At 44.9% G+C, this 71,494-nt stretch overlaps 2 protein-coding genes across 2 annotated transcripts; both read right to left on the bottom strand.

Annotated features, from left to right (window-relative positions):
- Window positions 1-11,905: 11,905 nt before the first annotated feature.
- Window positions 11,906-33,487, bottom strand: MATN1 (matrilin 1). Its single transcript, XM_009982813.2, has 8 exons — window positions 33,400-33,487; window positions 29,928-30,274; window positions 21,526-21,748; window positions 18,883-19,008; window positions 18,190-18,603; window positions 16,128-16,280; window positions 13,508-13,588; window positions 11,906-11,955 (listed from the first exon to the last, which is right to left on the bottom strand). Exons 1-8 carry the CDS (start codon window positions 33,485-33,487, stop codon window positions 11,906-11,908), a joined length of 1,482 nt encoding a protein of 493 aa, XP_009981115.2.
- Window positions 33,488-43,179: 9,692 nt separating this feature from the next.
- LAPTM5 (lysosomal protein transmembrane 5) lies at window positions 43,180-71,229 on the bottom strand. Its single transcript, XM_009982812.2, is given in 9 exon segments — window positions 43,180-43,873; window positions 43,876-43,921; window positions 44,884-44,976; window positions 48,201-48,296; window positions 48,851-48,976; window positions 49,505-49,633; window positions 51,174-51,250; window positions 61,170-61,263; window positions 71,073-71,229. Coding segments are annotated over 9 exon segments (774 nt in total). The 5' UTR covers window positions 71,160-71,229; the 3' UTR covers window positions 43,180-43,847.
- Between the last annotated feature and the right edge of the window lie 265 nt (window positions 71,230-71,494).

Raw genomic sequence — 71,494 nt, 5'->3', positions numbered from 1 at the left:
CAGCTGTTCTCCAGAATCCATAAGAAGTCCTTCTCCGGCTGAGTTGTGAGCAGGCTGCTTGCCAGGAGGTGTACACGGCAGAGGTCTGCTGGCTGCAGAGGAGCTTGGGCCATCAGAGAGCTCCTCAGGAAACCAACGTCTTGCCCACAGAAAATGAGGTAGGAAAACCTTTGGTTAGAAGTGCTTCAAGTGAGGGGGATTATTTTGTTATACTGTATTTACTTTTTTTTTTAAGTGGAGCAAGGTGAAACTTTGGAATAAACAAAAAAAATCAAAATGGAAGCAGTTCAACACATTGAACTGTTACTGCTTGTTTCTTTTCAACCTAATCTGTGAATCTTGATTTTTTTTTTTTTAAGAAAAAAAAAACATTTTTCTGTGCTAATGTTTTGCCCTGTGGCTTTCCTCCCCACTGCCTTGCATTTACTGTATTTTTGTCTAAAAAATGTCTATTTTCCCAGCTCAAAATCTCAGAGAAAATGTAATGTTATGTTAATTTGAATACAGAGTTATTTTCTGATGGTTCTTTTAGGAAAGTTTTTTTCTTTGTGGTAGAGTTCAAATATTTTCAGGGAAAAACAATGGCAAAAATTCATTTTTAATAGGGAGATCTTTTATCTAAACACTTCATTGAAGAAACAGGTCCAGTGTGTTTATATTTCACTGCATCTAAATTAATGTATTAAACCTTCTGAGCACTGGCTTTCATCTAAATGACCCGTTTTCTTTATTTGATTCAGGGAGGATTAGTGGAGAGAAAAAAAAATCAGATTCAGGTTTCTTTCTTGAGCAGAATGAAAATGAGAATTTGAATGCCTTCTCCTGCCCTGGGAGTTCTGGGAAAGCTTTATAAAAAAAAAAGACAAAACAAAAGAAGAGCTAACCTCAAACAGTTGTTTCTGTTTGAAATAATTTGTTTTGTTTTCTTTCCCCCGAAACAATACCAAACCTCTGGTTGCCCAGACTACTGGGGCAGACCTTGTGTTTACAAAATATTCGGACTGCCTCTGACTTTTGGGAGCTCCAGGAATCTGGGAAGCCCATGGGGATGCCCCATGAAGCTGGAGGCATCAGAGAGGCCCTGGAGAGGAGTGAAGGGACACTTCTGCTCCAGCTCGGAGAGGTGGGAAGCTCTGGGGGTGCTGGCCCTATGGCATTCACTTGGGTACCACATTCCTTGCTGGGGAGAGGTTGGGCTTTAAACAGGACCCCCCCAGGCTCTTGGTTCACAGCCCAAGCCTTTCCCGAGGGTTCTACCTCTGGTTCAGCTCTGGACCATTACTCATTTCAAACGGGCCACCAGATGTGAACCATGCACCGTGCATCTCGGACCCTGCTTCAAGTGGTGAGAGTATTTGAGGCAGGAAAGCTGGATTTTCTTTTCCAGTCAGTCTTTGTCCTCCTCTAAATCGCTTCACTCCTCTCCTTATCCACCCCAGCTGAAGGCACTTAGGTGGGTATTTCAACCCAAGACCTAGCAGATGATCCCTGGCAAGCTGAGCTCCAGCCTCACCACCATGTAATCCCTGTATCTGAGCCAGACACAGCTGGGTGACCTGGAGGTGAGTGGATCTGCATCCATCCCATGGTACCAAGGAGCAATTTCCTTAGTATGGATATTTTCCTACTTCTCGTGCTGCTCTGGATGGAACAAAACAGCAACAAAAAAAAATGAGCCAAGCTGCTTGATTTTGCAATCTCCATAGATGTCGGAGGCAGAGACGGCCGCAGAATAAAGATATCCTGTTCAGAGGAAATAAATAAGATGTTGATTGGCAAGCTAAATCCTCCACAGTGTCGCTGCCCGTATGACTGGAATCCCAAATGAGCCGAACTGCAACATGTTTTATGCTATTTCCGCACTCCAAATGCATTTTTCAATCTATTTCCTTAAGCCTGCAGGACCGCTGTCTCAAATTCCACTTCCCATTTCTCCACTTGGACAGAAGCGCTAAATACAAGCTCTCCTTAGCGACAGCACCCTTCATTTCATTTCTCAGATTTCTAAGCACATCGCAAGGGTTAGCATGTGTTAACAGGGCCATTATCTCATGATAATGGCCTGCTATTAGAGCATCTTTTCTTTCTTCTGATGGCCGTGGGCCATTTTCCTGTGATGTGATGTCTTGCAGTTCCCGGACATATTATGGGATCAGCCTTGTCACACAGCCCAATCAGTTCTGCGATTTCTCTTTGGAGAAAGAGAGAGAGAAAGAAGAAAAACGTCCCCCTGGGACTTTGTGTGCTAGCATGACAAAATCAGGCCACTGAAGAGGGAATAGCTGATCCCAGGCTGAGTACAGCCTGAGCCTGAGGATCAGCATCCCCAGGCAGGGCACTCTGCGAGAGCAGATGGGGAGGTCTGCCACGGAGTCATCCTCTGCCTTGAAATGAGAGCTTCTCTTCAAGAGAAACGGAGCTACTTGTCCTCCTCTGCACAGCCTGGAGAAACGGAAAGCATCAGGATAAGTAGATAAATGTTGAGGTCAAAGTCTAAGGATTTATCAACTCTGGTTATAGTCTCCAATTGCTGCTCCTTAAGGAAATAAAGCAGCTTAAATGACCTGGAAATATTAAGTCTGAGATAAGCAGCCAGGTAAAGCAAGACGGAGGAGTTGGGGGGGAAAAAAAATAATAGTGTGGGCAGCAGGGGCCAGCTTAGAGCTGCCACAAGGACTGTTTACAGCTGGCTTCTGCTGAAGGAACAGCCCAGCTTCCTGTGTCACCGATCTTGTCTGGGAACCAGCCCACCACGGGCAAAAATATCCTGACTGTTCCTAGAGTATGAGCTCAGGGAAGGTGGTTGCCCCTATGGAGAAAAGAGTCTGTCCTGCAAGGCATTAAGGGATGAAGACAGGGAGATGAGGAGAGCTTGCAGCTTTCTGAGCCTTCCTGAAGTCTGAGTGGAGATAATCTGGTTTGGGACCAAAAGCCTGCTGGCCTAGGCTTTGGGTCAGGACACAGTGGTTGCAGAGGATGCTGTAATGATGTTAATCTTCTTGGAAGGACTTCTGTGCGGCGTTGCAGCACGATGACAGCCAGCTGGGTAACATCAGGATCTAGGCAGAGGCACCCAAACTACAGGCTGGTATGAACAAGGGCCAGGAAAGAGTCTGGAGGAGAGACGTTAGAACACAGCGTTGTATGGATAGGTGTGGACCTCTGGAGGTCTCTGGTTCTGCTCTTTGCTCAGAGCTGGGCAAACACAGAGCAGGTTGCTCAAGGCTGTGCCCAGCTGAGCTCTGAACACTTTGAGTCTCCCTATGCCGACTCCTACTGCTGAACCTCTGATAACTGACAACCTCACATCCATCCTTTACTTGTGACCAGCTCATGCTGTTTACTTTGGCATCCTTGTTTCCTACTGCCAACATGACTTCCTTGACTTTGGGAATTCACATTGCCTCTGTGCCTTCCTTTCCCTCGCCAGGAGCTACCTGGCAGGCAATCAGACAACCCTGATCAACCTCAGGGTCAATTAATGCTCCCAACATGGAAAGTGAGATGGGAGCCATCGTTATTGCCAGTTCTGGGTCAGGGCAGCACCATTTCGGGAAGGAACCAGCATCTTTTCCTTCCTGTTCCCTTTGTGAACAGGGCCAAGAAGACAGCACAAGGGAAGAGTCCCACTGGCCCGGAGGTGCACAGAGGATGCAGGATGCAAACAGGGTGCATCAAGCTGGGGCTAAGGCATGTGGCCTTGGTGCAACCTTCCTGTAGCCCCCTGTTATCCATGGCTGCTGTGGATTCTTTCTTTGGCACTGCGCATCCTGCAGAGGTACTTATTTATTTAACTTTTTTTTTGATGCAAAGGTTAAACAAATCAAACGTTACTGATTCAGGGCAAATGACAGAAAGCTAAGTGGTGTTATCTTTAATTACTGTCAGTGTCAAGGAGAACAACCAGGTAGTGGTGCGGAGGTGTAGGTCTGGTTTTGGGGGGGGGGGGGGGGGGGGGGGGCCGGAACTGGCAGGTTGTAATTTGTATTCAGATGGGGACATCTAGTGATCACGGTGACGTATTGCAAGGATTGAGCATCCTGGCACGAGTGTAACAGAGGCGGAAAGCCTGGCCTGCAGCCCCCTCGCCCTCTTAGAAAGCAGCTTTTGCACTGCTGATGCTGCTCCCCCCACCTCACCTTCACCTGCTGATGCAAAGTGAACGTCTCCAGAGACATCCTGGTGGCCTCATCCTGTTGCCTTCAAAAGGACTGTGGGGTTTTGGCTTAGGGTCTTGTATTCTTACCACGGTGCAGGGCTTCCCCAAAGCCAAGTCACCACGATGGGCTCCCTACCGAGCTCCATCCAGCGCTGTGTGGGGCAGGGGATGTGTCCTATGAGCAGAGCCTGGCACAAGTGTTGGGTGTCTGGGTGCCCAGGGGTGTACACAGTGACAAGGGATGCCTCTGTGTGCCAAGGGGTCTGTGTTGTGTGAGCCTCCACGGAACACACCAGGGTGTAAGAGGGTCCCAGTGCTCCCAGTTCAGTTCATGCGGCACTGGGCAAAGGCTGCTCCAAGTCCCTCCCCGCTTCTGGATCCATGCCCTGGCCCAGCACACTGTCAGAGAAGCCAGCCTGGCTCCTCCTGTGTGTCTCTCTCCATCCAGAGCTGTTTCTCCATTCTGCATGGCCAAGGCTGTGGGTGGTCACCTGGAGCCGGTTTCCCACACCGCAGGTCTGTGTCTGGCCACATGCATGCAGTGTGGGGGCCTTTGATCCCACCAGCTGCTCTGCTGTCCCAAATGTCCTCTGCTCAGGAAAACTCACCTAAAAAGAACCACAGCTTTTTTCTTTTATTCATGCTCCAAGGCAGGCAGCTTTGCATTTTAAAGCAGCGATCCTTTCCCTCTCACATCTTACTCCCTTTCACGTACCCAGACAGCTGTCTCCCTATTTTCTGAGCATCCAGCATTCTGAGGCTTTCCAGAATAGGCTGGGGATATGGAGAAACTGGAGCTTTTGGTAAAAAATGTGACTCAGCATCCTATAGAATGTGAGGGTGCAACCCAGACCTTCCCTCAAAGCCCCCCTGCCCACCTGGAAGAGTACCCAGCTCTCTGAGCCTAGCCACTGTGAGTGGCCAGAGGAGAAGCATCCTGGTCCCCTTGGAACACCCTGGTGACAGGGAGGACACAGAATGGATCCTGTTTCAGCCAAGTTCCCACCAGCCCTCACACCCCATCCCAGCACAGCTCTTGGGGGTCTGCGACATGCTGTCTCAGATGGTCCATTTTAAGCAGACAGGGTTCTGCTGGCTTAGTGTCAGTCTCATCTCACCCTTCCCTCCCTCTAATTCTGATTTTTTGGGGACAAACCCCTGAGACATGAAAAAACCACCATCTTTCTGTCACTACCTTATCTCTGTGAGTTTTCTTACTTTGTTCAGTTATTACTAGAACGACCTCTGGGTTTGAGAAGTTTCCATTGCTGTCCTACATGCTAGAAAGATTGCACTTCAGTTCCAAATATGCTTCCACTTCTACTATTGTATCTCTCTTACCACATTTATGACTACCTTAAATTTTCTTTTCCCCTTACACCTGCTGCTATCAAGATCTCCTACATATATATTTGAAATTAATCCTTTATTTCCCAAAGTAGCCCTTGCTATCAGCTCTTGCACTAGTGCCAGTAATTACTTTCTTCCTATTAGATGGTGAGACACTGCGGCTAATTTGTGGGCACACTGATAAAAACCAGACGTGTCAGGTGGTTACACTGAAGTTTGGCTGCATGAAAGGTCAGGAAGTGATTTCCCCCATGTAGGTAGTTTATTAATTTTATGCCTTTCTAAAAGGTCCAGTAACAGAGTCCCTGAGACTCTGGGCAGCCCTGGCACATGATCTGAATGCACCACTGCAATGCCCATCAGTGTTCCTTGCTGTCTGCAGAGATGCCTGTACGCGTTAATTCACCAGGAGCTCTGGGGCAGGACATGCCCATGTCAACTCCCAGCTACCTGCTAGCAACCTGACCCAGGTAAGGTTGTGCTGTGGTGCCAAAGTCCCTGTTTTCAGTTGACCAGTGCATGTGGAGAAGTTACTCCTTTCTAACTCCTACACCCACTGTGTTTTGGGCTTCTTCCCTTGCTGTGCCCCCTTGCAAGGCAGTGAGGAGCTGGCTGTAGTGTGAACTGCAGTGGTCTGTGCTGCAAAGTTCATCTCCAAGCATAGGAACAGGCTTTTAACCCTTCTCTCTCCAAAACTTGCACTTTTACATCAGGAGAAGGTCACATGAGTTTGGGACAGAGCTGTGCAGTGTGAGAGGTGGGTGTGAGGACAGTGTTGTGACACCAGAGACATCACTTCTATTGTAGGTTGTGCCAAGAGCTGCTGTCTGTTGATTGTGGATGGGTCTCCATCATCCAGGATGGAGAATCAGAGGTGTGTGAGTGTGCTCAGTGCTGTAGGAAGTAACGCACCTGATTGCTCAGCTGCATAATTACCTACGTGCCTTCATCTGCCTTAGGATAGCCCTGGAGAGAAGGACTGTCCCTCCCTACCCATCCCTACAGCGCCTTGTACAATGCCTCAAGCACTTTACCATGCCGTTGGGGTTCACCTTCTCCATCCAGAGAAGAGGGATAGCAATCTGATCTCCACCAAAGAACATAGCACTACCTGAGGACAGATAACTGTTCAGCGTTTATTGTTATCTTTAATCTAATCTATGCAGAATGTAATAGTGGGAATAGGACACAGAATAATAAGATACCACAACAACTGTAAAACTCACAAAACAGTTCCTGCCATGATTGGCGATTAAAAAATAAATACATCCAGATGACTATCTGAAGTACAAAGCCATTTACAATTTATTGCCAGGGCTCTGATCCTTAGCAAGTTCATCATTAAAGGAATTACACAGGGTTGTATACTCTGGCTTGTTGAAGCCTCTTCCCAAGTTGAACATAAAATGACAAATAGTAATTTGCACAACGTAAATTTACTAGCACCTTAAACTGTCTGTTCATTGAATTACTTCAGAGGGCTAAGAGAGAAACTCGCTGAGTTTCACAAGGAGCAGTAAATTCATACAGCCCAAGACAGGTTTCACTGCCTCGTGTTGCTTGGAGAAAAATCATAATAATACCTGGTCTGCTACCTACCCATTCATTAGCAGCAATTACACTGTATTAGTGTTACAAATTGCTATTGAAAGATGTTACCAAGCTAGAAGCCCTCAGTTTAATTGAGAGCACTTTTTTATTTGATTACTAATGGCCCTGTGTTATAATATCAATGACCTGCGTGAGAAAATTGCTTCTCCAGAGGGATTTTGTTGGCAAGAGAGTTCTGCTGGAAGACAGAGCTTTCCTCTTGCCTTTGGGGGCAGTGGGAGGCTTCAGTCTTTCAAGGGCACGTTCAGCACTCACAGGGAGGAAAGGAAAAAGTGGTCAAGGATTTTTTTTATTTTTTTAATACCCAAAGGACATCATTTGATAAACTATTTTGCCAGCAGATCTAAAGGAACTTGGGACTTGGCGATGTGGAGAGAAGGAGTGGTCCTATGTAGGATGCAGCAGCAAACAGAGGGGAAAAAAAGTTCCATGTCTGCAGAAGGATCATTTTACAACCTCCAGCAAGAAGGCTTTCACTATAAGCCCATCACTCCACGATTCGGGACCTATAAGTGTTTTTTTTTTCATTGTGCAGCAGCATCTTTTGTTTCCAAGATAAGCATGTAATTAGCCGAAAGAAAATGCAAAGAGAGGCTCATCTAGTAGGTTTCCATCTTACTGCCGTTGGCGATCCACTAATGAAGTCTAATTACAATGTCAAAAGCCTATGTTCTAGCCCAGTGACTAATTGACTTTTGGAGATGCTTTGTTGTTTTAAGCCAGGAGAAGTGAGAAGGGAGGGAAAATAATTGTTAATTAGTTTAGTTCTGCTTTCTCTGTAACACAAACCAAAATATTAGTTACAGAAGCAATTCTGTGCCTGATAATGGTCTTCCTGCCATTGCAGAGCACTGGAAAAATGTTCTTTTCTGTTTACACTTGCAAATTATTCATGGTCCACTCCTCTGTTGTGTTCTTTGAGGAGGATTTTACTGTGCGAAGTGGGCCTGGTGATGCCAACAGGTTATCTTGGATTAAGATTTCCAATGAGTAAGGACCATAGTATAGAGAAATATGAAGATTGCTACTTGACTGATTGGGTGGGATGGATGGATGAAGGGATGGACGGACAGATAAGATCTAGGAAAGACAGATATAATGGTATGCTCTCCAGAAAGACTGAAAAAAGAGCTGCTGTGTTTGTGTGTAGTGGCGTTTCTTTGCAGCATCCAAGAGTATTGCACTGAAACAAGGAACTTAGTGATTTAGGAAGACACTGTGTCTCCTAGGTTCTTCCTCAAGGTGTCTTGCAGAGATTTGAAGGAGCAGTGCTTGGTATATCAGCCCTTCACATTCTGATTTGAGTCACTAGCCCCTAGGCATGGTTCTACCTGGAACAGCCTCCCTAGAAAGGGCTGGAGATGGTTTTGCTCCCCAAAGACATGAACAGAATTGAGTTTTATGGAAATTGTTGGATTAAACTTGCAATGGGCAGGGTAGGCTGAATGGATGCAGTTTTCTGTGGAGGTGAAGATCCAGCCCTCGCTTTCCATAAATTTATCCCATTACCAGAAAAGTCAGCCAAACATCTTAAACCGCAGAATGACAATAGTAATATCTTATCGTGTAGACATTTCCATGAGTGCCACGACAGGAATTAAAATCAAATCCATCTTTTAGTTCCTGAGACTATTAAGTTTTACTTTCAAGGCGTTTAAAGAATAAATAGGCATATAAGAAAATTAACTACAGGAGCTCATTTCCATGATTGGCAAACTGATTATAGCTAAAAAAAAAATAAAAAAGAAAAATAATGCTGTCACCATCTTATCAGATGGAAGTGAATTACCTCTGAACAGCTGTTAGATTGAAGAGACACAGAAATAAATGGAAAAGGAGGAAAATAGAGTAAAGAATAAGAAATTGAGAAATTCATCAGGGAACCTGCACATTACATTAAACCATGTATTCCTTGAGGTCAAGATGAGCACTGGGTTATATAAACATGTCAGAAGCAGTAACTTTACTGGCCAAAAAGTTCTATTTTCTTTGAAACCTTTTGTCACAAGACAACAGTTCCAACATAGCTAGACTCTCATCTCATTTCTGAGATAAATGAGGCTTCCAGCTACACCCATGGCTTCATCCTCCCCTCATCTGGTGGGATCAGCCTGTGAGCTCTCCAGCCCCTGAGCTGTGGTTTGCATGGACCTCTCTGCTTTTCTCAAAGCCCAGTTGCTTCCTGGAATTTCCTCTGGCTGGAAACTGTTGTTATCTCTTTTCTTGGCTTTGTCGTGGTGAAAAAACCCCTCTGACTCATCCTTGGGCATATGGTGCTGGAAGCATTTTTGAGCCCAGTCTAGTACCCAGCGAAGTCAGTAGGGGCCATTGTGAGAATTGTTAAATATTTCCATCATCTTTCTTGTTTTCTGGGCTACTCTTGAACCCTGGTTTCCAACGGGGAGAGATAATAGGACCAACAACTCATTAAGCAACAGTGAAAAGATGATACGTAGGCTTGTTTGATGAACGACTCGACCTCTAGGTCTTCTCCTCCACCACCATTATGGATCCATTATTGCTGACTCATGGAGATGAACCATTACCACCCTGGATGTTTCTCCTTATTTTTCACACCTGCCTCCTGGATTGCCACTCACTTGGTTCCTCACCAGTCCTTTCCACAGCTTGTTTGTGTGATGCTTTCTGTCTCATGAATACAGATTCCCGTCTCGCAGATGGAATTGGCTCTAACACTGTGCTGGTACGTGATGTTATTCAACAGCAAGGTGAGATTCTGCACTGTGTCAGGAGCTCAGCTGCTGGTAGTCCTTGGTAAAATGAGAAGTTGAGCAGCATGAAGCACCTTCTTTTCTTTTGCTCACCGTGGAGGTTTTTCTTCCCCCACTATAGATATAGAAAGTGATTTCACATAACCAACAAAATGATTCCTTGGATGGCTGTGGAGGAGACTGGGTAGCCCCATATGAGGTGTTTAGAAGTCAGTTGCGTGAGTCTGAAAGAGTCATTATAACCTATGAAGAGAAATAGGCTCAGGTGCTGCTTTCTCTCACTAAGACGTGCACGTTAGATAATCCTGACAAGCATGTCCTGTGGTGTCTATTTCTATTGAGAAACAAATGAGAAGCTCAAGTTTAGAGGTCTAGGTTTGTTATGTGTAAAATTAGACAGCAGAAATCTTATTCCTAGAAGTCCAGGAGTTGGTAGGGGTTATCGCAGGATCTGAGGTATACAAGGTTTGACTGAGAGGATGAGGTTTTGCTATCAAGAACTGACTGTAATCCTTGAGCTAATGCTTGGAAATGTGTTGACTCGCTCCTGCAAGTCCAAGAGTATAATAAATTATTTTAGTTATAAAAGAAGTTTTTGTTTTGAGAGAAGGGTCTTGGTTTGTCTATGGAACTGTTTCTTCTCTTCCATTGAAATAAAAGGTTGTGACATGAGATGGAGGCTTTCCTACCTGCGAACAAGCCTACAGAGATGTTATGTTGTCAGGCAACTACCTCAAAGCTTATGCAAAGAAGTAAGTTAAATTCGTTTTTAAAATTTTCAGCAAACTTTTAATATTCACCCAGAACATATCTGCTATGGTGACATTTCTGAACAGGCCAAGTTATTCTGATAAGCTTTTCACATAGTCTCAAGTACAAATATTTTGATACAAAAAATAAAGATAAAAACCCCTCCAAACCCAACCCCTTGTGCTCACATTCGATGATGTGCCGCTGTGCCATGAATAAACATGGCCTCTTCGCTCCACGCCTGGTCAGACTACAGCTGTAGAAGACAGGCAGCGTTAGATGCTTCAGGCCCACATTGCTTTGTCTTGCCAGCACCAGGAATCCAGGAACAGAAGAAGAGTCTGAAAGGTGTTGAGATGAACTTTCTGGCTTTGAAGGTGCTTGGAGGTGTGGGATAAGGAAGGAGCTAGTGAGCCTCTGGTCACCGCAGTGCTGAAGGCACCACTTCCACCGGCAGCAGCTCCAGCAGCAGTTCCCTGTGTTTTAGGCACTAATGCCATTTTGTAGCTTCGGTTGAGGACGTGGAGACCAGAGCTGAGGAGCAGGGACGCATCTCCTGGGGTTGGTGTTAACAGCACTGCCCTGCAATATAGAGTCATGACCGCTGGCTCGTTGCACGTTGTCAGGACTTACCCAGAACAGATCAAGCTCAGGTGCCGGTTCACTGAGACATTGTGGGAGCATTTGCTGGCCAGGAAAGCTGAGCTTTTGATCCTTTCATATTGTACCGCAGCTGGATAAACCCAACCAGCAGCAGCATCCTGTCCTATCTTGTGTGCAACGCACGCTCAGAGACCGTTGCTGTATTGCACCTACTTACTGACAAATGTGTCGTGCTTACAATAAGAAGCTGATCAGCGGCTTTGACGTTTCACACTCAGCGTCCGAGTTGATTTTAAGCCACTTTGACTTTTAAATTAAATTATCTCATGCATAGAAACAAAAGATGCAGAAGAACACAGCGAGGATTCACAGAACTCATAATCAAGTACTTATTAACACATATATATATTAAGCTTTAAATCAAAAACAAATCTTTCCATGTTTTTTTAATATATGCACTCTATACGATGCAACAAACATTAGCATGGTCTAGCTCTCAGTCACACACAGTGCTCTGCCCGTTCTACAATGTCTGCTCTACTGTTACACTTCTTCCCTTTTAAACAAATGCAGGTAGACTAGACTCTCTTAAAAAATACAAGCTGGCCAAAGTACTGTGGCTGAGCTGCCCTCTGTTACAGGTGAAGGAGTTCTAGTTTTGTTACATTAGGAAGGAGGGAAATAATATTATTTCGGGATCTTAGATGATCTTGTTCTCCAGGGCTTCGATCCTTTTTGCCACGGCTTCCAGTGAGCAAGAGTTAAGGAGAAAAAAAATGACAGTGCACATTAGTGATTCATTGCTCAAGTTCTCTCCTGGCTTGCAGAAGAGACAACGGATGGAGCTGCCTTGCTGGGAGCAGATAGCAGAAGAATGCTGTCATCATCTACTCTGGTGTTTCCAGAATTGTTCAGGTTGATGAACTTTTACTGAAGGTAGAAAATGTTCAGGCATGCACGCATGCTCAGGTGCACCTATCAATTTGCTATGAAAAGAAGAGTAGAAAATGTAAGAATGATTGGAGTGTGTTTTGAGCGGCTGACAGGGAATTCCTGACCTTGAGCAGTTTTGGTTGCGTGGAGAGTGGAGCGGAGTGCTTTTCTTAGAGCTATCTAGTGTGTCGCAATTTTCTGCTCTTTTCACTAATTGCTTTTCATGATGTGCCTGGGAGCAGCAACCCACTGAGTGAGAACTACTGATTTACTCTGACCTTTTGCATAACAAGTCGTGGATTTCATTCAATTCAAGTTAAAGAGTAGAAAATATACTGTGCAATGGACATAGCAAAGCACAGAAATGTGTGAATAAATTTGAAAATTGCTTTTAAAATTCTCTCCTTATTCTCAGGAATGAAAAATCTCCCTAGCCCTGTGTGAACCACCCCAAGGTTTCACTAATTTCTCTCCCCCTGTGAAGTCTGAATCTTATTCACATCTTTTTTTCTTTTTCTTGTTTTTCTTTCAACCACTTATTCATGGGTTTTGTGCAACATGACAGGGTCCAGCATGGCAGAATGTTATCCCACAAACTCAGTTCGGGTGAGATCCACCTCACCTCACTGGAGATATTTGCAGTAAGCTGTTACATTACATTAGTCTCACAACGGAGGTTTAGCCAGCTGGGAGAAATTGGATCTACCCTTCTGACTACTGGTCCTATCCATCTCACTTTATCCAGACCACCAACGATACAGTCAGAGGTGGTTTGCTGCAGAAGACCCTCTTTCCTTCCAGTGCTATGGATGAATTTAGGAGCCAACTATGTGAGGTTTGCGTTGTGGACGTTTACCGTCAGATAAAAACAATCCCATCCATGGAGCTTTACTGACTGAGCGAATCTGCTGCATGCGTGCACCAGTGGTTTCATCTGCTCACAGTCCAGTGTTAACCACTGCTGCTCACAGCCCTCACATTCTGGCCTGCTTCACAGCTTGCAGAGGTAGCAGCATCGTCTCATGCATGAACCATGCTTCCACGCTTGTGTTGGCTCATTTAAGCTTATTTCTGAAAGCTAACCTAGATCTTGGTGCCTACACCTCATTGCTGTGTTGCAATGGTTTGACATATTCTACATTGGCTCTATTGTTTTTCTTCTGTTTATTCTGTGTCAGACCAGTAGCTATGCACTCTGGTGCAAGGACCCTTCTTGTCATACGCATTCACAACTCAAGTGTCTTTTTTCTCAGCTTCCTGAACATCTACCCAACCTCCTCCTGCCACGTGTAGACATTCCCCAGCGGTCCCTCCAGAAAGCACAACCCAACCCACTGAGTTCTAAACAAAGACAGCTTCCAAAGGATATATTTCCTCTGCAACGAGTTTATGAGGTCTTCTACTTTTGTCTGGAACTTCACAATAGATTTACATTCACATGGATCTTCCTCTGTGGGTCAGAATATCAAGAACACAAGTTAAGCAGCACAAAAGAAGGATTAAATCAAAATCACTGAGACAAGTGAAACAAAGCAATTCTTATTTTCTTTATCACAAATATGAAGGGAATAAAAATGTAATTCCTTCTGATTTTCTGACTGATCACTTCTGGCTTTAACCTCAGATGACTAGAGAATCTCAGGTTTTCTTGTTTTTGCCAGGCTCTCTGCAAAAGATGAATTTCCTGCATTTCCAAGTTCCCTGAAAACTCACTGAGTTCTACTACTGATGTTTAAAGTTCACCCTATAAATTCGAATCTGACCAAATTCAGTGCTCAAAATAATCTCTGCCAATTTTCTCCCCAATAACGTCACCATGATGGGCCGTACCCTTATTTTGTGAAATAAAAATTGGAGGCACTATTTACCATCTGAGAGTCCAGACTTGTTTGAGCTTTGCTTCAGCACTCCATTTCTTGAGAAGAAGAAGCAATGTGCATTGATCAGTTTGCTAATCCGTGTCAATAATTTCTACGTGTTCTTCAAGAAAAATTAACTAAAACTGGGATAGGAGTGAGAAGGCTGGATAAAGAAAGATGTTTACAAGACCACACTGAGTCAGCTCAACTGCGGAGCGAATGGAAGGAGAAAATAGGAGACGGACTTTTTAAGGGAAAGGACATCACTTCTACAAAAATACAACAGGTTTAAACCAGTCGTGAGTAAACTAAAGCTGGATATTAAGATATATCTAGCCATCTGTTGATAAATACAAGCTGGCACTGAAAATCAAACAAATACAAAGATTTCCTTCCCTTTCTTTTTTTTTTTTTTAAAACTCAAAGGTTAAGATATTTACCAAAATTGATTTTTTTTTTGCAAACAAGTAGTTTTACCAAAATTTTTTTTTTTTTGAATGCTGAAGTCTAAATGTATTTTCTTTCTAAAAAAATATTTTAATGCAATATGTTGGAGGTTTTCGTACAGCTCCCATCATCTTGTTCTTGGATCGCCTCTTGTTTTTTAAAGTAGCCATGGCAAAGAGAGTCTCTATTGCAAGCCCGGCTACCGAGCTCTGTAGACACAGGACTCTCGAGGGTGCTGTCCCTCTCAGACTTCCTGGGAGGAAAGAAGGGTCCCATCTTTAGGGATCTAGCAAAGAGGGCACTTGCCCAGCTTGACCCAGGACATCTGCAGTGAAGCAAGGAACGGAATCTGTTTTTTCTGAGGCAAGGCCTCCAACTTCACGAGTACTTTTTCTCTCTAATATACACTCAGGGAGAAAAACAGATGAGTCGCCTACTGCTAACCCACTAATGTTTACATGGGTATCTCTTGATTTTGGCACAAATCACAACATTAGAAATTGCAAAGAAAGGGAAAAGGGAGGTTAACATTTGGTAATGTGTATTATTTGATCCAGTTGATGCTGTAGAGCATCTCTGATGCCATGAGAGCAGTGGGGATCTCTGCATCGCATGGGGCCGTGGGGCACTCGAGCAGGTCTACACACTCGTGGAAAGTAGAGCTGAGCTTGGCAGAGCTCTCTTGGGAACTAAATGTTCCTCATCAGAGCTGTGTGCAATATGTCTTGCTGGGAACTGGAAGAAAACGTGTCTAGCAGGATAAAGGAGCCTGAGCACCTGGGCTCGACAAGAGAGTGCCAGGTTCCTGACGAGCCTGGCAGTGTAGCTCTCAGAAGTGCTGCAAGGTATTCAATGTCTTAAATGAAGCTTGACTGTTTGGGATTCACTATGATCTGCCTGATCAAGCAGATGCATTGCAAAGGGCCAGTATTTCATAGGAGGCATATGATTCCTTCAAAATAAAAATCCAAAATAACTGTGGTAGTTCTTTTTTTTAAAATAATTTTTAGATTCAGATTATTTACAGGTCAATATTCTTTAACTTTTATGTTATTTTTTACCTTCTCTTGTCATATCTGTGTCCCAGTTATTCCTCTCAGCCTTTGCTTCACTAGGCTATCCAAACCTGGGCAACTTGGCCTTCATGTTGCCCAAATTTAGACACCTGTGAGCCATGTGGAAGATACGAGATGCTAATTTTAACTTGAAACGCATCACCCTTGTAGCGCATATTTGACTGTAAGAGCAGCCAGTGGTTGGCGAGCCTCAACTCAAATGTCCAGTTTTGTGATGATTTTCATATTCAGCCAAATAAATCAACCCTTAGCTTCTCTTTTAAGAGCAACTCTTCTTTTCTCATGTCACTTCTGGCTATTCTCAGGACCTGGCACAGCACGAATTCGTCGTTACTAAAGAGGAAGGGAGAGAAAAGGGGAGAAGGGTGGAGGAAAAGGGAAGGAGAAGACAGAGAGGGGAGATAGATGAGGCGTAAGGGTGGCTGTGGTTCAGGTAACCACCCAATACATTGACGTCTCATGATCCTTCCAAGAATCCTGCAAACTTGACACAGTGAGAAGAGAGAGCTGTTTGTAACATCCATTTGAAGAGATATTTTTGTCCTTCTGATTCCATCCTTCAAATTCTGTGACTAAATCCCCCCTCTCCCCAATCCCCAACTCTTACCAATGCAGATTTTCATTTGCAGCTTTTTCCCGATCTTGCTAATGGTTCTGAAGTCAGCTGTGTAGAAGTAGTGCTCAGCTACTGGTTCTGAAGCAATTTCCCTCAGCTCATCCTCAACTGCGTTGCCAACTCCCACAGCAAACATCCTAAACCCTGTGAGCAATGGGAGCCTGTCAGTTGGACAGCCACGGAGCATCTTGCTGCTCTAGTCCCAACCCCTGTCAGTTTGTACATCCTTACCTTCTGGACCATGATCTCCATACAGCTCTGCAGATACTAACTGGGAAATTAACCCCTTTACCCTCTACTATTATAGATTTATTACAACCCGGTCAACCAGGGTTCCAAAATATTTTTTGCAGACAAAGTCATACTAGAGTTATTCAGATAATGACCGCTGTCACCACAAGAACAATGTTTTGGAGATACAAGAAAGAACAGATGATCATAACACCTTGACAGGATCATGCATCCAACTAATAGGGAAGTGATAATACAGCAAAAGGAAACAATGGAAGTTTTTGAAATAGCCCAGAGCCACCATTAATCAACCTATGTAGTGGCAAAGTCTCCTGTGCAATGGAGACCTGTGGTTCAGCAAAATTGTAGCTGAATCTCTCTCTAAAATTGCAACTCATATAGTCTGTCAAGAACAACCCACACTGTGAGTTAGGAACACGTCCAGGTGCTACGCTTCAATGCCAAGAGATTGATTGGCCACCTCTGGCTTAAATCCCTTTCTATTGAACTGCATTGCAGTTTTCCCACTGACTTGAATGGTGACACCAGTTAACCCCTGTTTTGAAATATTTGTCTCTACCTGCCCATGTCTAGAGACTGGTAATGCTCTCCCCTCCTCCCCTTTTTGCCTTGTCTTTCTACCTCCGGATGTATTCTTTTTTTTTTTTTTCCCGAAGTTCAACTCCAGCAACATGTTTGGAGTCTGGTTATAAACATCTTGTTATTTATCCCACTGAAATCACTTATCAGCTGATGTTGGAGATTTCTGTGTAGGGACAAGAGAGGGGGAAGAAACAAGGTGTAAAGCTTTATCGTCACAGGGGAGTAAATTCTGTAGATGCTGTTTATAAAGACCTTTTGTTTTATAAGAGCTGAACATCCACATAACATGTCAACTCGCTTTGTAAACATCAGCTTTCATGAGCTCGTTCCTGACCTTCATGATCATCTGCTGGGCCTTAGTCCCATCTAGTGGTCGAGATGGAAGTTAGAAGGAAGGGAAGGATTTAGCAATTCATGAGCATGTTCACATGGGCTGCATTCGCTTAACACAGAGATGTCAGGAGACTGGGAACTTGTTCAGCAGGTCAGCGAAGGGGCAGATCTCAAGATATTTATACTTCACGGTGTTTCGACACATACATATATCGGTATATAGCCATCGTGCACTTTTAATATTCCAGTAGAAGCTGAAGAAAGTTTCTTACTCGAGTGTCTGGGATTTGGACAGGGAGCCCACAGTAACTCTCTTAATCTGTGTTTCTGCTTTTTTTTGTTGTTTTATTTCTTCTTTTTCTTTTCGAGGCCTTAAGGCTGATACAGCCAAGCCGCACTTGGCCCTACGACTCCCGTTATTCTCCAGGGGGCTCTCTGATGGCCGTCTTCACCTCACCGTGAATGCCACTGATGCTGACCTGACTTTCATTGCCAACATCAGACAAATCCTCAGCTTCTCCCTGCAGCTTCCTTCACATCTGCGTGAAGCATGCTAGTCTAGTGTGCATCCCATACCAAATGCGTGAAACTCCATCCTGCCCAGCAGAGACCTCAGCAGACTTAGATCAGAGACACAGAGGGGCTGTGGGAACAAAAACCAGCTGCTGGCAAACCGAGATTTGCCTGAACCTCAGTCAGAGTTGCTCCAAGTTCTTTATGAGTGTGCAAGGATAGTCAGGCAACATCTTGACAAAGTCACTCTATGGTAAGCTGTTTCTATCCTAAGTAAGAGACATCTCCAGGGAAAGAGTCATACCTAGGTTGATACTAGATGCAGTACCTGGTCCAAGGGAGAAGCAAGCCACTGAGCATTCAGGAGACCTACCTAAGTCCTTGGCTTTCTTAGCAGCATCAGTGATGTAATCTTGTGACCGTCCATCAGTGAAGACTATGCCCACCTTGGGGACCCCCGGCCTAGCTCCATTGATGATGGAAAAGGAACTGTCAATGAGGTACTTCAGAGCCTGGCCTGTCATTGTTCCTTTCTCCATGTAGGACATTTTCTTGACTGCTGCTTTGATGTCCTTCTTGTTCTTGAACTGCCCCAGTGGAAACTCCTGCCTGACAGAGCTGGAGTACTGGACCAGGCCAACTTGGGCCTGTTTGTCTGACACCTCCAGCGAGTCCACAATTTGGTTGATGAATTTCTTCACCAGCTCAAAGTTCTCAGGCCGCACACTCTTAGAGCCATCGATCAGGAAAACGAGATCCAGAGCAGATCCTGACCCACCACTGCAAGCTGAAGCAAAATACGAGAAGAGGGCAAAAGAAGACAACAACTAAGACCTCAGTTAATTATGTAGGAAAATATAACCCTAGTGTCATTTTATCGCTAATGAAACAGGTTTAATCAATCAAAACTCAACAACGGTTTGCACTGATGTTTTCAAGACGTTTCTTGGTTGTAAGTGCACGGCTTCCTTTCTGCACAGAACACGTTTACCCTGTCCCAGTCCTATCCCCACCACACCACTGCAGATCACAGCTCGGCTCGGCGCAAATGAAAATCATTACTTACCGCTGCAGGTCTTCCCATCACTGTTCAGCGTGAAGCCCTCTTTACAAGCACACTTGTACGCTCCCGGGGTGCTGATACAGATCTGCTCACAGTCGTGGTCTCCAGTGGCACACAGGTCTGACACCACTGCAAGCAAAGGTGCAGATTAAAACCAGAGCCCGTACCAAGGCTTGTCAGCCCAGAGCCTCCTCGGCCCACGCACAAGGCGTGATATTTGTCCCATACGCTCAGCGATAACGAAGTCTGCTCTGCAGCAAGACAAAGCAGCAGAGCTCGTTACTCTTGGACAGTGGCTGAGATATGAAAGGCAAGGAGAAATTTTCACAAGTCTCCTGACGCCAAGGCACAGCCAGGACTAGAAATAGTCTCCACGTTGAGGGCAAAAACCATCTGTTTGTTGAGTATGTCACAATATACTTCACTCTCCAAAGCTACTGCTTGAGATTTGATTTCCAACCTACCATCTGGGCTGGCCAACACCCATTGTTTTCCAGCTATGTGGTACAATTATGATTAGTGAGTTCAGCCTTGTGTACAGTTGTCTTTTCTGGATGGGATTCATGTCCAAACATACTTGGAATTCACTTCAGAGCCACCCTCACATGCGCAGCTTTCAGATTCGCTCTCTACAAACATTTCTGCCTGCTGATCTTAACCTGGATCCGACTCCCGAGACGCTGAGCAAACAGAAGCTGAATTGCAGCAGTCTGAGCCAGCAGCATTCAGTGACTGACACCACCGTCACAGCTACAGCAATGATGATGGAAAACAAACTCAAACGTAAACAGATCCGGTTGAAGCCATTAGTTCACAAATACCAGGGAAATCTGTGCAGAAACCTGAACGTTTCTGGTTCTATCATAATGATGGGAGGTGGTGCAAAGTCTTTCAAAGTCAAGGGGCTTCTGTTCATTATTTCAAGTTATTTGTGTTCTGCTCCGCATGCGTTTTGTACTTCTTCTGGACTTCCCAATTCACATGTATGCATTTCGTGCCAGCACTGGTAGATCTTTCCAGCAGATATGTAGCTCATATAATTAGGAATATTACTAACCATGCAGATGGCTGTAACACTGGGCTCTCTGGTTGAGATCTCTGCAGCCTACAGAGATCTTATTAAGTCTAACTATTGGCTGGATGGCCAAAGTCTCCCTTTTTCCCATGTGTTTTTTGAGGATCATGGGAAATGGCTTGGACAGTGTTGCACAGTTCTTCCTGCTGTCAGTACTCACAAACCGTGCTCTGCAATAGCAGGTGGTGTTTGGGGAGATCTCCAAGGACGGTTTTGTGCAGCTGCTTGCATAGCACGATAACAGCCCACTTGGCAGTTAATGTGGTGCTGTTCTCCACTAGCTATAATAATCCTTAGTGCAGAGCTTCCCTTAGATGCACCTCTGAGGGGTTTTACCATGGGGACAACGTCGTCATCTGCATATTGCAAATTTAAAAACCAAGACACAAAAAGGATTTTTTTCTCTCTCTTTTTGAATGACACCAGTGCCAGAACTTCAAAACACATCGACAGGCCTCTCCGACTCTGGCTGACTCCTGACTCCAGGGCAGCCAACACAAACTCCCACAAATATTCATGGCCTGGATTCCACCTTCTCGAGTTTTGTCTTCATCTCCCCTTTAGTATGAATTATTTGTTCTCCTCTTTCACGAGCTTCTGGTGCAGTGACACCTGATTATAATACATGACTCACTTTATATTCAAAATTTTTGTCCTTCCTACAGAGGAGGAAATTTTCCTTAACAAAAGCTGCTCACCGCCATCCTTTTCAGCCTGAAAGTTGGATCATGGAATTTTACACCTCTTGAAGAAATCGGTCCTGGCGAGTTCCCCAGGTCCGTCCGTGTGTACATGTTCACGGCGCCTTTGCCGTAGGCACCGCGGTGTATGGCACCGCTCAAAAAGCCCTACCAGGCGTCCGTGCTTCGACGGGGTGGGCGTGTAAACCCCCCGGCCTCTCTTGCCAACACGTGAAATGGGTATTTATAGACCACCTCCTGCAGTCGTGTGGGGGTGTTTGGAAGTAACAAAGCTTTCTCGCTCCATTCACCGGTTCATGTAGGAGTGAATACGTGTCTGTAGGATACTCAGGCTCTTTTTATACGCCGTGCAGAAAGGGGCCAGATACTGCACCAGCCAGGAGAGTTTCCTGCCTCACAAGGCTGGAAAAACAACATAATCAGGCAAAGGCAGTTTGGTCTCTAGCAGGGAAGCGAAACCAGCCCTTTCTCAACTGGGAATTCAGAAGACAATACTGGTAGGGGAAATTACAAGCCAGATTCTCAGGACTGCCCAGATAGGCTTAACCTTCATGACAATGATTTTAGCTATATAAAGACGATGTTTCCCAGGTTCTTTTTCAATGCCTCAAGGAGTACGTGGGTCATGTTTACAAACTTTTCTGTGTCAATCAAGTCTGGAGACTTCTTTAACTAAAACCTGAAATTCTTGAAAGGCAACTTCAAAGAGCATCTGTCTTCCATACTGCCTCGTGCTCCTGCAGACCCAAGTCCTTGGAACAGGAAGCAGATGGATGAAGGATGATCACACATACAACTTCCATATGAAAAGCTTGCTGGCAGCCACTTGTACCTCTTGGCTAGGAACCCAGGGCTGCAGCAAGGACTTACCACAGAAAGCTTCTTGAAACTTGTGGGTGAGCTTCTCTATAACACTGTAGCTTTCCACATAGTCCACATGATCATCCAGGGGCTGGCTAGCAATTTGCCGCAGGGTGTGCATGTCCACCCGGCCCACCCCGATGGCAAAGATCTCGATGCCAGCTGCTCTGGCCCTGGCCGACACATCCTGCACTCCGTCCTGGGGACGTCCATCGGTCACAACGATCGCCACCTAGGCAGAGGAGGGCAGAGGCAAGGTGTGTGCTTGGATGGGCGTTAATATCACTATTGCTTGTGGAAAAGGAGAGGTTAGAAAAGAAGGTTTCACATTTCTAAAATTAAAGAAAAGGGAAATGCACCCCCTCCTCCAACTATTCCTGTTCTTCCTGAGATCACACAAGCCAGTCTTTTATGTGGGGTTTGTTTCTTTCTGAGCTGGAAAGGTTAAACTGCCAGGGACCTGACTGATTTAATTAAGGGACAACTGGTGCATCTCACCTCTAAGGAAACCAAAGTAAAGGTTACGTTCTTCATACGCAAACTATTGCTCAAGCCAAACTCTAACTATCTTTATGAACCCCCAGCTGACACTAAGGACAACTCTAACTCAGTTTGGGACTTCAAAGAATCTCCAGAAATGTCATGGTAACATCACGAGATGAAGACTTTCTCCCATTTTATAGATGGAGAAGTTGAAGCAGAGAGAGGGGAAGAGATCTGCCTGAGGTCACAGTGTCTATCAGTGCCTGCCATGATTTCTGATTCCCTGTTCCACAATAAATAGCAGAGATGAAATCCTGCCCCTACTAACATGAGTATTAAAATGACAGCTGGTTTAAGTGGGAACTGGATTTCACTCTGGATTAGATGGAGCCCTGAACCGGTGGAAAGCCTTCAAGGCTCCTGCTCCTGTTCCTAGATTGTCCATTTTCCTCTTTATTTTTCTTCTGATAAGTGGCATTGTCACAAAACCTTCATTTTTGTTCTTTGCCAATTCGTCTGCTCCTGCCACTTTTCTTTACAACTGTTTTATTGTGACACCACTGTCAACTCCAAAGAAAATGATTGGAATGTAATGCAGTATGGAGAAATATGATCAGCAGGGGCAGGTGAGCTGCTAAGCAGAAAAAAAACTCCACGTCACTGTAATACAGAAAGCAAAGAAACATCACATGAAAAAGGCAGGAAAAAATCTATCTGGCAGCACCCGTGAGTTTGAATGAGCTATCGTCTGGTCATTAAGGCAGAGTTTGCTATTCTCCTCTATGCCACATATGGCTCCATCTTTCTGAAGATAAGATCAGACCCACCAGCTGCTCAGTTAGGACAGGGCGGTGGCTGTTTTACATCCTCAGGCAGAAGAAAAGTCTTCTCGGGTAAGGAGGGGGGCAGAGTTCCCTGCCCCAAGCATCCAAGGGGCCTTGGCCATGCAGATAAGTGGCTCTTTCCCCATCTGCCCACCCTTCAGCCAAGGGGTGGCTGAATGCTGCAGTCATCTGCTTCAAAATAATATTAAAATACTAAAGCAGTCTGCTGCCTCATTCAGAGTTTTCCTCCTATGCAAAAGATGAGTGAACCTGGAAAAATGTAGAGATTTTCAACCTGGTGAAGGTCTGTAAGTTCAGGTGTTTATCTGCACTTGCTAAGGGCTACAAAATGAAAAATTTCTGGTGGCATCAGAATTCTGTAACTGGCTGCTTCCAAGGGGAAAAAAAGAAAAGCAAGTATTTCTCTTCGACTCATGGCCAGCATAAGGAAAAGTGTCACCTGTAGCAGGTGTCTGTGTGTTTTGTGAAGGAGAATGAACGTGAAAATCAAAGATCGACCAAAAGGAGCACTCAGGTTGTTCCTGGACCAGCAGCCAAGGTGCAGAGCTAGCCATGCAATCGTGATTTCTGCCAGGAGAGAGAGCCCTCGACTCAGCTGCTCAGCAGCAGCCTAAGCAGCTCTGCTTTCTGCAGGCACCCAGCAGCTCTGACATGGGGCTGCGCTTACCAGAAGCCAACCTGTCAGGAAACAAGATGTCTTATCAAGCAGCTTCGGCGAGAAACACCACCCCATGAACAGGTTTGTGTCGGTAGCTGTGTATCCTTCTCTCGGTGTTTGTCACAGGATGGAGGTGTTGCACATCCTCCTGATGTTTCTCTGTCTGAATAAAGTGATTCTCCAGGTTTAATCAGTTCCTTTGGTTCTTTACAGCCAGGCTGGCATCTTCACATAGGTCTGAGCCTCAGATATGACCCAGGTGGCGGCTGGTAGCAGCATCCACATCTGGATCTGATGGGAAAGATCCTCATAATGGATCTGTGTGAAAATCTACTATAGAGCACTCTGAATTCATGTTGCTTCTGACCTACTTTTGGAGAGAACAAAACTCGGAGGTACGAAGAGTCTGGATCAGGCGTCGGGAATTAATCATGGCTAAAATGAACGTAACAGTAAGTCAGACCAAGCACCAACCAGCCAGGGAGCCTGTCTGTGGCTGTGACCAGGACCAGGTGCTTACAGAAAAAGTATAAGAAATAGAAGAAGTATAAAGTGATCTTGATATCTTATGTAGTTATCTTGATAACCAGGAAATTCTGATTTTTTTCCTAGGATTCCCCTTCTAGACATTCGCCCTCCCTACTCTGAGGCAGTGAGTTCCAGCATGAAAAAAGACCAACATGCTTTTTTTTTTTTTCCTTAAACCTACCTCCAAATTATTTGCAGTCGCAGAATCTCTGTAATTCTCTGTGCTATGACCTTGTCTCATTTAAAAGAGATGAGAGCCCTGGTATGTGCCTTGTTTGGTAAAGAGCAGGAGATAGTTTGGAGGAAAGGTGGCACTGCTACGTCCTGGAGAGGCTGACACTGCTCTGCAGGGAAGGGCTTGTGCTGGACTCAGCAGGTAGCCATGTTAGAAGAATTAAGAAAGGGTGAATGCTTTCGCTGTCTTAAATAGCTGAACGGGATCTCCAGTTTTGCCCTAAGGAAATTCAGAAACTTTTGCTTTTCAAGGTCAAAACTAATTTTAACCACCACTTTTCATTTTCCTGCGAATTCCTAACTTTCTGGATCTTACTTGTGTTACTTCTGTCATATAGAAATCCCCTCATGACACAATTTATTCTCCGTTAACTCAGACACTGGAGGATTCAGGGGCATCCCTAGGTATTCCTATTTCAGGGTTGCCATGTGTAGGCAACCCAGCAGCTAACGAGGTAGTTATGTCTCATTATGCAGTGTGTGACGTGGATGTTGCTGCAGCACTGAAAGGGGAATTGGGCAGAAAGTTGAATAAGCCCTTGATTTTCTCAGCAATTTGACAATCTATTTGTTGTTCCTCCTAAAGAAAGATAAAAGTAATTGGGCACCCCTGTAGTTTTTTATAAAGCTATAAACAGACTTTACTCTGAGCTCCTACAGAAATAAATAGTGCTTTTCCCTGTCCTGGGGTGACATTTGCTGCACAGAGCACAGCAAGACCAAATGATCTTGTGATGTTTTGACCAATGTCCCACGTGGTTGACAATCATAGCACAGATTTTCACAAGAAGTCTCGCTGTACTTCTGCTGTGTGAAGGAGCAAGGACCGTGTCCAATGTTTCTGGAAGCTTCATCTCCCTAAATCACTACGTGATCTATTCATCCTCCCAGGCAGATGACGGGACCACTATGAGCAGCATGAGGGTCACAGAAGGGAAAAGTTTTCTGGACTTCAAGGCATCATGGAAAAAAAAAAGCAAATCGGAGAACACAAATGGGTGTCTCCCACCTTGGAGGTACTCAAAAGCCATCTAGACGTGGTCCTGGGCAATCAGCTCTAGGTGGCCCTGCTTTAGCTGGGGGGGTTGGTCAATATGACCTTCAGAGGACTCTTCCACTCTCAACCTTTCTGTGATTCTGTTTCTTTCACCAGATGCAAAGTGGAAGGAAAGAAGTATAAGCCTGTGGTGATTTACTTTTCTTTTCTTTTCTTTTTTTTTTTTTTTTAATGCATAAGATAAATCCTTAAAAAGATCGCTACTATTATTCTCCTTTTTCAGATGTCCATGAAAAAAGGTTTCAGGGAAACAAAGCAACTTCAGAGATCTTTGTACCACTGTCCACAGAAACATTGGTGCTTTAGCTATCTATGATACTGCAGTAAGTCACTAAATAAATTTTATTTTCTTTTGAAGTGTTTGGATATTCAAGCTGAAGGCTTGTTTGCTGTATTAACAGGGCATAGCAGCTCTTACATACACTGAGACGACAGGAAACCACAAGGACTGCAAGAGCATGTTGGGTGAGTTGTCTGGCAGCCCAGCTGCAGAGTAGACAAGAGCAGGAAAAGAGTGCACAAGGAAAGGGGTTACTTAAATGGTATGGAAGAGATTAGTTAGATAAAGATCCAGACATTTTCACAGACAGCTCAGTGAAGATGTCCCTTCAATCTACAGTAATGGTCAACGCTTCATGTAAGGTGTCAGGCTGTATTAAGGAAAAGAATAGAGACTAATACTGAAAGTATTTTAATAGGATTGTATAAGTCAGGACTGTGTCCCAGTCCTGACCTAAACATGGTCATCTTGTCTTAAAATAGGCATTGGGGAATTTGATAAAGACAAGAGAAAATGAAAAAATATGATGAGATGTCTGAGGGTTGTGAATGGATTGGGTACTGGCCCTAGAGGAAAATTGGACTAAAAAGATCCCATTATTCGTTCTGTTTGAAAGGTAATAAAAAAACCAGTGAGATCAACGGGAGCTGCCTTCACACAACATGACTGGAAATCAGACCCCTCCTTTGGGATCCTTCATTCATAACCTGGGTACCATTCTAGGTGCAATGACTGGCCATAGGTTTCCTGTTTCTTGATTTCCTCCATCAATGGGGTGAGGATATCAGCCCAACTCAGAGATCTGAGGGCTCTGCGGGTGCTGCTGGAACTGTGTCAGGGTTGTGCTTGGTGTGGGATCACTGGTGCCACGGATGGCACTGGAACTACTCTTGCAGCAATGAGCTCCTTAAGTGGAAGATGGCAGATACATGGAATAGTCTTAACACCCTTTGCTGTTCCTCTGCCACCCTCCTTTGCTCACAGGACAAATGTCGAAAAGAGAAGAACAGCTTCAGCCACGTTGGTGCCCCTGACAGTTTTTCCCTACAAGTAAATCTTCTGTATGGATGAGGGTGGAGAGGATGGAGCCTGGGGAAGAGCTCTACTCCAGTGATGTTTTTCTATCTTGAGTTGTCAGGTCCCACTTAATGGCAAATTATCAACTGTCTGTGATTTCTGCTAGTGTGTGGCTACGCAACAGCTCCCGGCTTTTGGAAGGAAACCTTTGTGTACAGGTTGGCACCCTTCTTGCACCCTTATCTGTCTGTAGAGGTGCTCAGCAGCTTTGAATGGAAGTCTGACGGCATGAGATACGGAAATGAATGCTATAACCATTCCCCAGGAGAGAGCTGGCCATCTCCAAGGAAAGGGGCAACATCCACCTCCTTGATTGCTACCACGTTTGCTGTTGCACAGTGGGCAGCTACTGCTGACACCATAGGACACAGGATGAGGACATCTGAACCTCTCTCCTCTTTGGAGCTTGTCTTGTTTAGACACTGGACATTGGAAGAACAATTCATGGAATGAAATGAGAAATAACTTTTAAGAACTGAAATGTTTCTGTGGTATGGCATTCAAACTGCTGGAATTTTTTTGTGTGGAAGGCAAAAATGTTTCTTTCTTCTTATTAAACAATTTTTACACTTCAGTCAGAGTAAAATTTCTGAAAAGCAGAAACAGATATTATCATTCAGATAATTCTTTTTCTTTTTTTTCTTTTTTCTTTTTTCTTTTTTCTTTTTTCTTTTTCTTTTTTCTTTTTTTCTTTTTTCTTTTTTCTTTTTTCTTTTTTCTTTTTTCTTTTTTCTTTTTTTTTCTTTTTTCTTTTTTCTTTTTCCTTTTTCCTTTTTTCTTTTTTCTTTTTTCTTTTTTAATTTTTTCTTTTTTTTCTTGTTTTTCTTTTTTCTTTCTTTTTTTTTTTTTTTTTAGTTTCAGTTCAGCTATCTGGTTTTGTGCTAAACAATACTCAACCAAACCAAACATTTCCCATTTTTTTTTCTTCTAGACAGAAAGTCACTGTTTGTGTGTAGCCGTGGATGATCCTGCTTAGAGGAAACTTGCAACTTCTGCTTTGCTCTTGTTTTTCCAGAGCAGGGTGTCTGGCCAGGCTGGGATGGCAAGAGGACTCTGCTGGAGACCTATTGCCTTCCCACTAAGCTCCCTTGGAGCAGTTCCACTGGAGGAAACATCTCTTTCCCATGCAATATCCGAAATAGCTCTTCAGTGAACTCATCCGTGGAGAAACTGGGCAGCCCTGAGCTCTCCAAGAAATAAGTCCTTTCCAAAGCCCTTCTGAGAGCTGTGGGAGCAGACAGCATGGATCGTCGCTGCCTCTTCTGTGGCCCTGCAACAGACTTACTGCTGCTGGGAAAGTGAGGAAAAGCAAAACACACCTTGGCAGCAAAAGGCAATTGCTTGAATATCCAGAAAATAGCAGATTTGAGCTAAAGGCTGAGTCCACATTCAATCTCTTTGAAGTAGTTCAATCAAATGAATGAGAACAATTAGTCTTGCATCTAAAGGATTTTAAAGCTTTTTACTCCAAAATAATGCTAACAATATAATATTCATAATGCCTTGCAGTTTTGCAATGATTTCTTTCAGTGAACCTCAAAGAATTTGACAAACAAAACCAATGTTACTCCTTTTGAATAAAACCCGTTTCAATTAGGTCTTGGAGTTCCTCTTTAAGAGCTGGGGTGTCGGATTTTGCACCAAGCTTGAGTAATGATGTGATCATCATGGCTCATCAGATGATGATCACATCATCAGATGAGCTCATCAGATTCTCTTTCTGTAGCTGATTGCCAATGAGACTTAGTGAAAGTTTCCTGGACTGTATTTTTCTCCCGTTATTACTTTTGGTTTTCTTCCTGTTGCATCAAACCAGAGTTAGGCTAAGAATACAGAGAATTTTCCCTGCTCTTAATCCCACAATAAAAGACTATATGAGGAAGAATTCATCCATATTACAAGTTGTTTATGGATCCACAACTTTAATTAGATCATCCTTGTACATGACAGCTTCATTTTTAGGCGTAGCTTGTGAATTCCAGATCAGCAGAGCCTTCTGGTTGCTGCTTTTTGGAGATGGCAGATCTTTACCAGTGCCTGCTTTTCACTTTCCAGTATTATTTTTGACTTGCCATACCTGGGCATCTTTTCCACATTCTGCTCTGCCTTCCCTAGAGCATTACTAGTAGTGAGAGAAATGAAAGGGACTGATGTTCCAAAATGTTGTAATCAGGAGAAAATCCCAGGCTTCCTCACTCCAACAGCTGGGCTTTTGTCCAGCTGGTGGAAAGGTCTAGCTGCTTGCTAACACCTTTTATTAAATTTCTGATCTGATCTCGTAGCAGAGAGCCAGTGGAGCTGGCACAGGACACAAGGGCCCAGGAACTGTGCTCATGATGTTCAGCTAAAACACGTATTGTCAAGAATATACATTCTCTGCATGCTCAGAAGAGAGTTTTCCTGATGATGGTCAATGGGCTGAGGTTTGGTTACATTCATGGTCAAATCCAAAGGCGTGAACGAGGTATTTGGGGAATATTTTTTTAAAGGCTGAGCTTCCTGGAAGGGGAAAATGATAGTGGTCAGGAGCAGTGATGCCCATTGCAACCACTATCGTTTAAGGCTGTGGTATAAGAGCAGCTTAACTCTACACATGGTCAATAAAGTCTGTGTACCTGAAGAGAATACCCAGAATGGAAAACACCACCATCAGTCATCGTCTGAAAAACTGGAAGAGCAGTAGAGGATACTGGAACAGCACTTTGCTTTATATCTGCAGCTGAAAGGGGCCATTTTGAAGGAAACTTTCAGAAGATTGTCTCACTTTTTACTATGGTGGATTCTGAAGCATCTTTATTAATATTAAATATTAATAAATATTTAATTTATTATTAAAATATTTTAGGGAAGATGAGCATTGTTAATCCCAGCATGTTCACACTGAGAAAACCTGACTGAGACCATCATCTCATGATGGAGTGTTGCTGCAGGCATACAAGAGCCAAGCAGGGAGCCATGTGCCAAAGGACAGACACTCCAGGCAGAGAGGAGAGCTAGTGAAGCTGGATTAAATTTACCCTGACAACTTTTGGCCAGCTCTGCCCAAAAGAAAGTTGAGCTTTGTTTTCAAGAGGAGTTGGGACGTTTCCACCTCCCAAAGGTTTGCCACCTTTGTCAGTTAACTCCAACTTGTCCCCACACACTCAAAGCGCAGAGAAAATCACTTTTCCTCCTTCTCTGATTTTTCCACCCACTCCATGATGAGCCACATGAAAGAAGGACCATCCAAGAAACAGATAATTTACTTACCTTATTAAAATTGGGAGACCTCACCCTGGCCCCTTCTGAGTCACTAAAAGCTCGGCTAATGGCAAACTGGATCGCCAGGCCAGTCATAGTCCCAGTGGAGAGCGGCTCTATCCTCCGGACTGCTTGCAAGAGCCCCACTTTGGTTTGGTAAGTCTTGAGGGAGAACTCGTTCTTGACAGCACTGGCATAATTGATCACGCCCACCCGGGTGGAGTTGGGGCCCACGTCCAACCCCTCGATCACCCGGGACATGAAGACTTTGACTTTCTCAAACTCGTCTGGGCGCACGCTTCGAGAGCTGTCGATGATGAACACCAAGTCGGTGGGTTTGGTTCTACACAGGGTGCCTAGAAAGGATAAGGAAGGAGGAGAAAAATAAAAGAAAAATAAGAGAAAAGTGTACTAAGAGGGAGAGGATGGTCTTCTTAGAGCAGGCACCTAAGGGTAGAGGACCTGCAAGAGCCAATCCTTTCTCTGCCTGTCTCAGAGAAGCCTAGTGAGACCACTTTAACCTAATATTTCTAAATGTTCTTTTTCCTTCATAGGAAAGCGTCTGTAAGAAAAGCACAGTTACTGGTTGACAACATGTACTTCTGCAGGAGCGAGCTGACGAGATACCGGCGCGGCACTCGTGGGAGCCAGTTACCCACTTGGCACCCCAGGCTGTCGCTGATGTCTGCATGAAACTTACTTCATTTATGGCAGCACGGAGGGAGGAATAAAGCTGTGAGCTGAAGCTTGTGCGTGCACTTCTGCATCCAACAAAGTCTCAAAAGGAGTTAACGCACTTCGGACATGGATAAGCCATCCACATGGATGTTAATTAATAAGATTCTGTCTTCGTCATGCATGGACAGAAGCAGGGATGACACTCAACAGTTCAGAATCCATTCTGAATCAAGATACCTGGACTAACTAAGCAACAGAACGTCAACCAGCCTCGTGTTTTTCAGCTGGTGGCACTAATCATGAAGTACTGTAACACAGCAAAGAGCAGCGCTGTTCTACTTCTGGGAGCTGGTGAGGGGGAACACAACAGACAGATGTAGGACCACGTAATTCATAGTTAATCTCTACAACTCCGTAGTAAGACATGAATATCCACTGTAAAAAGCAAATGGCATAAACAGGAAGCATTAGCCATGCAAAGAGCTGAGTGATATTTATTTTTTTTTTAAATTTCTCATTTTCCTTCTGTTTCTATCCTAATTTTCAACTCTGGCAAAACATAAAAAGGACTGATATTTTTTATTATTTTCTAAATGAATTGTCCCATTTTCCCCACCAGATCTATAGCATTCTGTTCTTTTAATTTTTTTCTATCATTTAACCTGCCTCCATAGGGGCATCAAGTGCTCTGTTAATATTTGATTTCTGCAGAGAGGGACGATGTAGGTTGTATCATAAAGGAGATTTCTGCGGACAGATTTTTAAATGTGAGCTTTTGGGCCAAGAAATCTGTTCCAAATTATGACATAAATATTATAGCTAGTCCTCGGTGTGAAATCTAACGGAGCTTTCAGTCTTTCAGACAGATGAAAATAAATACCCTGTGATATATCCATAAAGAATACAATCAGGTTAGTTTCCTGAGAGACACTAATGCTGAATTTGCTTCTGGCTCTGAGAGAGGTCTCTCTAAAAGATGCTGTGTGCAGAAGGGAAGCAGGTAGGGGTTACTTTGTCAGATGCTCTAGTTTCCACTAAAATACAATAATATAACCTTTTCCCATATGGATTACTTTCACTTTACCACCATAATTCATTGCAGAGGAAGGAAAAACTCAGCTGGCAGTTCATCTATAGTAGTTCAAATCTCTTTACCAGGAGTTGGTTATGCCCATTTTACAGGTGAGGAATGAAGGCACAAAGAAAAGCTCAAAGCCTTGCAACCAGTTCATCCAGAAATAAGGCGCAGATTCCCCTTTGCCACTGTAGTTAATGAATCACAGCTGGTTTTAGTGACAAACCAAGGAAGAAAAGTTTTTTTCTTTTCCCTAGGAACAGTTGAAACCAATACAAGTTTTGAGGTGTAATTTCTTTTTTGCATGGAAGCTCTGTGATTTTGCCCTAAATAACATTTTTAATCTGTTTTTGTGAGAGCAAGGTGTCTTTCAGGGAAATGAAGAGATATCAGCTGGGAGCTTTGGGATTTCTGCTTCTCTGGTCACAGCCACTGTGCACACGTCAGGGTCTGCAGGACAGGCCTCGGTTATCTCCAGGAGGTGACAGTCAGCCACGCTTGCTCTGAGTGACATCTTGACTCAGCATAGTTTATTTTAAAGTTGAATTAAACCAGAAATAAAATCCTCTGCTATTTTTAAAAATGTCCACATTTGAAGTCATTCAGGAATAGCTGAACTTCATGCACTGATTTGGCAGAAAATGTCTCTTAGGGCATCTTTGCCATATTGGTAAAGAGAGCAGGAAACTTGCCTAGTAACTCAGGATTAAAAGATGTTTATTTTAGAAGTAACGATTGCTCGTGGCTGAGTTGAATGACTGGTCTGTTTAGTTTCCTGACTTTGCTTAGCGGTTCTGCAACAAAGATAACTCTCCCTTTCCAAATTACTAAGGAGAAACGGGTCAGTATATCAGAAAACTCCCCCTCAGAAGCAACAGCTCAGGCTGCAGTCACTGTCACGCCTATTTTGCAACTGTCAGTCTGTCCAGGTATATGCATTATGCATCACCATAAGATTATTCAAGCATTTTTTAAAACCAGCAGTAATTTTTACGTTAGCCACCTCTCCTGCCAGGCTGGAGCCCCCAGCAGCATCCTGTCCCTGGCAGAGGAGAGATGCTTGCTTGTTCCCAGACCCTCCAGCCCTTCCCCTTGTGTTTGGTAATTGCTGACACTAATTGCAGACTAGGAGTTAGAGACCATGCAAAGAGCAGGCAACTCATCTCCCATCTGGCTGCTCTACACCCCACTTGGAAAGACAAACAGAGCACAATTTTGCTCCAGAACAGATGAATTAAAACCTAGAAAAGGCCATATCCTCAGCAACCTGACCCAGACCTTCCTGCTCGGTGAGGTTAACCAGAGCTTGGGATGTGTGGCCAACTCCTCTTTGAGATTTTGGCAAAACCAGCCCTCTGCAGAGCTGTGGAGAGGAGAAGAAGTTTTGGAAGGCAGAGGAGATCCCTTCTCCTGCCTGGGCCTCCTCCAGCCAAAAGCAGAGTGCCCTGAGGGTGCTGCTACAATGGGGGCTAAGGCTGACCTGCTGCCACCTTTGCCGTGCCTGCGCACAAACCTCCCACTATTTCTCTAAAGCAACGTAACGGGCAGAAGCAAACACATCTCCAGGATTTTCTGCCTCGGGAAAATATTTGACAAAGCTCCTTTGCTTCCCTGACTGATGTTGGGTGTTTCTTTTTTCCTTCATCTCCTTCCCAGCCCCGAAGCAGGCTGGTGGAAAGAAGATAGAGGACCTCCACCGTGCATCCCACCGCTGAGCTCCCCACTTACCTCTCGGCTGCGGAGGTGCCCCGCAAACTCCATAGCTCTGGAGGAGAAGCAGCAAAGAGAGCAGCAAGGCAGAGAAAATCCCGTCCATGGCTGAGGAGGAGCCGGAGGCTGGATGCAGAGTGGCAAGCAAGAGCCTTGGCCCAGAGGTATTAACCTGCCCTTCCTCGGGGAGGCATGGGGCCAGCCCCCGACACGTGTGGAGTGCCAGGGAGGGGGGCACCGAGGGGAGAGGGACGAGCAAGAAGGTCTAGGAGAAAATATTGCACGAAGGTGGGGAGGGGGAGGATGTCCAGCCCTGCTGGCCCCCAGCCCCTCCACAATGGCTTCATTGCTGGGCGAAGGGGATGGGAAGCTATAAAGGGACCCACAGCGGCTGGTACGTGGGGAATCTGGGACCGTAACAGTGGGACCAGTGAAACCAGCCCTGGGGAACTGGGGTTGACCTGTCAATCACCAGCTCCCGTTTGCAAATCCTGGGCTTTGCCACAGTAAGGGAATGGTCTGCGGTGTGTCAGGCTTGTGTCCTTCCTCCGGCACAGCCCGGGGAGGGGGCGGCGGTGGGAGGGGGGAGATGGAAATAGGGTCACACAAATCGTCTCTCAGTCCCTGCGTTTGCCAAGGGCAGGGCTGGAAGCCAGATGGTGGGATCAGGGGGCTTCGCTTCCTTGGCTTAATTTGCGGACAGAGGCTCGGTCGCAGGAGGAGGGAGAGGAAGAGGAGAGCGGGGCTTGGGGAGGCACGGGACAAAGCCTGGGATGCAGAACAAGTATCTTCCTGCGGGAAAGTCTCTATGAGGCTGTGCCCCCTGTGCAGGAGAGCAAGGAGTGAAAGATAGAACTCAGTAGCCTAATCTAGATAAACAGTCGAGAAACTCAGGATAGACAGACAGATTAGAAGTTTGATTTATTTTTTACAGCGTAGCACTCAGGTCTGTACACACGAGGGAGATACAGCTCCTGCCACAAAAAGCCAATGATCTGAATCAACAAATAAGACTGATGATGCTGCAAGTGAGCAGAAATCCAATGCTTTCTTTATGGAAGAGCAGCAGGGAGATTTGGTACTACACTAAGATGAATTTAATGATGGGTTCATCACAAAGCAGTGCATCTATTTTCCTTTTTTTTTTAACTACTGCATTACACTATTGTCAGTTGATTAAAACCTTCGCCTCTGATGGATTAGTTTTTGCTCACCTTTCCAGCCACACACCCTCGGAGCTCTCATCCATTTAATCTGCATTGTGTTAGTGCAGTGCCATGGCAAACTGCCTTTAATTCAAAGCCCAGTTTCTCTTCCTTTTTCTAGAGTCACTCTTTACTCCAAAAGTGCTTCTACAGAGACTGAGAGCTCCTGTAGAGAAAGGCTCTTTGATTAGGAAAAAAAGGGCTTGTCCCTAGTGAAGTTGCCAGGCTATTCTTAACTCTTTCAACGTTAAAAGTGTTAATTAAAATATTAGAAGATGGCTGTATTCTCATGCAAAATCAGCATGGATTTGTCCCACTGCTATCTTCCCAGATACACACAATCAGTCACAATCTTTCCACCATCTCTGGAGTTAGCTCAAAATTTTTAGCTAGAAGGAGCAAATGCTTCAGATGAGCTTTTATTTTTTTTTTTCCCCTCCCATTTCACTTTTTTCTGTCATTGAGGCCCTTTTCCAAGCTTGGTGGCATCTTATGTTATTTGCTTCTTACTTCAGAGCCTCTGGGATGAAAAGGGCTACCACGCAGGGTGTGAAAATTGCAGATTGTGATTATGGAGAAATATAGAAAACATACACAGACCTTCACGTATATGTGTGGATGCACAAAGACCCCAGTAAAAAAACTCCATGTATAAATGCTTCCATCTGTGAACGGATGCACAGCTCTATATGCATATTATCGTACAGGTGTATAAACATGGTTGCATGTATGTTCTTAAGTATGTAGATACATATGTGTGCATGTACATGCAGACACATAACTGTCCTCCATGCATGCTTTTCATGGCTGTGTTTATATATGCATGGATTTAGATGAGTGCTAATATGCATAAATACCATCCACTGATATCCTTATGTGCTTATAGGCACGTAAGTACATTTGCTCCCCAAATATATAGAACAAATACACCCATACATTTATGACTATTAAGGACCAAAGTGAAACAAAAGCGTAAAATCCAGGAGATTTTACCTCCAGCCCTGCCTACGATGAGGTTTCTCCTGTTGCTCTGCCGTGTGTACAAGGATCTATTGGTGCAGACAGTACTTGCTTGCCATGAATAGGGAACATTCAGAGCCCGCCATAAATGAAGTCTCTATGGCTGATCTTGCTGAGGAAAACATAAAAGTTTCTCTGTGTCCTTTTGCTGTTAATTAGCAAAGAAAGATAAATACATTTCAGGTGAATATTTTCACTAGTAGAGCTTGTGGCACACAAGCAACATTAAAGTTTTGAAAACAAGGCGAGAGGCAAAAGGTGTGCTGGATACTATAGGTCTGCATTTATACCTCTGTAAAAGCAGTGTTTATTTTTAAAATATGAAACATAATTTTTCCCCAGGCCTCCGAAAATGAAAACACTGGATTCAATATTTCAAGAGGAAAATATGCATTTAAAGCTCTTCCCGAGCCTGCAACGTAAACAGCCAAACCATTAACGGTTCGTGCTGGCCCCAGAGCGGCCCTGCCGTTCTGCAGAGCTGCTGTTGCAGGCTTCCCATGTCCTGGCACAAGGAAGGTCTGCCTCTCCATCCAACACATTCACGTCCGTGTCCCCTTACGAAAAAAGTGCTTGTTTTAAACACCAGATCCTCTCTTTCCTTCCACTGCTTGATGATCAGCAGAAGATGCTGGTCCCGCCTTGCTCCTGCTGAAATGAAATGCTTCAGACTGATGGGAAGTTGTGTACAGCCAGGTTTTTTCCCCCCAAACAACACTCCCGTTGTATTATTGTCTGAGTGCAGATGGAGGAGAAAAGGCATGTAAGTGTTTTGTATCAAGGCAAAGAAGGTGGTAGTGAAAAACAATGCCTGCACCCGTATGGGTTTTTCTGACCTGGGTTTGCACCCTGGTCTCTTGCTCTCCACATCTCTGTTCAGATTATGACCATTGAGACTATTCTCAGGACAGAGGTGACAAATACCATTTTTTCAAGAAATCTCCAATACATGATGGGATGAGCTGCTCTGCTTCACCAGCACTATGGGTAGAAGCACTTGGCCGATGGCTGCAGCCTCCATGCTCTCACTGGGGGGTGGGCAGAGGGGCTGGAGCTGCTGGGGTCATCTTGTCCCTGGTGTGAGACCATGGTTGCTGTTGCCTGTTGCTGGATGGCTCGAATGGATGAGCTTGGCTGCACTGGGCTTGTCTGCAGTGTCTGGATGTCACAGCACGATAAGATGCGTTTAACACCAAGGCAGTGTGAAGCTCACCATCAGAGTGCTGAAACTGCTGAGAGACTTCAGCTGGAAAATAATAATATTGAAAGTGCTTAGCAGAGCTGGGAGTGTTTGCACTGCCCTAACAACTGACACAGCCTAACTACAGCCAAGGCTTCTGCCTGCAGGTGAATGAGACCAAACTGAAATAAATGTCTTTCCAGAGGCAGTCGGGTTCAGCAGAAGACTGCAGGGTGAAGCCAGGAGATGCAGCTTGTTCTCCCCAGTGTGACCGATCAGGGAAGGCAGTGTCATCCTTCGCATCTTGGCAAGAGAGAGGTTTTCCTTTGGTGGCTGGTGCCTCGGAGCTCCGTGCGACGCCCCAGGCTTATTCATGGTTTGCTCACCGTGCTGCCTTCTCCTTCCAATCCTCCCTTGTTCGTCTAATAACCTTTTCCTGGTTTGTAAAATCCCGATGCTCAAATACCACTCTGCTGGATGCCTTTATACTCTTCGGATTGTCAAATCTGCCAGCCTTGGGATGGGCCAGGAAAGAGCAAAGCCCACACTAAAAAGGAAGCACATACTCATATGGGCAGTACTACACCTGGGAGAAGTGATAAATTCTCATTTGTCATAAGACAAGCAAGTCTGATGGCATAAACTACATAAATGCAGATTCTTTCTCTACCACTATATGCATAACATTTCACAGGAATGTAGATGGGAAAAGCCAAGAAAAATGACATTTTAGTTTGTATAGTGCAGACATGCTTTGTTTTGATTTGGCATTTTACTTTTCCAATTTATTTTGCTCAAGGTTTATTTTAAAACAGTATTTTAATTTTATATTTACATATTTCCAGTAAACATACCATTATTACATTTAATATCTTAGTATAAATTTCACACTGCAGCAAACCAAAATGAATCAGTCCCTAAGGCGCTTCCATGTTAATGACCCAGAACAATGTGAAGGTTTTTTGTGGGGAAAAAAGAAATCAGACTTCAGGGATCTCAAGGCATTTCCAAACTTCCAGTAGAGTTCAAGGTATTTAAAATGTTGGATTTTTCTTTTTAAAAAAGCACAGTATTTGTAGCCTTAGACCATAATAATTCTTAGAAGGGATCTGGAGATGTGGCTAAGTCATGCAAGCTGAGGCCAGCAGAGCAAGAAGAGGGTTGGGAAGGGACAAGCAGCCAAATCCTGAGCAGTTTTACTGTTGGCTTTTATTTCATTCTAAACAAACCTGGTAGTTGTAGTAAATACAGCTTTCTTGCCCTCCCAGCCTTGAAAAAAACTCTGAGGTGTAACAAAATACTCAGTAATATTTTTGTCCTTTTCAGGCGTTCCTTGATGTTCCCATGTGAGTGTTTCTGAGCTGGATTCACCCTCCATTTTTCAAATGCTTAAGAGAAACGGTGACAAAGCTGCCATTTAGTCAAAGCTCCAGTTCTTGTGTTTTATCCCCATGATGTTTCTATTTCAGTTTGTTACTGGGAGTGGAGGAGTCCCTCCTCACCTGCTTCGTTACCAGAAAGGATATTTCCTGCACCACCACTATATTGCAGAAGTTATATTTACAGCAGTGGGATCAGTGCAAACATAAAACAAATTATGTAAAGGGTAAAGACTGGGGAGAAATGAATGGCTTTAAATACAACTCCTTTTGGCAACTCAGGATCAAAAGAACTGCTGTTTACCCTTTAAGCTGCAAATGGCTGGCAAATATCCGTGTGCTCTGATGCTGTAAATAGTAAATGCTGTTTATGGCTAGTCAGTGTTTATGTATTTTACGGGTCACATTTACTTCAGAGGGATAATTTTTTATTTGCCGTGTTAACCTCGCCCACATCTTCCCCCTGGGACCAAGTTGCCCCCTGGGTGCCATTCCTGGCTCTGATCACCTGAAAAACTCGGGCAGCTCATGTCCTCCCTCCATGCCTTGACTCTTCCACCTTCGTAGTGCCACCAACTAAACTGGCCTGGCCCAGAAGTACCTGAGGTTATATCTGTCCTACTAAATTGCTTCAATGAAACAGCAGAATGAGAGTTTCATTTGTAAAGATGAAGGTCACTGTGCAGGCAGCCCTTTAAGGTGAATGAGCCAATGTACTGGCTGGATCAAAGCAAGCTCTACAAAGGGACCAGGGTAGGAAGATGTAACAGAGACTCAGATCATCCAAGAAGAGGAACATCTTTGTAAAGTAACTTTCATAGAATCACAGAATGGTTTGGGTTGGAAGGGACCTCAAAGATCACCTAGTTCCAACCCGCTGCCATGGGCAGGGACACCTTCCACTACACCAGGTTGCTCAAAGCCTCATCCAACCTGGCCTTGAACACTTCCAGGGATGGGACATCCACAACTTCTCTGGGCAACCTGGTCCAGTGCCTCATCAGCCTCAATGTAAAAAATTTCTTCCTTAGATCTAATCTAAATCTCCCCTCTTTCGGTATAAAGCCATTGCACTAGCAGAAACGTTACAAAATCTGGTGGGCAGACACATGGATGAGAGAGATCCTCAGCTGGAGTCCGTGGGGACGTCTGGCCTGATGGAATGAGCACACAGACGGAAAGCGAAGGGCAGCAAAAGGATCTGGGCTGATGCACGACCACACGGCCAATTTCTGTCATTCTGGGCCCACCACTCGGGACAGCAGTTACAGCGACGTCGTTCGACTGATACAGGTGAGTAATTACCTTAACGAACTGTCTGCAGGAAAGCTAAAGTAAAGCCCATCTATTTGATGAAGTTTGATTTATGCAATTATAATGCTGCCTGTCCCAGGCTGCAGGGTCTGAATCCTGGGAGGGTTATAGGTGTCACTCAAATCAGCAGGAACCAAGGCAGCAAGAAACCAAGAGGGCAGCACGGTCCCTGTGGTGCAGGACACTCTGCGGTGACAGGCTCCTGGAGAAATGCCACACATCCATCACCTGGGATTCCCTCCGCCGCTCCAGGGCCAGTCAGTACATTGGCTTACGTCAGCTCGCGGAGATGCCAGGGAATGCTGCCAAATGCTGTCTTTGCCCTCTTCAAGGTCTATTTATACCCACTTACGGACATCAGAACACCCTCGGGCTAGGAGAGACCTTCCATCATAGTGGATGCTATGACTTGATCTGCCCGGTTTTGAGCACTGTTGTTCCTATTGCATTATGCATTATTTTTGCCAAGTTGCTGGCAGCTCCATCATGTTTCCAGATGCCATGTCAAAGTCTGATAGAAGCCAGCACCAGAAAAATGCTTCCAATCCTCCCCAGGCTTTACTGACACTGTATTTTCTGCCATTTTGGCGGTGTTTAACCTCCAGGACGATTTGTAGAATAAGAAGTTTTGCTGAGTTTCCATGTCAAAGAGGTCTCTTACAAAAAAGTGTGACCTGCGTTGCTGGATCAACTTGCTCTGGTTACCTTCACCAGAAGATGTCTCCCACCAGTGGACAGGTTTATCAAACGTTTGACTAAAGGCTGTGAACGGTGCATGAGAGCACTTCCAGCACATCACTGGGGTTTGCAGCATTGTCCTATTGGGACCAGCCCAAAGCTGAGGGAATGAGCCTCAAGAAGGGCTATCCTGTGTCAATAAACAATAAACGTCTGCAATGGCATAGAGGACAACTCCATCTCACCCAGCCATGAGGACTACCTGCAGGCAGTCTATAGGGACTTTTTTTGTCCTTTAGAGCTTTTTTTTTCAGTCTCAGGTATTGAGCCTGATTTTGAGAGTAGATCAGGATAACTCTCACCCATTCTGCCCTTCCCCTCCCTCTTCTGACTGGGTTCATGATATTGCATGAGTTATTTCCTTTTCCTTCATACCTCAGTTTCCACTTTCTGTGTAATAGGGAGATCAGTGAAATGTGTTTGGTTGTCTCTTTTTTCAGAGCAGAGGGAGAGGCATGTCTCCTCCAACTGAAGGCAGTGGCACCAAAATACCTAGAGAAGAGCAAGAAATTAAACAAAGCAGAAGCGCTCAAAGCAACATGAAACACATAGACACTGAAAGCAAAATGCCCTTTTTCCACTGGAGCTTTTACTTCAGGTCAGATGGGAGGAGAAACCACAGTCAGTAAGGTAACCTAATGGACATCTCTGGAGTCCTGGAGCATCTCCACCTCCATGAGATACTGCTGCTTCTAAAGTTGGTCAAGTCCTTCTTACATACCTGTTCTGTCAGTGCTGAGATCATCAGCTCAATCTACTCTCTACATCAAAGAATTGCTGCTCATTTCTCCTCTGCATTGGAAAAAAAAACAGCAATGTGGGAGCAGCATTAAGCGTATTTGTGTGGATTGATTCTCAGCCTGTGTTGGAGAGACTCACATCAGTAGATCAGTGTAGAGAAGAAAAAACAGTATAACAGTGGCATTTTAGAAAGAGCCTTTTATCAGTCTCAAAACCAGCATTGATAGTGTCATCGTCTGACTTATGAACAGGCTTGGGACAGCTTGTGTTCAGTTTGTGTTGGCCAAATCATCTAACATTTCAGAAAACCAAAACCACTTCCCGTCTAGAACTCAGCCCCTGACCTGGCTGGAAACTCACATAAATCTATACATTTTATCAGATTTCAGGGGTTTGAGCCAGGTTTTCACAGGGAACTAATTCTGAGCCCTGGAGAGAGAAATTACTGCATGAAGCAGGGAGATTGTCTGGCTTGCTAAAGCCATGAAACATCAGGTTCATTTAGAAGATCAGGTGTGTACTGAAGGCTCAGCTCCTCACACCTATTGAAACAAACCCCATCTCTGCAAGAAATATGTCGAACGTACTTTAGCTCATTATCCAAGTCAGTTAAACCGAGAGGCTTAGGGAATGCTTAACCCTGCTGCAGTAACTAAAGAGCCAAAAGCATCGTTAATGGGAATTTAATTAGAGGTAGAATTTGAAACCATTTGAAGAGATGGAAAAGGATTTTTAACACAATTATTTGCATCACATCGAGGAACCCTCTTCTGGTTTGGAGGCCAAGTGAATTCCCAGCATTTCTCTTCACGATATTTTGGGCTGACCCAATTAACAAGCTTTTAGTCAATCCTGGCTGGTGGAAGGCATCCCGGAGAGATGACCCAGTGCTGCGATGGTTGTCACACACCATCACGGCACCTACAGACTCTGTTAAGGAATCTTAGGGGAAGGACTGTATTAGGAAATACCTCCCTAAACTAACAAGAAGAGAAGCTCCACACAGGTAGTCCACTCCGTGGCCTCCTCCAGACCTGGCTTTGAGGACTGCAACCAAGGTGGGCAGATAGCTGGTGAAAGACAAGCACTTGGTTTCAGCATCCACCCTGGTCTTCAGGACTATGACCAAGATGGCTGACAGGTGATGCCTGGAAGGTACTGCAGCCGATTGATTATTTGTATTTTCAAAGATGATGTTTATCTCTATATCTAATCAAGCCAGAGACTGGGCTGAACCTTGCTGGAAGAAGCTAGGCTCTTCATAGCTTCTGTAAGGTTTTCTGGTTGCATTTTGGGTTGGTCTCCTGCCCTTTGGTCATGGTTAAATAATTTCCAGATTAAGGTCAGAAATAATTATTTTCTGCTTGAAGAATTTGAGGGGTTTGTACTTTTGCGAGTGATTTAAGCATGTTCAGAAGCAATGGAGACATTAAGATGTCATTGTGGTACACCTTTCCAGACTTCATGTCTGTTGTTGAGTATCCTGGTCCCCTGAACAAGGGAGATGAAGCACAGAGAAAGGGGATCATCACTCCTCTTCAGTGAAGAGAAAACCAACTCAAAAGTATGTGATCAAATCATCATCTTCATCCCCATATACATAAATACACATCCAATGAAAAGAGCATGGGGCAGCACTGACATTTCTTATTTATATTTGGCAAATCTTCCATTGAAGCTTTTTGAGTGTTTTGTTTTGGAGCAGAACAAAGACCCCAGGCTGTGGTTCACTTTGTGGACGGTGCTGGAATAGTTATTAATGAACAAATCACACTTTCATACTGAGTTGTTTTAAAAAGCAGGTGGTGATACAAAAGGTGAGCAGATGCTAAATTCCAGCTACCTCCCATCTGTCATCAGCAACACCCTTCACTAACATCTACAGAGACTGACCTGTGCAGAGTCAGTTGTGAATGTGCCACAGAAAGCATGCCTGGGGCAGGATCTTCATCACTGGTGGTAATGTACATGAGGAAGGAATAAGCTAGATTTTTAGATGAAATTGCCAGGTTGGCTGTTAGAAAGACCATCTTTTCCTTTGTGAGCAGCACACACATAAGAACATTAGCCTAAGGCCACAGGACCATTTTTTTGCTAACTAATTTTTTTAGAAATCAAACTATTGCTTCCTTGCGACATACTTCATACAGCAAGGACCACATGTTCAGAAATCAGACAGCAAGTATTGAAGTCATTAACTTTTCTTTAATTGAAACTCATCTTTCAAGTCACACTAAAAGCAAAAAAATGCAAACACTCAGGTATAAAATGGCAGAGCAATACTGCAACAATTCCAGCATGTTGTATATTCTGGAGACACACTATTAATCATCATCGTAAGCAGACAGGATGAGAGCTGCATCGTTGTTCACTTGAGATCTTCATTCTTTTGCTGATCCCTTCCATAGGGTCCTCATTAAAGATGCTGGTTAGCATAGCTTTATGGTTGGACTATCTCAGTGAAAAGGTCTTTGCTTGTTTTCCCCCCATTTCACTTACTAATGTCTCAGCTGCTGCGTTAGATGTGAGACAGGTGAGAAACAGCATCTTACTGGCATAAAGCAACCTGACGAGGGATTCAGGCCAGTGCCTACATGTCACATTAGCCAGATGTCAGAGGCCAGTGATGGGAAACTCTGCGGTGCCTGGTGCCAAGTTTCTTAAAATAGCACCGCAGCTTGGTAGTTCCAACTCAAAACTGCCAGTGTAGAATAAGGCACCAACTCCAGAGGTTCACCATCACTCCTTGGAGGCTCATAAAGTGAGGTGGATTGTAATAAGCGTGATACTGCTATAAAGTAAAGACTTCTCAATGAAGCTGATTATCTGACAGAAGGGGTAAGAGGCACCAGCAGCAATACAGAACCTTCTCCTCTCCATGAGTGAAGCTTAGATTGCTACATAGGGTGGTGGGGATTCCTGGAAGGCAGCTCTAAGGCTTCCTCATACGATGGCAGCACAGCCTGAAAGAGAAGACCATTAGTTATGCTCTGGGGATCACATGAAGGATTTCAAGTGGATTTGATCTTGGGTGTGTTTCTTTATCTGGTTCAAAGCAGAGTAAAAGAACCACATGGACTGTAAGAGATAAAGGGCAGAAATCCAGACGAACTGGAGGTCAGCAGCACTTTATAACCACTTTGCTGCCAGTCCAACCTCCTTCTCCCAGCCTGTGGCTGCCATAAATGGACCAAGGCTCTTTATGTTCCGAATATAAGCCTCATTGCCTAAGCAAAGAAGCTAAGCTCAGATCATTGCAGAAGGCCATGATGTACGCACAGCAGGGGCACACACTGCTGGCAAGACAAGGCTCATCATATTTGCCAAGTTTCAACAAGACAAATGCCCACACTTAGCATTCCATATTCTTCCCCTTTACTTCTCATCCATCTTTACAGTATCTCTCATTTTGGAAGGTCTTCAATATCTTTCCATTGTGTCAGAGCAGCTGGATGCTGCTGTTAAAGAGATCATCAGTAATCTAGTAAGGACACTGATATTCACTATTTAGGAAACTGCTAAGATGAAGGGCAATGCACAATCTGTCAGACGTTGATCCAGTGAAAGGTGAAGACAAACTTAATTTTAAACATGGGCAGCACTGTTAGGCACAGAAACCAAAGTTCAACTGGAATTAAAAGCACGTCTCTGGATCAGAGAATAAAAGTGATATATTCCCATTTATCTGCTTTGCCTGGAGTCTGAGTTTCAATTTCCTTGCAGATACCATTGACTTTGAAAGATTTTATACAAAAATAAAGTTAGGAAATATAATATAATTGGAAACTGGTTATTGGTACCTGTCAATGTACATTTGAAGTGTTGAACTATCTCTCAGACCGTCAAAGAAGCAAAAGGAAGGATCATGCATCTCAGTCTAAACCATGCCTTCTCCTGCTGTAAATCTGAAACAGTCTTTACTCACCTTTTCAACTGCTTGTGGGTCAATTTTCACCTCCTCTCTCTTGCTGGCTTTAATATACTTAAAGCAGCTCAGGACACATTTGAACATATAGGCCTGAAACAGAAAGGGAAGTCTGCCTTTGCATCATAAGTCAACAAGAGCGTTTCCACTTTTGCTGTCAGCCTGGTATTGTCCTACTCTCTCTCTGGAGGTGGAAGCTTGAGACCATGTGTGCCAGGGCCTTAAATCAGTCTGTCTTGATCCTTCAGTAGAAACGTGACAACTCCATCTATTCCGAACAGTACACTGGTGTGGGAAGTCAATAAGACTGGTAATACCATTAAATATAACGCACATGCTTAAGACCTCTGAGAACGCAATGTCATCAGGTAGGGAAGGAAAGCATGTCTTTCATGACGTTTTTCTCAGCAGGCTGCAAAGTTTGGATGCCTCAGAAATGCACCTTTAGCACAATATCCACCTCCCAGAGATCCAAGGTTCCCTGGTCAATTAAGGCTGACCTGAAAGGTCAACTCATTCAACAAAATCCTGTACTTGCAATAGTTACACTTTTCTGACAAGACTGCCTTGCACCTCGCTGAGTTACAAAATGCAAATAGAACTTCTCTGAGAAAAATGGATCGATTGACGGATTGTGGCACAAGAAAATAAGCAAAGCCTGTGAAACATACCATATTAAATAAATATTTTCCCTACTCTGTGCAGCAAGGCAGTCGTGTGCCTCTTATTTTATTGGCATAAGACTCTACTCCAAAAACAGTTTGCATTTTCGAAGGAACACAGGGAGTTATATGTCCTGAGAACAAGTCATGTAGCTTAGGATTTCCTAGAACAATGAGGACTGTTTGTCTTGACACAAAGCCAAGACAAAGAACGAGAAAAAGCAATGAAGTTTGAGTAAAGGAATCTATCTCTCAAACAAACTTCCAGAGATGAGGAGGTAAATCCAAACTTTGATCACCTTCAGGGAATACTGCAAAAATGTTCCCCCTTCCAAAAACCTACTTATACAGAGAGCAAACACGCAAGACACTGAAGCCATCGTATAAACTGTACAAAAACCCCCACTCATCCCTGAAAGAAACTCTAAAAAAAAAAAAAATAATCATACAACAAAAAAATCCCTTCTTTGATTTGGATTCTGGTAGAGTTTGCTGCAGTGCCAACCCAGGACCTGTACTGAATTCAGTGAAGTTGACTTCAGTAAAGACTGCTGCAAGCAACAGCAGGTTTGAGCAGAACGCATTAGTACATCCAGCTTATGTAAAGGCCACCAGTGACCTGGGGATCATCCCATTACTGGCTGACTCAAAACACTCAAGACTCACTGTAGGATACCATTCTTCATACTGAAGAGGGAAAACTTCACTGGCAGCCATTGACATTGCAAGTGGATGGGAAGGTTGTCCTCGAGGTCAGGAAGTGAGCTACTTCAGAAGTAATTATGTTAAACCTTTTCTTTTATTTCCTGTCAGAAATGTTTATTCCTCTTGGTTTCTGCATTAGCACTGTAGTGGTGCAGGGGGATGACTGTGATACTAAGATGAGATAAAGATTACTTGTGGATACACAGATCAGCAAGAGAGACCGCCCTAACAGTGCTTTGTAAGCATCACCCCTTCATTCACTCTGCCTTTTGAATACTCTGCATCTCTAGGAACTTAGACTTGAACAGCTGGTGATATCACCATTGGAGCTCTACAAGCAAACGTGCAACCAGCAACCACACTGGTAAGGAGCTGTGAAATTGCATGGATAGAATTCCACATAGCAACAGGACATGTTCCCTGAAAAGGGTGGTGTTATGTGAGAGAAAGGATGAGGAGGACCATCACCGTCCCCCAGCACTGTCAGAAAAATCTTTCCTGCCAAAAGGGTGAGCAAAGTCTTGCAGATCTCATATGAGGCCACTGGCAGAGGCATGCAACGAGGCAGGTGCCTCATCTCTTCTTCATCTGGCAAACTTCTAGCTGTTATGCTATGGTGTGGGATGCAGATAACTATTTGAGGACAGTAATTGCCAGCTGGCAGGCCAACAGCACCAGATATACACAGAAACAACATTTTAGTGCAAGAGTAATAAATGCTTGCAATGGGTCATTAAGCAAGCCAATTTATGCAAAAAGATCCTGGGCAAGTCCAATATATTTAGATGTTACCTTGGTGCGGGCACTCGGTGAAGTGAAACCGATGGGCCCTAAATTGGCCAAATGGCCTTTTTAGCTCTAAAACGTTTCATGTTGTTGCCACTTTCCTCATCACATCTTTATCACTTGGAAGGAATTCTCTCCTGACAATGGTTTTGCTACACAGGGAAAAGGGAAGGATTGTCACTAAGTGTAAAGGATGAGGTTCCTAATGACTTGTTTTGGGCAGTTTAGTAGACCAAGGAGCACTTGTGCCTGTGCATTTTTTAATTATCCTTTCCCCATCCTTCCTCCTACAAACTCCAGCGCAAGAAGTCATTGCAAGTTAAGCGCACTTGTAGCTAACCCTGTGGAAAATTCCAATCTACCGATTTGCCAGGTCAGTGAGATTTCTCCTGAAGACCCATGCTGCCAGCTGAGTTTCAGGGTTATCTTCACTCTTATTGCTCAGTTTATGCAAACACTAAAAGATATGCTGAAGTCATGTCTGCAGTGCAATCGTACAAGATGCTCCACTCCGCATTGGCTTGCCGGGCCACCTGGGAAGAGTTTGAATGAAAAATGCTTTCCGACTAAGAAGTAGCATTTTTCACTGTGACAGAATCTGCTCAAGTACCTGGAAAGATCGGTTTTCTTAGCTGTCTGAACCCCTCAGTGAAAAATCTGTTCTCTGATCCGTTGAAGCAAGAAGAAAAGAAACCGTCTCACAGCGGAGTTTTCTGAGATGTAAGCAGGATTTAGCAGCTCATGGGTTTTAATTAAATTTCAGGGTATCAGTGTGCATAACTCCGCTTACATCGGTGCAGATACAGCGACTTACCCAAGTGGCAGATCTAACCTGCTGCTTAATGATCTAATTTATGTTGGCACACAACAGCAGAAGAGTTCCTATATTTGTTTTCAAACATCTTATCCTTCTAGAGATGAATGGGCAGTAATAGTTCCTGGATATAAGAGAGATTTGGCTTTACAACTCACATCTGCAGAAGCTTAAAACCAGTGATTTGAATATTAGACCTGCCTCAGACACTGAGCTGAGGCATAGCTCTTACTACATCCAAGGAGAGACCAACAAAGCTGGCAGATTTGAGACAGAAGTAAAACAAATTCATTCTATCCCCCGGGCAAGAGGGCTTTATTTCAGCCTCACCAGACCCTGCAGCCATTTACCTTCAGGAAGAGGACAGCAATGAAGGCGATGGTGAAGGTGGCCATCACTTTGGCATATTCCTCTGTTGGCAACTTCTCCAGGGTTGGCAAAAAGCCCTGTGAAAAAGAGGGAGAGGGTCTCAGCCATAAACACTTATTCCTTCTACCAGGGTCACCCAAAGGGGTGGATACCAAAGCAGGTTTCTCAGCCTGCCTCTCAGGAAGGTGGGACAGGCCACCTTCCTTTCCTTGTTAGAAAGATTACAGGGATATTTTTTCCCTCCTACTGTTTACACTCCTTTGGCAAAGATTTTCAGAAGGTTATTTAAATGAGAACTAAACATATGACTGTTTAATAAAGATGAAAAGTTGATGCGTTTTCAGTGCATGCAGGCAGTCTCTCTCCAAATCATTTTGCTCTGCAATTTGCATCCATAAGATTCTTACAAGAAAAACAGGATGTACTTTTAAGAAACACAAGCATAAGCAAGCTGTCAGTCAAGAACACCGTGTTGGTGAGATCATACGGAAAATCCTCTTTTGTCATTAAACAGAGCAGTTCTGGGTATACAGTAGGGATCAGAGAAGGTTCACTCTGTCTTAACAGCCACCGAAAGAACCTTCGTAGGGCTCATGGCATGACAAATCAGCTGGGCTTGCTCGTTACCTACCCCGTTGTCTGAAGACTTGAGGCTGAGATAGGTGGGGACCTCCATGTAAGAGCTGCAGAGGGTGAGAATGCTCAGGCAGAAGTCCAGCAGCTGCAGAGCCAGGAAAGGGATCTTCGAGTGTCCCTTCTGCAAGAAGGGTGAGGAATGGGAATTTGGTTATGATTACAAGATTGTGTCACTTCTGTAGATTTTCCACATTTTACTGCAGGGCCTGTGGTTTGTTCACATCGACAGCCCAAGCTGCTTAATTCACTTCTACTAGCCAAAAAGATGAGCAAAGCATCTTGTTGGGCTGATTTACACAAGCTTCTCAGAAGAGGCCTCTAGCTGGAACAGTGATAATCCTAGCTTGTCTCCAAGCAAACCCTTCCCAGCATGGGCACACCCAGAACAGCCTCCCCAAAGACCCAAGACAGAAAATAAAATCAGCAGGAAGGTTCTCAGACATGGGAAACTAAATGCCTCAGCTGTCACTGGCTTTCCTTGCGCACCCTTCATCATCCAAGGATTGCATCCTGTCTCCAGACAGTGTAGGAGCTACCTCTCCGTGAAGAACCATGGCCCAGAATAATGATCCTTTATTCCTACATCATGCATCAGTCTCCATCTCATACAGAACGGAGAAGACAATGCTGGAAATGAGCTGTTACCTACCATGTGACTAAGGGAGGATGCAGAAACAATTGCTGGGACCTGTATGTAGGAACTGAACATTGTGAGGAGGCTGAGGAGAAAGTCCATGACTTGTAGAGCAAGGAACGGGATCAGGAGACGTTCCCTCTTCTGAGGAAGAAAAGCAATGCCAGTTATTTCTGTTCTGAATGGGAGAAGGAGACCAGCTATCAACACATGAAAGGACATATATTAAGGTACTCCAAGAGTAAATACTTTCAGGGAATTTCTGCATCTAATTCCACACATTGTGGTGACGATTTGGGAATGGTGAAGGGCATCAACACTGATTTTTTTCACACCCTTGTAAAATTTCTGTGAATTTTCACTATGTAACATTGGCACTTGATCCTATCAGAGCTGTCATTCAACTGTCCCAAGTGTTACTGCTACAGAGAAAGCTGGATTCCCAGATGATTGCGTGGTCCTTTCTTCTGAAATGGGAAACGAATCCCCAGTCTAACAGGGGAGTTATGGTCCCGTCCAGGATCTGACTTGCCAAAAGAGCAAGGACATGAGGTAATAAACCAACAATTCCAAATCAGAACATTTCCACTGAGTGAGGAAGTGGACATTTTGGATGGGAGGGCACCTTGCAGGAAGGCCTGAATAGGCTGGAAGAGTGGGATAACAAGAAATTTTCAAAGTCCAACATGCACAGTGTAAGGTCTTGCACCTGGGAAAACATAATCCAGGAGTGCAGCACAGGCTGGGATCTATCTGGCTGGGAAGCAGTTCTGATGAAACGGACCTGGGAGTCCTGGTGGACAAGCTCAATATGAGTGAACAGTGTGCTCCTGTGGCAAGGAAAGCCAACAGGAGACTGGACTGCATCAACGGGACCATCACCGGCAGAGATAAAAAAGGCATTATCCCACTCTGTTCAGCGCTTGTCAGGCCACTCCTGGAATGCTGTGTTCAGTTTTGGTCCCTGTTATACAAAAAAGTTGTGGACAGGCTGAAAAGGGTCCAGAGAAGGGCCACAGACATGATCAAAGGACTGGGAAGCCTGCCACATGGGGAAAGGCCAAGAGAACTGTATTTGTTCAGCCTTGAGAAAAGAAGGCTTAGGGGAGACCTTATCATCATGTTCCAGTGTTTAAAGGGTGGCTACAAAGAAGATGGAGACTCCCTTTTTACCAGGAGTCCCATGGAAAAGATGAGGGGGTAATGGTTACAAGTTAATCCTGAGTAGATTCCAGTTAGACATGAGGAAATTTTTCACAATGAGAACAATCAGCTATTGGAATAATCTCCCCAGGGAAGTAGTGGATTCCCCAACGTGGACACTTTAAAGATTCAGCTGGACAGGATGCTGGGCCATCTTGTCTAGACTGTGCTTTTGCCACAAAAGTTTGGACCAGGTGATCCTTGAGGTCCCTTCCAACCCAGGATTCTATGATTCCTTACATGAAAAACAGCCTTGATGGAAATGTCACTCAGATTTGGTAAATCTGGCAGGTAGCAGTCTTTCAGATGAGCCTGAGACTGCAGACCAGCTGCCTTCCTCTCTGTAAGAGAGTGAAGATATTTATCTGCTTTTTGATCATACTTCAGTATTTTCAGTGAGCATCCTCTAGTGCCCCCTCCCAATACCTCCTAACTCAGCGAGGCATCAGCCAGCCCTAAATGTCATTTGTGGAGAACATACCTTCATGACACCAAGGAGGAGGTTGAAGCTGATGACAAACAGCATGATGATCAACAGGAAACTGGTGATGACATCAGCTAAAAGTAATAAAAGTGATCATCACATTACCAAAAGCTGGAGCCTGATGTCTCAATTCAATCATACCTCTAAGAAAGAGTTAAAGTGTGATAACCTGGCAGAAAGAATTGTATATGTGGAGGAAGGAATGCCATGCAGCTGGAGGGTAACCCTCTTTTCCTTTTCTACACACTTTTTCATGCATCTTTGAAGGTTCTGTTCTTTAGCCACCGGGTCAAGCAGGCTGTCAGCTCAGGCAATGGTGCCCCAAAAGCCTGTATTACCCGGACTGGAATTTAAAATATCCTAGGCTACAATATTAAGGTAAAATGAAGTAGGAAAAAAAAGGCAGAGTGCTTTAGCTAATGATTAATAAGTCTGAGTTGGAAATTACCTTTGAGACTCAAAGACAGATGAAGCAAGCAACAGTGAAATCTGGTGCAAGATTTGCAAGATTCTCAAGCAGAGCAGAAGCACGAGTTTAACCCACCCACCACAGAGTTACGGGGTGAGAGACCTCCACTTCCACTCTCGGTAGCTGTAGGATGCATCAGATACATCAAAAATAGACGTGTTGAGGAGAACAAAATCAGACAGTTCTGCCTACAGGGCTGAAGGTGGTCTTTGTCAGCTGTTTGGGTGCAGAAAGGGGATCTCTTGCATACACGTGCCTTCCTACCGAGCAGTGCCCAGGAAGAAATTTTCCCTCTTGGTCTGCAGCCTAGCCCTGATGATGACTACCAAAGCTGCTGTACACACGCTTGGTCTCTGTCGCAGTTCAGACAGAGTGAGATTTTTTTGTAACATTGGTTACAAAAAAAGGCATCTCCTCCGAAGGCGAACGGTGCCGTTTGCTTTATCCGCCTCCGCGTAACGTACAACCTTTCACAGCGCCTCCTCCGACCCACTCTGATTTCTCATTGCTTTACCCGAGTTTCAAATAGCAACAGTTTGGGTCTCCAGCTCCCAAGTGCTTGAATAAAGGGTTTAATTTTATTAGAAAAGAGCCAAACTTTTAACTTTTCTGACATTTATAAAGCAACTGATCCTTTCCGTAGGTACGTTTCTTGAACATCAGAAATGTTTGATTACCAGTTCGCTTTCTGCCAACTGCCCGATTTATTCTATGGCAATTAAATAAATCTAGTGCCTAAATACTTTTTCCACTTGCTTTCATAAAGACATCTAGAAATTGTGCTTTAGCCTGTTGGATCCCTGACATATTTCAGCTGCCCTAAAAATCCTTCACTGCTCTATATTACTTTTTGTTTCCTGTTAAAACACCACTCCATCTCCTCCAGCTTTGAGTGTTTGCCTATAGCTTTGGTACCACAGTTGTTTTTTTTTTTTTAATTTTATTTTTGAATGGTTCGAAAGGGACTTTAAAGATTTTGTGGGTGAGGGAATATTTTAGTGTTTGGACATACACCCAAGTGTCTTTACTCACTTCCAACTTTGCTGACAATAGAATAAATAATTTACAAAGATCTCGAGGCAGAGAAACCCATCCCTCTTTTTCAGGCAGATAACGCCAATACCACTGTTTACAGCAACAAAACATTTGCACCAGAGCAGTCACAGCTATATCACAATTCAGCCAGCTACTTTGTTTGAGGGAGCAAGTGCAAACAGTCATCCCAAGTCAGAGGGAGAGCCATGCTGGAGAAGGGCAGACGTACCACCCCGTGCTGCCCATGACATCTGGCAGGAGAGGAGGGCCCATTAGATGCAGCAGCTGCAGCATATGCAAACTGTCAAGTACTGCATCAGGCTCTGCTAAGCAATGCAGGTATGGATGAATGCCAGTTGAAGAAAGGACCAAAGACGATACTGAGAAGCTCTGGAGCCTTTCCAGTGTTGTAGAGGACCTACCTGACAGCTGGGCTGGGCCACATCTGGCAGCAAGGGAGGGCAGGTGGCACCAATGGCAACACTCCTCACATCCTTACTCTGCTAGCAGAGCGCACTTTATTTCTTTTAAATGCATTGATATAAAAGATATTTTAACTTCCCTACTGTCTTCTCAAGAATTACCAACACACTTGAGGTCTCCTCTAGAAATGAGATTTGCTGATGAGGAATCTTTAGTCTGAAGAGAAACTCTGACCAGCACTTCCTTCCCTGAGCATGAAGAGCCTCTTCCTTTATGGAGCTCAAAGGGGAAAACCCTTGAGGAGGCTGCATCCCTCAAAGAAACAAAACCAACTTCTCTCAAGAGAGAGAGCCATGCTACATGAGCTACTGCATGGAGGTGTCAGACATACAAGACCTAAGAGAGTGATCAAAAATAGTCAGCAAACACTTAATCTACATCAGGAAGAAAGAATTTGATGGCACAAACCAAAAAAATACCAATGGACTTTACTTATAATCTGAAAAAACCCCACCAAATGCAGGATCTGTTAACCATAAAGTCATGAGAATTGAGACATAGAAGAGGAAGTAGTCTTAGGAAATGACTTAGGAAAGAAAGAAAACTCAAATCCAGCAAATCCCGAATGAGAACAGAGAAGACAATGGAGAAAGGGCTCTATGGCAGAAGAGACTGCTCACAGCTTTGCAGCTCACTAAGGTCATGGAAAGAGCCTCAGCTTCAAGGCAGAAAACCAGACCCACCTTTCAGAAGCAGGAGAAGAGAGACAAGGCTGTGATCCGCTGCTCAAAGAACGAAACATGAGGACAGCATAAACTCAAAACAAAAAAGAGAGCTTAACAAAGACTTTGTAGGAACAGCCATAAAAGGAGACTGTCCCAGTCCCATTAAACCCCAAACAGCCTGAAGCCATTTTCCCTGTTTTTTTCTCCCAGAACCAACAATCAGAAGTTTGCCCCAGAGAAAATTTATCTCTTAGCATGGTGTTTCCTTGGATTCAAGACAGCTGTGTTTTTCTGCCTCTTTCTGCACGGTCTCATGCTCCAGCTCTCTCTCGGCAGGCTCGCTAATTAATTGGGCGACTGGCTGTTGCTTCTGCAGGCTAATTGCTGGCAGAACCCAGCTGAATTTTCCAAGCAGAACCTAGACCAAAAAACCCCTAAACAAAATAGCAAAGAAACAAAAAGCCCACAACCCTAGAGATGCAAAGGGATGGAAGGAAAAGGGAAACCAAGAGAAAATGGCTTTCCATGTGCTGTCTGCCTCCTATTTGTTCACAGCAAACATGGTTATCCTTTCTGCTGGCAGCAGATCTCTCCATTCCAGGGATGTTTTAGCACCAACAGATTTGACCTCAGTAACCAAAGATTTCACTTTAACAGAATAATCTCCTCCTTTGTGAAAACATGTTTAGCAGATGGGCTAAAGGAGTGACCCCTTAGATGGTGGTAGCTGCTGGCTCTTAGCCCTGTCTGTGCAAACCCTCCATGAGATGGGAATGAAGGACATGTTATAGGGAGGCCAAATGCCACCCGAAATACTTCACGAGGGCTGGCAGAGTGGTCAGCCACCTTCCAGGACCAGCATTAGATCCCTGGGGATCCCTGGGGTTTGAGGCACTTGCAACCACAGCAGAGCTGAGAGACCAGATTACTCTGACTAACAGGCTCTTTCCATGCCCAGCCTCTGCTCTTCAAAAATACAAGATGGTAACTTTTCACTTTTTTAAGTATATCCCTTTACGCTTAGTTGGGCTTAGTTGGCCTTTGTAGGATGAATGTTTGTCTCTTTTGTACTTAAAAACCCTCAGAAAAGGGCAAAAATTAGAATCTGAACCCAAGCTTGAACACATGAATAATCTCCAACAGAGGAGCATCATTCCACAGTTTTTCCCTCCATAACTCCTACATTTTCATTTGAGTGCCCATCTCGGGAATAACTTCTTTCCTTTACAGCACCTAAAAAAATATCAAGGTATTCAGAGAATAACAGAGTTTGTCCCCATTGAAGGTGCACTGGCTCTTTGAGGGCTGTTGTTGCAAGACAAGATGTGATTGTTAAAACAAAGGAAATTCCAGATAAAAGGAAAAAAAAATAATCTTACAATAAGTGATGCAGTCTTGAGCAGGGATGCAGAGAGGTTGTGAATCCCCATTTTTGGGAATCTACAAACCTCAACTGGACAAAGCCCGGGGCAAGCTGCCCCAGCTTTGGTGTCAGCCCTATTTCAAGCAGCAGATTGGACAGGATCCACCTTATCTTTGCTCTGATTCAATGATTACAAAATCAGGTAGGGAAGAAATGTTGCTCCTCACAAAGCCTGCTTCGCACTTACGGCCCTAGAATATCCTACCCACAAGATTATTTCAGTTCCACAGCCACCTCCACGCTGGCACTGGTACGTTATTGCTGGCAGAGTGTGTGGTGAGAGCTTGCCCCCTTTGAGGTGCTCCTTTTTCCAAAAGTGTACAGGAATGAACAGCAGCAGCAAATAAATAAAGACACTCTGTCTTAAGCTTTTTCTTACTCAAATTCTCTGAGACTACCTGAGTCTCCTAGAAATCCTACATAATTTAATGAGTTTAAGGAATTTATGTGTGGTATGAAGTAAATGCCATTTTTCTTGGGGAGGTGGTGAAACCAGAATGGGGGTATGTGACGGAGCCTCTGCAGAGCTGTACTGATGTTGGCAGCGCTAGCAAGTAGTACCAAAAAAACCCACCCATCCCACAGGCAAAGAGAGCATTTATTTGCCAAATGTCTAATTTTAATTAACTTCACATCAGGGTTTGTGCCCTGAATGTAGCCAGGAGGGACATTGAATGACTCCTAATATTTCCCATGAATGCAGAGACGCCCCTTTCTCTTTTATGGCACAATAAACCGACATGGGGAACACGAACAGGGCTCATAAAGCTGTGGTTTAACTGTTGCACTTACAGATTGTCAAGGACAGCAGTGTCTGATTTGATGTTTCTGATAAGCCGTGGGGACTTGTTTCTGGACAGCCACATTCCAAGGATGGGTAGGATCAGGAAGGGGAGGAAGCTTCCCAGCCCCTTTAGCCAGATTTGCTTTTCATCAGAGAAGGAAGGAATATTTTCTGCATGAGAAATGGTATGCATAGGACATGGTATATAACCAAGGTATTTTTCTTGGCTGACTGGGCAGAAATGGAAACAACTTTTCCAGTTGTACCTTGTCCACAGTCTCAACTTTTACAGTCATTAATGAAAAATAAAAGTGATTTACACTCGGACTGTACACAGGCATGAATTGAAGACATCCTGAAGATCTGACCTATGGTAAGCAGTGGGGTGTAACCTTTTCAAGGCAGAAAACCATTCATGTCAGCAGCCTAGAACTGGTAAGGAGGTTTGAATTGAAATGTTTTCTGGGGAGATTGCTTTTTGGTTTGATTATTTCAGCAGGAAAAGCTAGTCTGCCAAAGCTCGTATGCTTTCAGGAATCGAAGCACTGCCAAGAAGACTTTTGCTAGAAGACTTCTCAGCTCCAGGATGAGATTTCTAACAGACTGGAAATGGGGGAGGCTGCATGGGAAATGCACATCCAAATTTCTGCTTTGTGTGAGACAGAGTGTAGAGATGTGAACCTAATCTTCCAAATCACAACCAACTGGCCCAAATCACCACACAACAGTTTGTCTCCTGCTCCCTCTGCCTGGCCAAATCAATCTTGTGTTATTTCTTAAATATGAGTTAAGTAGTAAATTTAGACGTACTTTAGATTAGCCAACATCCTGTCATTGACCCCACTAGAGGTGGGAAAAATCATCCTCAAGGCTCCTAAAGACAAAGAAGAACCTGAGTTCCAGTCCAACATATACAGCAGGTCTTTTATTAGTTCTAGTCAATTTTCATTGAAAAACAAATTTCAGAGGAGCGCTCTCAGTCCTGTGCTGCCTGTGGCATCCTGTAAGCCAAGACAGCAAGGAGTAGCAGACTGCAAGGGATGGAGCACCCCTCTTCTAAGGGCAGCTGACCCAGTCACCCTTCCCGTTACCCTGACAATCACAAAAACCTACAAGTCCAATTCTCCTTCCCCTCCCTGAACGTACCTGTGGAAGTCAAGGCCCATCCCAGCTCCTCTTTTTAAGGCAGTGAAACATACTGCTGAGAAATCTTGAGGGAGTTCTGATTCCTTATAAAGAAGTCCTATATGTATTTTTTTCCTACTGTATCATATGAAAAGCGTTTTCCCATAAACCTTGCCTTGTTTATATTCTTGGGCCATGACTACAGCACTAGCATTACATATTCTGAGACGTGCTTTAATCTGGCAGGATCTACAAATAGAGCAGCAGATGCTGAGGGCATCAACAGAACCTCTCCCCAAATTGTTCTCCAACTCTTCCATCTGGGTTTTGAAGTCAAATTGAACTTTTTGTACTGCTTTGCTGTGTTGCTTCCCTGCTAGTTTCTGGAAATAGAAGGGTTGCACTGTGTTTATTCCAACTGTAATCAGAAAACACTCACAATCTCCCAAGCAGAGCCCTTTGAAATACTTGGAAGAGAAGCCAAGTGGAAGCGCTGGGTATTTCATTATAAAATGTTCCTTTTTGTGTAGGAGGCAGTGGAAGAGGGGAGGGGAAAGATCTGTCATTTTGATTGTGTGGGAAGAGGGGGGGTTGTTAAAAATGGGGCCAATTTCACTCAGAATGGTTCTATTCTTAAAGAAAACCCTCCAGATTTGCAGAAACACACGTCTTGCTTAGAAAGCTTGTAATGGTTTCTCAAGGAAATTATCTGAAAAATCTTTCTCACTGATTTGTTTCTTTTTCTTTAAAGAATATTTTACTTGGATATTGAAGAAAAGTAAAAATTATTGGCCTTGGATGATCTTTCTGCAAACAATAATGAAAAACAGTTGTCATTTTTACATAACTGTATCTGTGGGAAAGTATTCTGATCTGCAAATATGATGATCAGTTTTTAGCAGGTCAGATCACTGTATTGGTCAGAATGCGTGTGCATACTCTATCATCAGGAAAAATATTTCCAACTGCGCCCATATCCAAACCAGGTCCATCAAAACAAAAACAAATAATCAAAAAAAAAACACCAAAAAAAAGAACCAAAAAAGGAAAGAAGACCTTAAGGTCACACTTGCATTATATTCTTCAGTTTGTATCTGTAAAATTAAAACTAGAAGAATATATTACAGAAACAGAAAACTGGATTCTCCTACAGGCGATTGGAACTAGATGATCTTTGAGGTCCCTTCCAACCCAAACCATTCTATGATTCTATGATTCTACGATTCTATGCTGTGTTGATCCCAGTCACCTGGAAAATAGGTGGGTTTAAAGCCCGTTCGATGTGTTGTGTGTTGCCCTGATGGGAAAGCTCTGCAGAAAGCATTTTCCAAAGCAGTCATCATGCAAGTCTACGTTGGGTGCTGAGTTGAGCCACAGCTCCAGAGGAGCCTGTGTGGACCACAGCTAAGCAAAGTCGTCTCTAACCCACCCAGACTGGACGACTTGGGAAATAATGTTCTATGGGAAAGATGTGACCCAGCAGACCATCGCTTGGTGTCCTATTAGCAGGACTCACCCAAATTTCCATCTTCTACTCACTGTTGATACCTTTCAAACCAGCCTTGCTGGATCCCATTGGTGTCTCCTAAGACCCAACTGGGCTCATTGAAAAACATGAACCCAACTGTTAGCAATAACTTCACCCAGACAGTGGCTATGCCTGGTTTTGGTGCTTTCCACCGTGTCTGACTCCTACCCCAGATGTGTAGGATCTGCTGTACTTCACTTCTTTTTCCTCCACTTTCAGGAGGCCTCTCTGTGCATGCTTGTAGCTTGGGGATGGACACACTGGACAAGCAGGGAACAGGCAAGTCCTTGCTGCTGTGGGTTGCATTTTTCTCTGACTACGAGTCTTCTCTGCAGGGAGAGACAATGCTGGGTGTGGGAGTCTGGTTTCCGTTTTTCTGCACACAGCAGAGAAGGGTTATCTCAACTTGTGGTTTTAAGCTGAAAAGTGACTAAGAAAAGGAAAAAAGCACCCTGCGTTTGTTGCTTCCAAACAACTTCATGCAAAACTAGCCTGGTTAAATAATATTTGAGGTTGGGGAGTTATTTTCTTGTAAATGGCACCCCAGATGAGAAATCTGCCACGTCTCTGAAAGCCAAGCTAGAGCCTTCCTAGTTCAAGCCATAGGAATTCAATCAGCTGTGGGGAATATGACGCTTGTGACTATTTGTGGGATAAAAAAACCAGCCTGGCTGCTTCTTCCAGACAACCAGTGCTCTGCAAAAACCACCACAGGTTGGGGACATCTAGGGGTGGGGGCTGAAGAGACAAGGGGAAAAGGGAGGTGGGCTGGTGTGGCACTCTGAAGTGCCTTCAACTGTGAGGTAGGAGACCCTTGCATGGCATGATGGGTGATGAGAAGAGGATGGCTCCATGGCATAGAGAGCAGGGTATTGGTGGCAAAGTCAGGTAGCCCGTGCACCCATGGGATGTATTGTGGAACTGTGATTTCTCCCTACTCTGGGATCCTAAGGCCACTGTCCAGACTAGGTGTATCGAGTCGCTGGTCAGATGCTTCAGTGTTTTCCTGGAAAATGCCCAACACGTGAAAGGAGTTAACAGTGTGTGTAAGGCTTAAATGATTTACAGTTGGTGAAAAGAAAGAGAAATGGTGTGTTGGGTTTGCGTGGCAAGGTTTTGGTAATGGGAGGGCTACAGGGGTGGCTTCTATGAGAAGCTGCTAGAAGCTTCCCCCATATCTGATAGAGCCAGTGCCAGCCGGCTCCAAGACGGACGCACTGCTAGCCAAGGTCAAGCCCATCAGCGACGGTGGAAGCTCCTCTGGGATAATGTATTTAAGAAGGGGGAAAAAATCTGAGAGAGAGAAAACTTCAGCCAGAGAGAGGAGTGAGAATGTGTGAGAGAAACACCTCTGCAGACACTGAGGTCAGTGAAGAAGGAGGGGAGGAGATGGTCCAGGTGCTGGAGCAGAGATTCTCCTGCAGCCCATGGTGATGACCATGGTGAGGCAGGCTGTCCTGCAGCCCATGGATGTCCACGGTGGAGCAGAGATCCACCTGCAGCCCATGAAGGACCCCATGCCAGAGCGAATGGATGCCCAAAGAGGACTGTGACCTCATGGGAAGCCCACACTGGAGCAGGCTCCTGGCAGGACCTCTGGACCCGTCAGGAGAGGAGCCCAGGCTGGAGCAGGTTTGCTGGCAGGACCAGTGACCCCACAGGGGACCCAGGCTGTTCCTGAAGGCCTACACCCCGCGGGAGGGACCCACACTGGATCAGTTCATTGAGAACTGTCTCCTGTGGGAAGGTACCCCATGCTGGAGCTGGGGAAAGTGAGTCTTCCTTTCCCTGACAAGGAAAGAGCAGCAGAAACAATGTGTGATGAACTGACCACAACCCCCACTCCCCATCGCCCTGCACCACTCAGGAGGAGAAGGTAGAGCCAGGAAGAAGGGAGGGGTGAGGGGAAGGTGTTTTTGAGATCTGCCTTTGTTTCTCATTACCCTACTCTTATTTGATTGGTACTAAATCAAACTAATTTCTCCAAGTCAAGTCTGTTTTGCCCATGATGGTAATTAGTGAACAACCTCTTCCGTCCTTATCTCAACCCGTGAGCCTTTTGTTATTTTTTCTCTCCCCTGCCAGCTGAGGAGGGGACCCAGCATCCAGCCATGGTCAACCCACCACAAGGAGAAAACAGGATTGGCAGATTAATGCCAAGTGTATTGCAGAGGGAGTGGGATGGCTGGTGGAGTATGAGAGTACTGGAGAGTTTGGGCTGAGGGCCTGATCCGCTGAAATAAAGACAACTTCACTGGGCTCCAGGTTGATCTCCCAAAAGCCAACGCAGTCATGACCTAAACCAAAATCTGAAGCTTTAGAGCCTAAATTTCATCTCTGGGTCTGAGCTTTTGGCCCATCTGCTCTGAATACCATTTTCCAATTTTCTTTGATGAAAAAGAAAGAGGGACCAACGTAGGACCTTGGGCTCCCTCTGAACCCCACAGACCTCTGCTGCTTTCCAGCATCCCGGTGACCTACCGATTCTGTAGTAGTCCTTGTCCAGGTCTTTGCAAAAGCCTTTTCCTCTCGCCACCTCCAAGGAGTACTCAATCAGCAGCAAAACACTCATAACCTAGGAGAACAAAAGCAAAAGACATAATTCAGTGGGCCCTGGGCCAGCTTCCTATCAACAAATTTGTTTCCAGGGAGCACGCAATGGCCACAGTCCTAAATGCAGGATGAGTCTCCAAGTGAGACACTCACGAAGGGTTTAAAATCCTTTACAAGGAAACATTGAGGCAAAAGTTATCAGTTATTAATGATTTGGTTTAGCTGTCTTTTTCTGCCAGTCTCTGAGGGAGGATGGAGGAATTACAAAGCTAATGAGTTTTGTTTCAACATTTTTTCATCCAGAAATTCCTGGCTTTACATCTTGAAATTGCATTTTGGTTCAGAATTGACCTAAATGTAACGATAGTATTTTAAAGTGTAAAAAGAAACACAAAAGGAATAAAGATCTCTCTGTAAGTCTAGCTGTACTGCTTCATTGACAAAAATATAATTTTCCTTCTTTTATTTATTTGAGAAAATTTCCAAATGTGCTTTTTTCACGTTGAACCAAAACGACTTTGTCCAAGTTTCCTCATCGAACATCAAACTCCAGACTCCAAACTTCATCCCATTCTGAGTTTAGCAATCTGTGAGATGTGGTGAGGTCTAGAGCTGTGGTCTCAGTCCTAGCTCGGTACTTCTGTATCCAAACAGTAATGATCTGCAGTGAAAAATCAATTTCTAACCCCCAGGTTAGGGAGAGCTCCTGTTGCATGTAGGGCACTGGGCAGTCGGGGGCTGCAGAAGACCTCTGTAAGGCTGGAGACCCCACCATGGAACACCTCAGACAGCAGGTCCAGGGTATTTCCATGCAAGTAAAACCAGGAAATGAGTATCCACAAGGCCAGACATGCCACCACATCCCTCCTGGGGACAATCCCACCCTGCCAGTGTGTACCCTACAGACAGCACATGCCAAGGGGACCAAACTTGTTGCGGATGTGAGAACAAGAAGTCCAAGGCCACAACAGAGCATCAGTCACTGCCCACAACGATGTCAGAGCAAATAACACCTCTTGGGGTAAAGGACTACTCTGATGCTGTTTATTGCTCCTTCATCACCTTCCTGACAGTTTCAGCACTATGTAGTGAGATGGCACGGTTCTGACTCCAATCTTGTTCATCTCTTTCTTCCTCGTTCTCCGGTCTCTGCTGTCCTCCCTCACACTTGGTACGTCTTTCATTTCTTCTCCGTTTTTAGGCTGTAGCGAGCTGCAGCCCAGCACGGTCTGCCAGTCCCACACCCACAGCTGCACTTTCCAAAAGCAGGGTTATTTCAAAATTGGCTGGACGGCGTGGGTGGCTGGGGAGGAGGCGCTGCTGCCGCACCCAGGGATGGAGGAAACACGGGCACGTCACCTCGCAGCTGCGACTCACTGTCTGGACAAGACATCTGACCTCTCTGATGCTGTGCTGCTTCTGCTGTGCTTCTTCTGCTACATTCTCTGCTGCTGCTGCTGCTTGTTCTCTGCCTGAGCTTTACCCCTGTGCAGGAGGACCTCTTGCCACAACAGCAGGGCACAGCCTGAGAGCAGAGAGTAGGGGTCAGAGCAGGAGAAATGCACGGACTGTCATGCCCTCTGCATTTTTCCTCGGAGGCGTGGGAACAGAGTTTGCAGGAGAGGAAATCCTGAGGTGTGCAAACAATGGAGAAACCTCTGCAAACATGACTCTCCGTCTTCACCCCACCAGTACCGAGTCCAGCACGGGGAGCACCCATTCTGCAGAGTGTTCTGTTCTCCAGGGACAGGAGCCATCCACAAAAGTGCCATCAACAAACAAAGTGGTTGTCATGAGGAGGTCAATGGCAGAAGCTGTTTTGTCTGGGCTGCACGACCTCTGTCTGTGAGTCGACCTCTGTCTGTGAGTCGTCTGAACCCCACGCTGACGCAGGAAGAATGTATCTGCTACCAAGATCAGCACGGGGCTCGGGTACCATGTAGCTCAAACATCTTTTCCACAATAGCTGCAGCAGCCTTTCGTTTCAACAACGGCTTAAAGAAGTGATGCAGGCAAGGAGGAACCGGAACCGTTGTGGTCTGCGCTTGTGTTGGCAAATTGATGTGTGGGAAACAGCACAAAACCAGCAACTGCAGGGAGATAAGGCAAGCCCAGCTGTAAGCAAGCAGAAGAAATCATGTTGTTTGTCTTGGCAGAGCAGGGGCTGGAGGTGCCCTACAAGACCTAGGCAGAGTTGGGGCTGGAGTAAGGTATGGTCAGGTGTGCGAGGGCTGACATTGCCAGCACACGAAACAAAGAGGAGTGGGAAGAAAGACTTAGCATTGCCCTGAAATGGGGAAGCAGGTCTGGGTGGGATGGCTGGCAGCAGAGACAGGAACTGAGTGCAGACTGTGCCACTGTCTCTGCGTTAGCTGCAGGAGATGGAGATAGATAGAAACTACCTTCAAAACCAAATTCATCAGCTTTCTGTGCCACAAGCTGCAAGTGCACCTTCCAGAAGAGCTGTAGCACATCACCCAGAGCACTTTGCTTCTAGAGTGAGTGTCCACCAAGCCACAAGCTTCCTGCAGTGGGGACTGGGAACCTGTGTCCCACCACTGGCCTTCCCTCTGAGTTTAAAATGCTGTCTAAAGTCCGAGTTGGAAGAAAGGATGTGTCATGTTTTCTCCTGGTATCAGATTGTTCAATAGCTATGTGACACACGCTACTTTTTTTCTTTTTTTTTGCCAGGCAGTAAATGTGACACACACTACTTTTTTCCAATTTTTTTTTTTTGCCAGGTAGTAAATGAACTTTGCAATTTGTTCGTGAGGCTGATAGGAAAAGGAGAAATATCTAGATCTCGTTACATGGGAACACAAGGAAGTGAACATGAATTCAGTTCAATGTAACAGCGTTTGAAGTCCCGTGGAAGCGCTGAACCTTGTCAAGGATGACATTGCATTGATCTGAAGTTTCTCTACACTTGACGGTCTCCTCTGGGATGTAAAGGATCTTTAGCTAACTACCCATGGAGGTCACACACTGACTTCAAGTGCCCCAGCTTCTCTGAGAGGTTCCATGTACACGCTCCAGAAGAGATTTCGCTTCCCTTATTGCTACTGTTGGTCAAACCCCTCGAATGTCAACATGGGAAATATAGGAAGAAATTGCTTTTTCAGGTTTCTGTTAAACGGAGGCCTAAGCAAAACAGATGACCTGAGCTGTAAACAGCAGTTTCATTCCTGAAAGACAAGTGAGTGAACGCAGGACATCAAATCCCAAATGCTCCCATCCCAGATGGATTTACAGCCAGAGCAGAGCCAGATCCTAAACTTCAGTATGAAGAACCATCTCTGACATCTATCAAAGAGGGGAACAGTAGAGCAAAAGAGCTCTTGGTTTCTTTGCAGGTGTTGAAATGAGCCACACAACCAGACCAACTGCAGTCACATAAAACAAGTACACATCAGATAGAACACCCAAGCCCAACCTGAAAGATTAAGGAGAAGACTTTTAAAGTGAAAGTTGGTTTAAACTTTCCATTTAAAAGGTCTTTTGCATAGAAAGAACAAGCCACTGAACTGCAACGAGATATAACAGACAAAGATCTGTGTGCCTTTCCCCTGACTGTCCATCACCAGTGCCACGTGAGGACCAGGGTACCTCTCCATCACCTGACTTTGGATTTGACACGCTGCTGCCTGGCATGTGACAATCTCATTTATTCCCGCAGACAATATACATACAAGCTGATGAAACCTCTACGGTGGGCTGCTCGCCTCAATTTGAGAAGAAGGTAGAGAAAGATTGATGTGGTGCCTGCCTGGCACTCCCTGCTCTGCGAGGCTGCGTGTATTCTCACTTGAGACTCACCCTTCAGCTCCAGAAGAAACCGAAAGGTTCCCATTTCAGACAGACAGGACTGCTTAGACAAGCATCCAGTTCCCTTATTGCTATGTCATGACAGGAGAAAGGCAGGCTTAAAATAGCTTAAAATAGGAAATTTCACCTTCCAGCACTCAATTCACAGCTCACTTGGTGTGCTGCAGCCTCCCAGCCCCTCCACCAGCCAGCCCTTCTTCCTTTATCTCCAATAGCTGCAGTTTTTGGAGGACATGTCTCATCTTATTGCTGACTCCTTATTTAAAGGAGTGCTTCAAGCTTCCTGGTAGAAGAATTGTAACACCAGGAGATGAAGTGACTTAGCCAAATAGTGCAGGACTGAGGTAGAACCAGTCGTTAAGCCAAGGCAGCTAAATTGGGGGTGTCTTGCAAGGCAGAATCTTAACAGCGTGACACACGCAGCCCCCGCTCCCTTGTGAATAATTTTGCTGTAGCTGCAGTAGGGTAACTGCTGTTAGAGGTTGTGTCATGTGCCTTTTTTCTTCTGAAATATGTGCAGTTTGACTAATCTCCAAATAATTTATCTTTATGCACATGGCCTTGGTGTGACGGCTGCTCCTTTTATTTTCACACCCGGTGTTTCTGCAAGAACAGCTTGAAGCCATAATGAACAGGGGTCAATGGGGACGGTGACGTGCTGCTCCAGCAGTGCATTGGGGTGCTGCGAAGGTTTCTGACAGCAGTGGACACAAGCAGGTGACACCCAGCACTTTGAAGGCAAATAGCACCACATATAAGCACTGTACTTTCAGTGCTTCCCATTTTCTTCCTTTAATTTAAAAGTGGGTTTTGTGGCAGGATGGGTAGGATGAAGTGAGGAGTGTTTTTAGCTCCCATTTGATTTCCTTTCAAAACATTTCATCTTTTTCCTTCCTGCTGCCTCCTTCCCCCCGCTCTTGTTTGCGCAGCAGAGATGCTCCAGGAAGACGAGGGAGCAGCACAGGGTCTGCTGAACATCTCAGATCAGCCACAGCTTGGTGAAAGTGCAATGAATCACAGCTCTGTGCCAACAAGAGTCATGTCTACAGGTGAGGACTGGACCTGGGGAAGGTCCTAGAGATGAGACTCTGCTCCTTGAGATAAATGGCTGACAAAGAGAAGAGCTCAGCTGCAACTGAGGCCAGACCAAGCTACAGACACGCTGCTTTCTAAGACCTCCTTTGGCTCTGATCAAGGACAAGCAACAAACGGATTGTGGGTTTTCTGCCCATGCTGTATGCACAGAAGCAACTTTCCAGCCTTGTTCCAGAAGCTAATGTCAAATAACTTGAGCTTCTTCATGCCTGGGAGGAGCCAATGAGCAGAAGGACAAATTCCTCCATGCTTTCTTTGAAAGTCACCTGCAATTCACCTCACAACACCCAGTGAAGCTTTGCTAATCATAGAACTCTGTCCCCTCCTCATTCCCCTCCTTCTTCTTCCTCATCTGAGAATGCCCACGATTTATTTCAGCTGTCCATGGAGAGATCAGCAGTAAGACAAATCTAATTTATAGGAGGACAAGACATCGCCACAAAGCCTGAGAGCTTGTGTTTGATGGCATTACTATCACCCAGCACCACTATGATTCATCACTAGGACCCACAGCAATAATTCATACTGATACAAACCAACAGTATTGACGTAGCAAATCATCCAAGTCAGTGCTGAGTTATAAATCCCCTTTTCTTTTTCCCTCCTTCTGCCCAGCTGCAGCTACATGATCAAAAGGGTGGAGAAGAGGTAGGGAAAAAATATTTGCTCTTCTGTGTTGTCTCTTAAACCAGTAAGACAAGACAACCTTCTTCAAAAATTAAACTGTTTCCCAAGGGGTTCTGTGTAAAAGAACCCCCCTGTGATGATACAGTAGGTACAGACACGCTGGGACCTGGGGAGTTAGAGGCTCTGGTATTGCAGTGATGGTCACTGTCAGGAGCCAGCCCCAGCAGCAGGGATGAAGAGCTGAGGGTTCAGGCTGCTCCTGCCTATTCCCCATTTCCTCTACTGGGTCACTCTGGTCTTCAAGAGCATCTCTGGCTCCTTAGTCTAAACTCAAGTTGCTTGTTAGTTGCTAATGCTCCCTGGTACTGCACGCCGTGTTGATCTCGTACATCATGCCTGTGCATATCTTACGGTAATCGCTATTCTGGTTTTGCAGTGATGTGCCACAAAGTTTCAGAAGGTGACCCTAAACCCTCCTGACCACCAGCCACATCCAGCTGGTCACTGTGATGGTGGTTGAACTGCACAAGACCTGTCATTTAGAGTCATGGGGACGCTTCCTACCCAGCCCTGGCACTGAGGACTACCAATGTGGGCAGGAGAGCAGAGAAAGGACCCAGCTGTGGGTCTGCAGGATCCTCTCCAAAACCATAGTGAGTTCATGTTTCTTGTGATCTGTCAGGTGCAGGGTGAAGCCAGATCATGCCCTGGCAGAGCAGAAAGGGGACACATGCCTGTGGCTTTGACTGCAATGTGGGAGTTTGGTCTTCATTACAATATCAGGTGGAGTTACTGTTGCTAAGTCCTTTCCTGTGGATGTGCTCAAGACATGTTGTGGGTGATGGGTAAGTCTGTTTCAGAAATGGTCTCAGAGTCACATTCATATTCAATGCAGACTCGTCCCTCCTAAAAGAGGATCAACGGGCAACTTCAGCACTAGACCCCTGATTGCCCATACTGCCATGCTTAGCTTGCTCCCTGGCTTTGGTTTGAACTACTCAAACCACTTTTCTTCAAGATTGATCTGCTCCAGAAGAAGCTGACCCTAAGCCAGGCAGCACCCCTTGGCTTCAGGGCACAGGATTAGTCCTTCACCCTCTTTTAGTTAGCAATGCAGGGAATCTAAGTGTTTTGTTGCAGGTACCTATGCTTTTATTTATATAGCATAAGGTATAAACTACAACTAAGGATATCACATGTAATTTCTGACTTGAGCCATGTCTCCACTGCTAACAGTCAGGAGAGGTATAACGTTCACAGCAATAAAAAAGACTGTGTACTAAACAGCCTCTGCTCATAGAGAGCCCTGTTACACTAGAATTTGTCAAACATGGAAAAGAAATGACTGAAAAGGAAACGTGAGCAGAACAGAGCTGGTGAGTATTAAACACAACAGCTAGTAAACATGATCGTTCTCATGTAACCTCAACCTCAAGAAGTCTCTGATGGATCGACTGCAGGGAATGCACAGGGCAGGGATCACTTGGTACCTGTCCTGCTTCCAACACCTTCTTTTTTAAGCAGCTGCTTCTGGCTGCAGTTGGAGGCAGGCTGGGAGGCTGCTGGAATTCAGGGCTGACTCTGGACATCTGTCTTATGACTTCTGCCTTTGCCATTTTGCAAAGAGAAGCAGCTTCTCTTGCCCGCCCTCGGTGGACCTTTGAACCTTTTCTGCAAACTCTTTCCCATGAGCCCTGTGAAGGCTCGTTCCAAGGCTTGTTTGCTGCTCAAAAGACTCTGTGCCTTTTGCTCACCTGGTGTCTTCAACAGACCCACAAAACATTTTTGAAATAACGCAGCTTTTGTATGACATCACTAGTAATTAATTTTTCCCTGTTAGCCACCAGCACCGACAGGTGTTGTCTCATTCTCTTCCATCACGCACTGGTGCAAATCAGGAATCTCTCTTATCGTTAGTGGCATCACGGTGAAACACTTACAAGAAAAATGTGCCTTATTTCAAAGCTTTTGCTGACTTCTGAGAAAGACAAAGGAGGCTTTTTTATGATTCACCTTCCCAGCTAGGAAAAAATAATTCTTTTTCTGTACCTCTGTTTCACCACTGATAACAGATAGCTCACGTCACACAGCGTGCTTGTAGCCCTCTGGAGAAAACGTGGTGTAGTTCCCTGTCTTGTGTTTCCCATCTTTGCACAGACCTTTAATTTTGCCAGCTCCTCCTCAAATCTTGGCTATACTTCCTATGAGGATCCCATTTCTAAACAGTTCATGACCATCCCTCCGTGATGGCTGTATGTTTAATTGCTTGTTAGAAATTGCTTGTGCTCTGCTGCAAACTCTCAGCTTTCATGTGTTTCAATTTTGGTGTCCTGGGGTCATGAGAATGCACAAGAAATGCAGCAATTTCTTTTTCTTTTAAAGCAGTGAGATTATAAGCTTTGAGTTTGTGGCAAAAAGAAAAGTAGTCGGCTCAGGGTGTAATCTAGATGCTCAAAAAGCAGAAGGCAAAAGAGATTATGAAATTGCATGATTCTTTTAACCAATCTCATAATGTTTTTGAGGTCCCCAAATGATTAAAATATGGCATGGAAATGCTGCTGCGGCACCTGGCTTTCAAGTAACGCCAGGGGAAAGATGCTGGCAGTTACATTGCATGAAGATGTGGTGTAGACACAAGTTTCTCTGCTCTCTTGCTCTGGCTGGCACGGGACCATCTCCTGCCCCAAAACAGGGAGGTGCAGGGATGCTGCGCTGCACCCGAGCACAGCCACTCCCCTCGCCCACCACCTCCAGCAGCCCACAGTGATGCTGACTCCTGGTGCGTTTGGAAAATCCTACCATTCCCTGAATGCTTTATCTTACTATCCGAAAAAGCAATTAAGCTGATCTCCAGACTTCTTTGACTTTTGTTTCATGAGTTGAATCCCCCAAAGTATGCTGGCATGGCATTGCGGAAGTCAAAACCATTAAACCAGCACATCAGACCGCTGTCTTGTCTTTGTGTGAGTGAGGAGGGGGTTATGGTGCAGTGAGGATTTGCTCAGGCAGCTTGGAATACTCCCCCTGCCCCAGGAAAGCAGACTGGTGCTGCACAGGGACCATGGCATGTCCTTCCCACACGTAGCACGGCTGCCACATCTGCCATACCCAGCACGTATTTGCAGGCTCCCCTCACTCCACTTCTCCTGTGCAAGGAGGGGTTAAGAGCCCCCATTTAACCATTAGAGAATCATGGAATGGTTTGGGTTGGAAGGAAGCTTAAAAATCATTTAGTTCCACCCCCCCTGCCATGGGCAGGGACACCTTCCACTACACCAGGTTGCTCAAAGCCTCATCCAACCTGGCCTTGAACACTTCCAGGGATGGGGCAGCCACAGCTTCTCTGGGCAACCTGTGCCAGTGCCTCACCAGCCTCAGTGTAAAAAATTTCTTCCTTAGATCTAATCTAAATCTCCCCTCTTTCAGTTTAAAGCCATTGCCCCTTGTCCTGTCACTACACACCCTCATAAAAGTCCCTCTCCCCGCAGGCTCCCAACCCGTGACTGTGCACAGCGAGTGCAACACATGGGATTATTTCAGTGCCTCCGCTGTGCGAGAAACCACATCCTCAGTATGACTTAAAACCACCAGAAACCACCTCTGTGCAACCAGGTGGAGGGGTAGAAACGTCCCTCCAGGCTCTGCTGCCCCTGCTCCCTGCCATCTGCACCCACCCCCGAGCCGTTACGCCAGCTGCTGGGCAGATGAACACAGCCACAGATCCAAATGGAAACCAAAACAGTGCACATAGTGTCCAACTGGCCGTAGAGAGAGAAACGAGGCAGCTTTGCCCACCTGCCCTTTGCTTGCTGGGGGCCCACATCCCTCCTCCCTCCGGTGACCCATAATTTCAGCACTCCCACAGTTTCCATCGCCGATGTGCTGCCCAGTTTCTAACCAACAGGTCCAGGTAGCCGCGCTGAGCCCTGGCCAAGCTACACACCCCTACGTGGGTAAGAGCTCCCGCACTAAGCTTCAAGGGAAAAACAGGAAGCAGAGTGAGTTTCCATGAGTTCCCATTGGTAGAACCAGGGAAAATATAGTTAAAAAACCTTCCCAGTACAATAAATTTCTTCCTGTCTCTCCCTCCCCCGCCCCGTCGCTTGTCCTCTTTTGTCCATCTCTCTTAAATCACTGTTTTTTCTCTTTTGGGAACACAGAAAAGTCAACAGTCAGGATACCTTGTGATCCTCAATGATCACACCTTCTGCAAAGAATACACCTCTGCCTCTCTCTTCTTGTCCCCCTCTCCCTGTCCCCCTCCCTTCCAGTCCTGTAACTTACCATGTGGAAGACCCCTAGAGCCACTGTTGCTGTCTTGATGTTGAAGAAGCAACATTTGGGGGGCTCTGTGGTCGTTTGGGCGGTCATTTTCGGATCCCTCCGCACAACCGTGAGTTAATGAGGTTGAATTTTCAGCAACCGCCCCACTGAAAAGCGAAGCGAGCGGTGCAGCTCGGCTTCCTTCCTGGTTTATAAATGTGTTAAGTCATCTACAAAGTCACATGAGGTCTTTGATTTCTCAATAATAAAGAAAGCAAAGTTGTGTTGCTTTTTGAACAGATCTTTAACTGCTTGCACATCCCAGATGGCAAATGTAAGCACAAATGCTGCTTTGGGACGGGGGTGTCCAGCAAGGGACGTGTGTGGGTAGAGGAGGGATCCGAAGCAGGGTGCAGTTTTGTCCTACAAAAATCATCAGAAAC

The sequence above is a fragment of the Tauraco erythrolophus genome, chromosome 24 (genome assembly GCF_009769465.1).
Source record: "Tauraco erythrolophus isolate bTauEry1 chromosome 24, bTauEry1.pri, whole genome shotgun sequence".
Lineage (NCBI taxonomy): Eukaryota > Metazoa > Chordata > Aves > Musophagiformes > Musophagidae > Tauraco > Tauraco erythrolophus.
The sequence above is the reverse complement of the archived record's forward strand: the minus strand, read 5'-3'. Positions and strand labels throughout refer to the sequence as shown.

Bases quoted from the DNA above. Each gene is read 5' to 3' on its own strand.
- MATN1 (XM_009982813.2), bottom strand. From the start codon at position 33,487: ATGGACGGGATTTTCTCTGCCTTGCTGCTCTCTTTGCTGCTTCTCCTC. The intron at 21,749-29,927 runs GTAAGTAAATTA...TCCTCTGCCTAG, and splicing joins GGTCTCCCAATTTTAATAAG to GTGGCGATCGTTGTGACCGA. The intron at 11,956-13,507 runs ATATCCTTTGGA...ACTCTTGCTCAC, and splicing joins AAACTCGTTGCAGAGGAAAT to TGGAAGCCGTGGCAAAAAGG.